We start from the raw sequence: 72,089 nt of genomic DNA, 5'->3' as shown, positions 1-72,089 counted from the left end.
GGAACCCTCACCAGTGGCCACAGGACTGGAAAAGGTCAGTTTTCATTCCAATCCCAAAGAAAGGCAATGCCAAAGAATGCTCAAACTACCACTCAATTGCACTCATCTGACATGCTAGTAAAGTAATGCTCAAAATTCTCCAAGCCAGGCTTCAGCAATACGTGAACTGTGAACTCCCTGATATTCCAGCTGGTTTTAGAAAAGGCAGAGGAACCAGAGATCAAATTGCCAACATCCTCTGGATCATCAAAAAAGCGAGAGAGTTCCAGAAAAAACATCTATTTCTGCTTTATTGACTATGCCAAATCCTTTGACTGTGTGGATCACAATAAACTGTGGAAAATTTTTCAAGAGATGGGAATACCAGACCACCTGACCTGCCTCTTGAGAAACCAATATGCAGGTCAGGAAGCAACAGTTAGAACTGGACATGGAACAACAGACCGGTTCCAAATAGGAAAAGGAGTACGTCAAGGCTGTATATTGTCACCTTGCTTATTTAACTTCTATGCAGAATACATCATGAGAAACCCTGGGCTGGAAGAAACACAAGCTGGAATCAAGATTGCCAGGAGAAATATCAATAACCTCAGATATGCAGATGACACCACCCTTATGGCAGAAAGTGAAGAGGAACTAAAAAGCCTCTTGATGAAAGTGAAAGTGGAGAGTGAAAAAGTTGGCTTAAAGCTCAACATTCAGAAAACGAAGATCATGGCATCCGGTCCCATCACTTCGTGGGAAATAGATGGGGAAACAGTGGAAACAGTGTCAGACCTTATTTTTTAGGGGGCTCCAAAATCACTGCAGATGGTGACTGTAGCCATGAAATTCAAAGACACTTACTCCTTGGAATAAAAGTTATGACCAACCTAGAAAGCATATTCAAAAGCAGAGACATTGCCGATTAAGTTTCGTCTAGCCAAGTCTATGGTTTTTCCAGTAGTCATGTATGGATGTGAGAGTTGGACTGTGAAGAAGGCTGAGCGCCAAAGAATTGATGCTTTTGAACTGTGGTGTTGGAGAAGACTCTTGAGAGTCCCTTGGACTGCAAGGAGATCCAACCAGTCCATTCTGAACGAGATCAGCCCTGGAATTTCTTTGGAAGGAATGATGCTAAAGCTGAAACTCCAGTACTTTGGCCACCTCATGTGAAGAGTTGACTCATTGGAAAAGACTCTGATGCTGGGAAGGATTGGGAGCAGGAGGAGAAGGGGACGACAGAGAATGAGATGGCTGGATGGCATCACTGACTTGATGGGCGTGAGTCTGAGTGAACTCTGGGCATTGATGATGGACAGGGAGGCCTGGCGTGCTGCGATTCGTGGGGTTGCAAAGAGCTGGACACGACTGAGCGACTGACCTGACTGGAAACCCTAATCAACGTGATGCTCCTTGAAGATGGATCCCTTGGAAAATAATTCGATTTAGATGGAGTCCTAAGAGTGGGGCCCTCATAATTATAATTAATTATAAAAACTGTATAGTTTTGTTGGCATTGTAAATGGAGTTTGATAAATGGCTTTATAATAGTTACTAAATTTATCTTTTAATTTCAACTAAGAAAATCTTCCTATAGAGTTTTCCAGGTATCTTTACTTATCATTTCTTTTAAAGTGCTATTCAGTTATATCAGTGAAATGCTTATATTTTTATTGGAATGTTTTAAAATTGCCTTCTTGAATATCAAAGTCTGATACCATTTAAGCTGTCTTCTTCATTATCAGGGATTCTAAAAGACAAGTCTTATCTTTCTCAAACTTTTTCAGGGTTTTAAATCTTCTCATCTCTGTTGAATATTTACTTTATAATTTCCAAGGATATCACAACATCATTGGATAACACTTGTTGCTGGTGAATGAAGAGAGAGTAAACAGAGAAAAAATGTTAAGAACATCATTAATATTCCTTATAAACAAATAGCTTGAAAACAAAATAAAATAACTACAATTTTTCTTATTTTTTGAATCAGGCAGATTTTGGGAGATTTTATGAATTCAAACACAGTCGTTTCACATAATGGAGATCAAATGGCTTTAGATTTAGTATTTTTCTCTGGTTTCAACTGTAGGTTTCTTATTCTATTTCTGATGTCTCACTTCTTTATCTTCTATTTTTATCAGCTCTACTCTGTGCTGTTAAAATATCCCACAAACTTCATTCTTTTGTGCTAAGCTTTAAATGATCTCTACAAGAAACAGAGAGTGAATGGAGTCAAAAGATAGAAAAAGATAATGTGAGAAATCTGAGGGGGTGGTACTATATTGCTTTCTGAAATAATAAATATAGGAAATGTTTGTCCCTTTCCAGTAAATACAGAGCAAGAAAACATAGGCCTACATGAGAACAACTATGGTTTGGTTTAATTCATTGAAGCAGAAGTGATTTATTTAGTTACTTCAACTGGAATTAATTCCAAATACTACTTTAGTCCCTACAATTTCAACAATGATTTAAACTTGTTTCACATTTGTGCATCCCATTTCACGGTGCTGGCTCTTCTTCCATATATATTGTAGATCATTTGGAAAATGTTTTTAGAAACACATAAGCTTTCCCTTTTTGTTTCTAGCATTTATCACCAACCAAAATATTATTCCTAATAATCTTGGTCATTAGGACTTAGTTATCCTTATCATATTAGTTTCCTTGCTAAGATGTGATTTAGTTAACCTGCAGCTGCGGTTAACTTGCTTCAGTCGTATCCGACTCTGTGTGACCCCATAGATGGCAGCCCACCAGGCTCCCCTGTCCCTGGGATTCTCCAGGCAAGAACACTGGAGTGGGTTGCCATTTCCTTCTGCAGCACATAAAAGTGAAAAGTGAAAGCAAAGTTGCTCAGTCGTGTTCGACTCCTAGCTACCCCATGGACTGCAGCCTACCAGGCTCCTCCATCCATGGGATTTTCCAGGCAAGAGTATGGAGTGGTTTGCCTACAAAACCATATTGCCCTGTCTTTCCAAATAAGCTGTTCTTTATTGATTGCATAGTCTTTGTAAGTTCATGAAAGACTAATTAATTTTTTTTTATCCTGGATTTTCTCATTTATAAAACTGTGATTTGTTCTTTTGGTTAAATATCTTAGAGGTCTTATGCTGCATTCTGCTAATCATTACTTGTCTACACTTCAGTTACAGCACATACTGCAGCTATTAGAAAATGATTTACATAATATCTTTTAGTAAGCAGATTGTGATACTTATGCCTAAAGTCACAGATTTCATGATCTTGAAAACAGGACCATGACATTTTAATAGCAGTACAATTTGTCTCTGTACAATTTGTTTTTCCACAGTTCTGACCTAAGCTGTGAGATTTCATTATAAGCCTACATGAGTTAGGTGCTGTATCTGTAAATACCCTCCATAATTTCTCAGAGACTATTTAGAGGAAACCAGTAAGAAATTATAGCTTATTTGGAACTTAATTTTATTATGCTTCAAATTGCTGTAATTTCATAAATACTGTTTACCTCATAATAGAAGCGAAGAAGATATCCAGTGCTATGTTTCACTAATTGTGGATTATTGTAGACATTAGCCATTACTCTAAATCTATTAAAGCCTGCCAATTAAGTTAATATAGAACCACATTGTTATATATCAAAAAAATCCAGGAAATTCTCAATATCTAAGAAAAAATATGGCGTGTGAAAGACTCTAAATACTTTGCTTGGAACCAAGGAGTTCCAGCCCCCGTGGATTAACTTTAGATTTGCCACTGAAGCATACACTTTGCCATCTCAACTCTTCCACATAATGATGGTTGATGAGCTTACTCAGGTTCAGTGGACACAGCTTTAGAAATACTGTAAATAACTTGTGATCATTCCAACTAAAATTACAGATTCTTTTACTTCATGTAAAATGAGTTTACCATGTATGAATTGAAATATTGAAATCTAAAATATTCTTTAAGTTGTATATGTATATTTTTTTTCTGGAAAATATGCCTGTACCAGATGCTAGGCATTATACGATGTATTTGTATCATATTACACCATTCAATCAGAACAATACTGCAAGGCCATTATTATAATCATTTCATAGAAGAGCGAAACAGGCTAAGAAGAGTTAAGTATTTGCCCAAGTGGCAGAACTGGAATTGAATAAGATTTGTATGAGAACATCACAGCTTTGCTTTCACAGTATTTGCATGAGAAAACTGAAGTGAACAAGCAAGTGTGTTTACAAAAAAAAAAAAAAGTGATAGCATTACAAGGGACTTGCTATTCACACTCTCCAGATTTGGGGTGTAGAGTCATGCCTGATTCTAAAAGGAATTGCCTCCCATTTCTCTTAACTCTTTTAAATGTTCGGTTTTTGCTGAACTTTTCATTTGACTCTGCATGTTTTAGAAAGAGGAGGTGAGGTTTGTAAAGGGCAAGGGAACGACTAGGTAAGCAGCAATGAAATACCCTGATAAGCAGAATAATCTTCAGGGCCTAGTATAAAATGTACTTGTGGGACTCGTTAAGTAGGGAGAAAAAATCTTTTCTTCTGTGGCTTCTCTTGAACTGTCATGGGGATTTTCATCTTTCACCTAATCCCATGCCCCTCGAGCATGGGCGTACTCTCAGGGTGAGCAAAGGGGCTCACTGGCGCGTGGAGTCAGTCCCGTGATGCAGCGCCTAGATTTACATGGCTCAGCCGATCCATGGGTCAGGAAGATCCCCTGGAGGAGGGAATGACAGCCCACTTCAGTATTCTTGCCTGAAAACTCCCATAACGGGAGGAGCCTGGAAGGCTATAGGCCAAAGGGTAACAGAGTTGTACACTACTGAGCATGCACACACGTGCATGTGCACACACACACACACACACATATGCATATATACATATGTATATATGTAGGGGGTGTAGCTGGGTAAGAGAAGGATAAAACTATTCTTAAAATTTTGACATCTTCTAGAGTCTATTGATTAGTATCCCAGGTGGCACAGTGATATAAAGGATCCTCCTGCCAATGCAGAAGCACAGGTTCAATCCCTGGGTCAGGAATATCCCCTGGAGAAGGAAATGGCAACCCACTCCAGTATTCTTGTCTGGAAAATTCCATGAACAGAGAAGCCTGGCAGGCTACAGTCCAAATGATCGAAAAGAGTCGGATGCAACTGGGTGACTGAGCATGCACGCACTAGTGGGGGTCTCTTCTAATCTGAGCAGTTTACTGAACAGCAATAAAATCACTGGGAAAAAAGATGAATGATACAAGCACTTCTTAATAATTTTGCCCCTAGGTTTTTATTGTTTCCGAGGAAGTTTCAGCACTGTAGCCACTGACTTAGAAAACTTTCTTTTGTCATTTACTAGCCTGTATCTAAAGATCCAGTTACTGGTTGTCAGGGAGCTAGCTGAGAATGTGTCACTGATCCAGGTTGTTGTTCAGTCCTGCACACATTAGCAGGGCCACGCCATAAACAAAGGTCAAAGTACTTATTTGCTTCAATTTTTGGATTCAGTTCAGTCAGTCGCTCAGTGGTGTGTGACTCAATATGACCACATGGACTACAGCATGCCAGGCTTCCCTGTCCATCACCAGTTTCCAGAGCTTACTCAAACTCATGTCCATCAAGTTGATAATGCCATACAACCATCTAATCCTCTGTCATCCCCTTCTCCTCCCACCCTCAATCTTTCCCAGCATCAGGGTCTTTTCAAGTAAGTTCTTCTCATCAGGTGGCCAAAGTATTAGAGTTTCAGCTTCAGGATCAGTCCTTCCAATGAACATTCAGGACCAATTTCCTTTAGGATAGACTGGTCGGATCTCCTTACAGTTCAAGGGACTCTCAAGAGTCTTCTCCAACATCACAGTTCAAAAGCATCAATTCTTCAGTGCTCAGCTTTCTTTGTAGTCCAACTCTCACATCCATACATGACCACTGGGAAAACCATAGCCTTGACTAGACGGACCGTTGTTGGCAAAGTAATGTCTCTCCTTATTAATATGCTCCCTAGGTTGGTCATAACTTTTCTTCCAAGGAGCAAGCGTCTTTTAATTTCATGGCTGCAGTCACCATCTGCAGTGATCTTGGAGCCCTCCAAAATAAAGTCTGCCACTGTTTTCCCATCTATTTGCTGTGAAGTGATGGGACTGGATGCCATGATCTTCGTTTTCTGAATGTTGAGCTTTAAGCCAACTTTTTCACTCTCCTCTTTCACTTTCATCAAGAGGCTCTTTAGTTCTTTTTTGCTTTCTGCAATAAGGGTGGTGTCATCTGCATATCTGAGGTTATTGATGTTTCTCCCAGCAATCTTGATTCCAGCTTGTGCTTCATCCAGTCCAGCATGTCTCATGATGTACTCTGCATGAAAGTTTAATAAAAAGCGTGACAATGTACAGCCTTGACATCCTCCTTTTCCTATTTGAAACCAGTCTGTTCTTCCATATCCAATTCTAACTGTTGCTTATCTACCTGCATACAGATTTCTCAGGAGGCAGGTCAGGTGGTCTGGTATTCCCTTCTCTTTAAGAATTTTCCAGTTTGTTGTGATCCACACAGTCAAAGGCTTTGGCATAGTTGATAAAGCAGAATTAGTTGTTTTTTGGGAATTCTCTTGCTTTTTCAATGATCCAACAGATGTTGGCAATTTGATCTCTGGTTCTTCTAACTTTTCTAAATCCAGCTTGAACATCTGGAAGTTCGTGCTTCATCTACTGTTGAAGCCTGTCTTGGGGAATTTTGAGCATTACTTTGCTAGTGTGTGAGATGAGTGCAATTGTGGGTGGTGTGAGCATTCTTTGGCATTGCCTTTCTTTGGGATTGGAATGAAAACTGACATTTTCCAGTCCTGTGGCCACTGCTGAGTTTTCCAAATTTGCTGGCATATCAAATGCATCACTTTAACAGCATCATCTTTTAGGATTTGAAATAGCTCAACTGGAATTGAGGATTTTGGATTAGGAGGCAATTTAAAGAGTTGGGATAATATGGTAGTTGTCCTAATACAATTCTAGCAGCTGACTGAGCACTTTTGGATTGAACTGGATCTAATAATACTACGGACGCACAATTAGCATTAATATGTCATTGATTTCACTTTTATTATTAAGTCAAATACTAATCCTAAACAGTCTCTTCAAAGAATATAATGTTCTAGTTACAGTCAGTTCAGAATTCCACTGTGACTTTAGATAAGTCTTTTCTCTTTGAAGTCCTCTTTGAAAAAAGTATAAGTAAGGATAAAAATCGAATATCACAAACTTATTTTGAATGTGAAATAAAAGAATGACTATAAAATACTTAGCACAGTGTATTAACAAAAATATGTTCATACTAAACATTAGTACAAAAGAATTAACCCTTGAAGACTTCTGTATTTGATTTAAGCAGAAGAAAATGCCTCTTTGTTTACTTCTCAGATTTTTTTATGTTTTGCCATCCTGCTTCTTTGTTAAATGGTTTATTTATTAAAATCACAACCATCATCATTAGGCTGTTACATGACCAAGCAAGAAATCAAGCTTTTCTTTTTGCCAGAAAAAAATTCTTTTTTATTCCTGTTCTCCAGATCTCTAAGTGAAAGTGAAGTTGCTATTAGTCTCATAAGCCTTTATAGATTTATATAGATTCAAAGTTTTCAGCAATTATATTTAGAGAGAAATTAGACATGAAAACTCTAAACACAATAAGGGTAAGTTTGCTATTTTCTTTTCATTTTCTCTCTAAATGTATCTGGCCCAAAATAGGAATTTAGACATTTTTTGAATAAGTAATGGACTTTTGGACTCTGAGGGAGAGGGAGAGGGTGAGATGATTTGGGAGAATGGCACTGAAACATGTATACTATCATGTAAGAAACAAATCACCTGTCTATGTTCGATACAGGATACAGGATGCTTGGGGCTGGTGCATGGGGATGATCCAGAGAGATGATATGGGGTGGGAGGTGGGAAAGGGGTTCAGGATTGGGAACTCATGTACACTGTGGTGGATTCATGTCAATGTATGGCAAAACCAATACAGTATTATAAAATAAAGTAAAAATAAAAATTAAAAAATAAATAAACAATAAAAATTTTATATGTTTTTAAAAGTAAGATTTTCAAACATGCTGAAAAAGAAGGAATGAACTTTATAGTACCCCTCCCAGGTGGCACTAGTGGTAAAAACCCACCTGCCAATGCAGGAGACATAAGAGATGTGGGTTCAATACCTGGGTGTGGAAGATCACCTAGAGGAGGAAATGGAAGCCCACTCCAGTATTGCCTGAAGAATCCCCATGGACAGAGGAGCTTGGTGGGCTACAGTCCATGGGGGTCACAGAGTTGGACACACTGAGGCAACTGAGCATACATACATGCCCATATGAACACACCCACTGTTAATATGTTACTATACTTGATTTATCAGTTATCCCTCCATCTACCTACAGTTCAATCCTTCCTTTTATTTACTTCAAAAAAGTATCTTGTATACATACTCCTAAAAACCTTAACATATATATAATCATTTAAAGGTCGATTGTTTGTTAATTAGTGGCACAATGGTGAAGAATCCACCTGCCAATGCAGGAGATTCAGGAGACTTGATTCAATCCCTTGGCCCTGGAGGAGGACATGGCACCCCGCTCCAGTACTCTTGCATGGAAAATCTAATGGACAAAGGATCCTGATGGGCTACAGTCCATGAGATTGCAAAGAATCGGACACGACTGAGCAAAGGTCATTTTTTGTGAATTTATTTTAAAATAAAATGTCTGTATGATAAACGGCACAAATCTTAAGTGTGTTACTTGATACATTATGACAGCTGTGCACAACCTTGCAATCCAATCGACTATCAAGGTACAGGACATTATCATTATGCAATAAAAGTCTTCATGCTTTTTTGTAGCCAGATTCCTTTCCCATCAAACCCCAGATGTAACCACAAACCTGATTAATTTCACCCAATTTAAAACTTTATATAAACAAATTCTTGTATAAACTTCATTCTCATCTCTTGAGATTTATATATGCTATTGTGTTTATTGATAATACCTTCATTTTTATTGCTGAGCAGTTTTCCATCATATGAATATGACTTACTTTTAAAAATCCAGTCTGTTGATGGCAACTTAGGAACTTACCAGTTTTTACCAGTTTTTCTTAAATCTATATGAGCTTTCTTGACAAGCTGGTGTGGGCATTATCTTTAACTGCTTGCTCTTCAGTAAATATGTGTGCATGTTAGTCACTCAGTCATGTCCAACTTTTTGCAACTCCATGGACTGTACCCATCAGGCTCTTCTGTCCTTGGGATTCTCTGGGCAAGAATATTGAAGTGGGTTGTCATTTCCTTCTGCAGGGGATCTTCCCAATTCAGGGATCAAACCTGGTCTCCTGCATTGCAGGCAGATTCTTTACTGTCTGAGCCACTGTGAGTGAGTAAATATTTAGGAGTATGGTTGTGGAGGTAAATAACGGAAGTAGCTTTAAGTTCAGTTCAGTCGCTCAGTCGTGTCCAACTCTTTGCGACCCCATGAATCATAGCTGCCAGGCCTCCCTGTCCATCACCAACTCCTGGAGTTCACTCAAACTCATGTCCATTGAGTCGGTGATGCCATCCAGCCATCTCATCCTCTGTCGTCCCCTTCTTCTCCTGCCTCCAATCCCTGCCAGCATCAGGGTCTTTTCCAATGAGTCAACTCTTCGCATGAGGTGGCCAAAGGATTGGAGTATCAGCTTCAGCATCAGTCCTTCCAATGAACACCCAAGACTGACCTTCAGGATGGACTGGTTGGATCTGTTTGCAGTCCAAGGGACTCTCAAGAGTCTTTTCCAACACCACAGTTCAAAAGCATCAATTCTTCGGCACTCAGCTTTCTACACAGTCCAACTCACATCCATACATGACCACTGGGAAAACCATAGCCTTGACTAGATGGACCTTTGTTGGCAAAGTAATACATCTACTTTTCAATATACTATCTAAGTTGATCATAACTTTCCTTCCAAGGAGTAAGCGTCTTTTAAATTCATGGCTGCAATCACCATCTGCCGTGATTTTGGAGCCCCCAAAATAAAGTCTGACACTGTTTCCACTGCTTCCCCGTCTATTTGCCATGAAGTGATGGGACCAGATGCCATGACCTTCATTTTTTGAATGTTGAGCTTTAAGCCAACTTTTTCACTCTCCTCTTTCACTTTCATCAAGAGGCTTTTGAGTTCCTCTTCACTTTCTGCCATAAGGGTGGTGTCATCTGCATATCTGAGGTTATTGATATGTCTCCTGGAAATCTTGATTCAAGCTTGTGTTTCTTCCAGCCCAGCGTTTCTTATGATGTACTCTGCATAGAAGTTAAATAAGCAGGGTGACAATATACAGCCTTGACGTATTCCTTTTCCTATTTAGAACCAGTCTGTTGTTCCAAGTATCTTTAGGCTTGTCTTTAAAAAGACATTGCCAGATCTTTTCTCAAAATGTTCATAACTTTAGTTTTACTTCCTTGTTAACATAATTTATAAATTAGACTAAGCTCCTCATTCCCTTGCTTCTATCACCAGTCATATCCAAAACTAGGTGTTATTTTTGCTTTACCTCCATCTCTTATTCATTCTGGAGTTATTTCTCCACTGATCTCCAGTAGCATATTGAACACCTACTGACCTGGGGAGTTCATCTTTCAATGTCCTATCTTTTTGCCTTTTCATAATGTTCATAGGGTCCTCAAAGCAAGAATACCACCCTGGTTTGCCATTCCTTTCTCCAGTGGACCACAGTTTGTCTGAACACTCCACCATGACCCATCCATCGTGGGTGGCCAACATGGCATGGCTCATAGCTTCATTGAGTTAGACAAGGCTGTGGTCTATGTGATAGATTGGTAGTTTTCTGTGATTGTGGTTTTCAGTCTGTCTGTCCTCTGATGGAGAAGGATAAGAGGCTTATGGAAGCTTCCTGATGGGAGAGACTGACAGAGGGGGAAACTGGGTTTTGTTCTGAGGGCAGGGCCAGCTCAGTTCAGTCACTCAGTCATGTCCAACTCTTTGTGATCCGATGATCGCAGCACACCAGGCCTCCCTGTCCATCACCAACTCCAGGAGTTCACTCAGACTCGCGTCCATCGAGTCAGTGATGCCATCCAGTCATCTCATTCTCTGTCGTCCCCTTCTCCTCTGGCCCCCAATCCCCCCCAGCATCAAAGTCTTTTCCAATGAGTCAACTCTTTACATGAGGTGGCCAAAGTACTGGAGTTTCAGCTTTAGCATCATTCCTTCCAAAGAAATTCCAGGGCTGATCTCCTTCAGAATGGACTGGTTGGATCTCTTTGCAGTCCAAGGGACTCTCAAGAGTCTTCTCCAACACCACAGTTCAAAAGCATCAATTCTTTGGCGCTCAGCCTTCTTCACAGTCCAACTCTCACATCCATACATGACCACTGGAAAAACCATAGCCTTGACTAGATGGACCTTAGTCAGCAAAGTAATGTCTCTGCTTTTGAATATGCTATCCAGGTTGGTCATAACTTTTCTTCCAAGGAGTAAGCGTCTTTTAATTTCATGGCTGCAATCACCATCTGCACTGATTCCGGAGCCAAAAAAAACAAAGTCTGACACTGTTTCCATTGTTTCTCCATCTATTTCCCATGGAGTGATGGGACCGGATGCCATGATCTTCGTTTTCTGAATGTTGAGCTTTAAGCCAACTTTTTCACTCTCCTCTTTCACTTTCATCAAGAGGCTTTTGAGTTCCTCTTCACTTTCTGCCATAAGGGTGGTGTCATCTGCATATCTGAGGTTATTGATATGTCTCCCTGCAATCTTGATTCCAGCTTGTGTTTCTTCCAGCCCAGAGTTTCTCATGATGTACTCTGCATAGAAGTTAAATAAGCAGGGTGACAATATACAGCCTTGATGCACTCCTTTTCCTATTTGGAACCAGTCTGTTGTTCCATGTCCAGTTCTAACTGTTGCTTCTTGGCCTGCATACAGATTTCTCAAGAGGCAGGTTAGGTGGTCAGGTATTCCCATCTCTTTCAGAATTTTCCACAGTTTATTGTGATCCACACACTATAAGGCTTTGCCATAGTCAATAAAGCAGAAATAGATATTTTTCTGGAACTCTCTTGCTTTTTCCATATCCAGCGGATATTGGCAATTTGATCTCTGGTTTCTCTGCCTTTTCTAAAACCAGCTGGAACATCAGGGAGTTCATGGTTCATGTATTGCTAAAGCCTGGCTTGGAGAATTTTGAGCATTGCTTTACTAACATGTGAGATGAGTGCAATTGAGTGGTAGCTTTAGTATTCTTTGGCATTGCCTTTCTTTGGAATTGGAAAGAAAACTGACCTTTTCCAGTCCTGTGGCCACTGCTGAGCGTTCCAAATTTGCTGGCATATTGAGTGCAGCACTTTCACAGCATCATCTTTCAGGATTTCAAATAGCTCTACTGGAATTCCATCACCTCCACTAGCTTTGTTCATAGTGATGCTTTCTAAGGCCCACTTGACTTCACATTCCAGGATGTCTGGCTCTAGATGAGTGATCACACCATCGTGATTATCCAGGTCATGACAATCTTTTTTGTACAGTTCTCCTGTGTATTCTTGCCACCTCTTCTTAATATCTTCTGCTTCTGTTAGGTCCAGACCATTTCTATCCTTTATCGAGCCCATCTTTGCATGAAATGTTCCTTTGGTATCTCTCATTTTCTTGAAGAGATCTCTAGTCTTTCCCATTCTGTTCTTTTCCTCTATTTCTTGCATTGATCACTGAAGAAGGCTTTCTTATCTCTTCTTGCTATTCTTTGGAACTCTGCATTCAGATGCTTATATCTTTCCTTTTCTCCTTTGCTTTTTGCTTCTCATCTTTTCACAGCTATTTGCAAGGCCTCCCCAGACAGCCATTTTGCTTTTTTGCATTTCTTTTCCATAGGGATGGTCTTGATCCCTGTCTCCTGTACAATGTTACAAATTTCATTCCATAGTTCATCAGGCACTCTATCTATCAGATCTAGGCCCTTAAATCTATTTCTCACTTTCACTGTATAATCATAAGGGATTTGATTTAGGTCATACCTGAATGGTCTAGTGGTTTTCCCTACTTTCTTCAATTTCAGTCTGAATTTAGTAACAAGAAGTTCATGATCTGAACCACAGTCAACTCCTGGTCTTGTTTTTGTTGACTGTATAGAACTTCTCCATCTTTGGCTGCAAAGAATATAATCAATCTGATTTCGTTGTTGACCATCTGGTGATGTCCTTTTGTAGAGTCTTCTCTTGTGTTGTTGGAAGAGGGTGTTTGCTATGACTAGTGCATTTTCTTGGCAAAACTCTATTAGTGTTTGTCCCTCTTCATTCCACATTCCAAGGCCCAATTTGCCTGTTACTCCAGGTGTTTCTTGATTTCCTACTTTTGCATTCCAGCCCCCTATAATGAAAAGGACATCTTTTTTGGGTGTTAGTTCTAAAAGGTCTTGTAGGTCTTCATAGAACAGTTCAACTTCAGCTTTTTCAGTGTTACTGATTGGGGCATAGACTTGGATTATCGTGATATTGAATGGTTTGCTTGGAAACGAACAGAGATTATTCTGTCATTTTTGAGATTACATCCAAGTACGGCATTTCGGACTCTTTAGTTGACCATGATGGCTACTCCATTTCTTCTGAGGGATTCTTTCCTGCAGTAGTAGATATAATGGTCATCTGAGTTAAATTCACACTTTCCAGTCCATTTTAGTTTGCTGATTCCTAGAATGTTGACATTCACTCTTCCCATCTCTTGTTTGACCACTTCCAATTTGCCTTGACTCATAGACCTGACATTCCAGGTTCCTATGCAATATTGCTCTTTATAGCATTGGACCTTGCTTCTATCACCAGTCACATCCACAGCTGGGTATTGTTTTTACTTTGGCTCCATCCCTTCATTCTTTCTGGAGTTATTTCTCCACTGATCTCCAGTAGCATATTGGGCACCTACTGACCTAGGGAGTTCCTCTTTCAGTGTCCTATCATTTTGCCTTTTCATACTGTTCATGGGGTTCTCAAGGCAAGAATACTGAAGTGGTTTGCCATTCCTTTGTCAGATCACATTCTGTCAGACCTCTCCACCATGACCCGCCCTTCTTGGGTTGCCCCACGGGCATGGCTTAGTTTCATTGAGTTAGACAAGGCTGTGGTCCTAGTGTGATTAGATTGACTAGTTTTCTGTGAGTATCATTACATACCCACAGTTTTCTTTGAGTAAGATAAAGGCAATTTCCTCAAAAGATCCCATGCTTGTACTACTACACTCAGAGCCCCCAACCTTGCAGCAGGCCACCAAAAACCCACACCTCTGCTGGAGACTCCTGGACACTCACAGGTAAATCTGGGTCAGTATCTTGCGGGGTCATTGCTCCTTTCTCCTGGAGGTGACTCCACAAAGAATGAAGAGACAGAGCCAAAGCAAATACAACACCCAGTTGTGGATGTGACTGGTTTTGAAATCAAGGTCAGATGCTATAAAGAGCAATATTGCACAGGAACCTGGAATGTTAGGTCCATGAATCAAGGCAAATTGCAAGTGGTCACAGAGGAGATGGCAAGAATGAACATCGGTGTTTTAGGAATCAGAAAATTACAATGGACTGGAAAGGGTGAATTTAACTCAGATGACAATTATACTTCTACTGTGGGCAAGAATCCCTTAGAAGAAATGGAGTAACCCTCATAGTCAACAAAAGAGTACAAAATGCAGTACTTGGATGCAATATCAAAAAAAAAAAAAACAGAATGATCTCTGTTCGTTTCCAAGGCAAACCATTCAATATCACGGTAATCCAAGTCTATGCCTTGACCAGTTATGCTGAAGAAGCTGAAGTTGTATGGTTCTATGAAGACCTACAAAACTTTTTAGAACCAACACCCAAAAAAGAAGTCCTTTTCATTATAGGGTCTTGAATGCAAAAGTAGGAAGTCAAGAAACACCTGAAGTAACAAGCAAATTTGGCCTTGGAGTACAGAATGAAGCAAGACAGAGGCTAATAGAGTTTTGCCAAGAGAACACACTGGTCACAGCAAACAACCACTTCTAACAACACAAGAGAAGACTCTACACATGGACATCACCAGATGGTCAACATTGAAACCAGATTGATTATATTCTTTGCAGCCAAAGATAGAGAAGCTCTATACAGTCAACAAAAACAAGACCAGGAGCTGACTGTGGCTCAGACCATGAACTCCTTATTGCGAAATTCAGACTGAAATTGAAGAAAGTAGTGGAAACCACTAAACCATTCAGGTATGACCTAAATCCTTATGATTATACAGTGGAAGTGAGAAATATATTTAAGTGTCTAGATCTGATAGACAGAGTGGCTGAAGAACTATGGTTGGAGGTTCGGGACATTGTACAGGAGACAGGGATCAAGACCATCCCCAATATAAAGAAATGCAAAAAAGCAAAACAGCTGTATGAGGAGCCCTTACAAATAGCTGTGAAAAGAAGAAAAATGAAAACAAAGGCGAAAAAGAAAGATATACCTATTTCAGTGCAGGGTTCCAAAGAATAACAGGGAGAGAAAAGAAAGACTTCCTCAGTGATCAATGCAAAGAAATAGAGGAAAACAATTGAATGGGTAAGACTAGAGATGTCTTCAAGAAAATTAGAGGTATCAAGGTAACATTTCATGCAAAGATGGGATCAATACAGGACAGAAATTATATGGACCTAATAGAAGCAGATGATATTAAAAAGAGGTGACAACATTACACAAAAGAACTACAAAAAAGTTCTTCATGACCCATTAATCACGATGATATGATCACTCACCTAGAGCCAGACATCCTGGAATGTGAATTCAAGTGGGCCTTAAGAAGCATCATTATGAACAAAGCTAGTGGTGGTGATGGAATTCCAGTTGAGCTATTTCAAATCCTAAAAGATGATTCTGTGAAAGTGCTGCACTCAATATGCCAGCAAATTTGGATAACTCAGCAGTGGCCACACGACTGAAAAAGGACAGTTTTCATTCCAATCCCAAACAAGGGCAATGCCAATGAATGTTCAAACTTTCACACAATTGCACTCATCTCACATGCTTGTAAAGTAATTCTCAAAATTCTCCAAGCCAGACTTCAACAGTATGTGAATCGTGAACTTCCAGAGGTTCAAGCTAGTTTTAGAATAGGCAGAGGAACCAGAAATCAAATTGCCAGCATCTGCTGGATCATTGAAAAAGCAAGAGAGTTCCAGAAAAACATCTACTTCTGCTTTATTGACTATGCCAAAGCCTTCGACTGTGTGGATCACAATAAATTGTGGAAAATTCTGAATGACATGGGGATACCAGACCACCTACCTGCCTCGTGGGAAATCTGTGTACAGGTCAGGAAGCAACAGTTAGAACTAGACATGGAGCACAGACTGGTTCCAAATAGAAAAAGGAGTACATCAAAGCAGTATATTGTCACCCTGCTTATTTAACTTATAGGCAGAGTACATCATGAGAAACGCTGAGTTGAATGAAGCACATGCTGGAATCAAGATTGCCAGGAGAAATATCAATAACCTCAGATATGCAGATGATACCACTCTTATGGCAGAAAGTGAAGAACTAAAGAGCTTCTTGATGAAAGTAAAACAGGAGAGTGAAGAAGTTGGCTTAAAGCTCAACATTCAGAAAACTAAGTTCATGGCATCCAGTTCCTAAGCTTAACGGCAAATAGATGGGTAAACCGTGGAAACAGTGACAGACTTTGTTTTTTGGGGTTCCAAAATCACTGCAGATGGTGAGTGCAGCCATGAAATGAAAAGATGGTTACTCCTCAGAAGGAAAGTTATGACTAACCTAGACAGCATATTAAAAAGCAGAGCTATTACTTTGCCAACAAAGTCCATCTAGTCAAAGCTATGGTTTTTCCAGTAGTCATATATGGATGTGAGAGTTGGACTATAAAGAAAGTTGAGCACCAAAGAATTGATGCTTTGAACTGTGGTGTTGGAGAAGACTCTTGAGAGTCCCTTGGACTGCTAAGAGATCCAACCAGTCCACCCTAAAGGAGATCTGTCCTGGATGTTCATTGGAAGGACTGATATTGAAGCTGAAACTCTAGTACTTTGGCCTCATGATGTGAAGAAACAACTCATTGGAAAATACCCTGATGCTGGGAAAGATTGAAAGCAGGAGGAGAAGTGGACGACAGAAGATGAGATGGCTGGATGGCATCACCAAGTCAATGGACATGAGTTTGAGTAAACTCCCAAAGTTGGTGATATACAGGCAAGCCTGGCATGCTGCAGTCCATGGGGTTGCAAAGAGGCAGACAGGACTGAGCAACTGAAGTGAACTGAACTCGTCCCCTGGTAAAAGAGAGGTGAATATTAAGTGTAAGGCATTGCACAGCAGGATGACCCTGTCAGTAAAGCCAGTCCTTTTAAAGATGCATAAAGATGGAAAAAATATAATTTTATGAAAAGAGAATATCTCTTACTTTTATTTAACTTAAAATCACTCTGTGGAATAGTCTAGATTCTTATTAAAAATAATAATGTTAGGCTTTATTCCTATAAAGAAAATAATCAAAATATTATTTTGATTAAATCATAACAGCATTTATTTTGATACATTCAATTAAGTGCTGGATATCCTCACATATTCTTTTGAGCCAAACCTAATTTAGACCATAATTGAAATTACAGTTCTTTTTAATATAGACCCAGTAGCATATATCAGTTTTCTAGAGTTGCTTCAGTTCAGCTCAGTTCAGTCACTCAGTCATGTCTGACTCTTTGTGATTCCATGAACCACAGCATGCCAGGCCTCCCTGTCCATCACCAACTCCTGGAGTCCACCGAAACCCATGTCCATTGATGCCATCCAACCATCTCATCCTCTGTCATCCCCTTTCCCTCCTGCCCTCAATCTTTCCCGACATAAGGGTCTTTTCAAATGAGTCAGCTCTTCTCATCAGGTGGCCAAAGTACTGGAATTTCAGCTTCAACATCAGTCCTTCCAATGAACACCCAGGACTAAACTTTAGGATAGGCTGGTTGGATCTCCTTGCAGTCCAAGGGACTCAGAAGAGTCTTCTCCAACACCACAGTTCAAAAGCATCAGTTCTTCGGCACTCAGCTTTCTTCACAGCTTTTCTTCTCACATCCATACATGACTCCTGGAAAAACCATAGCCTTGACTAGGTGGACCTTTGTTGGCAAAGTAATATCTTTGCTTTTCAATATGTTATCTAGGTTGGTCATAACTTTACTTGCAAAGAGTAAGCATCTTTTACTTTCACCATCTGCAGTGATTTTGAAACCCAAAAAAAGAAAGTCTGACACTGTCTCCACTGTTTCCTCATCTATTTGCCATGAAGTGATGGGACCAGATGCCATGATCTTAGTTTTCTGAATGTTGAGCTTTAAGCAAACTTTTTCACTCTCCTCTTTCACTTTCATCAAGAGGCTCTTTAGTTCTTCACTTTCTGCCATAAGGGTGGTGTCATCTGCATATCTGAGGTTATTGATATTTCTCTCAGCAATTTTGACTCCAGCTTGTGCTTCCTCCAGCCCAGACTGAACTGCTATAACCTATGTAACTTGAAACAACAGAAATGCATTGGCTCACAGTTCTGAACCCTCAGAAGTTTGAAATCAAACATGTCCTGACTTGCTCTTTCTGAACTGTAGGGGGAAAATCTTCCTATTCTATCTTTCTCTGGTGGTTTGATGGCAGTCCTCAGCACCCTTTGGATTGCAGCTTAAGCACCTCAGTCTCTACCTCCACTTCACATGGTACACTCTCCTTACATGCCTGTCTCTCTACTCGTTTGTAAGAACACCAGTCCTATTTTTTTATGGCTTAACCTAATGACCTCATCTTAACTTGATTACATTTTCAAAACCTGTATTCAAATAAGGTCACCCTCATGGGCACCAGTGGTTAAGAATTCACTGTATCTGTTTAGGGATCACAATTCAACTCATATCATAGACCATATATTTAATTTATTTCCCATTGTGAGTGTAGTGTGATATGGTGGCAACATTTAAACGTTAGTCATTTCCTTCTTGAATATATCAGGATGTTTGATCGTGCAGAAATTATTTGACTGTTGGAATAAGTATGTATTTTGGATTTTGCTAGCAGTTTTATTTTAAAATTTTATCTTCCTAGTCTAATAGTTTTAGAAACAATCATACAGAATGCAGATTATGGTAACAACTGTTTCCTTCAACTTATTATGTAAAAACACCAAACAATAACAGTCCATTTCACAAAATCAGCAAAACATTACTGACTGAAAAAAACAGCTTAAAGAGTGAGCTTGTACAACTCTGCATCAAGAAAGCCTATTTGCCACCAAAAAATATTTGGGGTAACTGAAAAATAATGTTTTGAAAAGATTGTGCTTATTAGTTATAGTTCTAGCAAAGCCATTGATTTTTTTCTCTTGCTTGCACTAATGGAAGTTTCAAATCAAGTGGATTCAAAATCTCCTAAAAGTACTTAAATTTCATAAAGAAATAGAACTTCCTTACCTCATGTCATTTTGAGAGATTAACCTATTATAAACTCAAGTTTTATTTGCAATGTTCACCATCTATTCTAATAGAAAAAAGAAAAAGACAGACATAGAGGTGAAGAGAGATAAAGAAAGAGGAGATTGATTTTAAACAATGTAATGAAGGAGAAACTACAAAGTGTCATAGGTAAACAAACCTTTGAAAATAAATATATTCTAGCAAAAGTAAAAAAAAAAAATGAAACATACTAATTAGCTATGAATTTTGGACAACATTTTAAGTCCAAGACAGAATACATTTGTATGTTCTGTGTACAGAAGCGAAAAGTATAATAGCCTGCCTTACAGTACACAGAAATGGAAGGTCAGCATTATCTAAGTTGGCACAACTAGATGAGGCTAGAGACCCTGATTTTGATTGATTTTTTTTTAACTCTAAAGGTTAGTAACTTTACTCGAAAAAAATCTTACTTTAACCATTCTCCAGGGTTTAACTGCAAAGTTTGGTTTTAAGTCCCAGCTGTAGCAGAAACTAAATCGAGGTAGACAGAAATGAGTTCTATCATAAGATTCTGATTTCATCTATGCCTAGGGGCACACTCAGCTAATGGTGTCCTTCAAAAAATTAATGGTTTATAAATGTGGGTAGGTAATTCCATCAGATTCCAAGTCTTGTATTTCAGTTAATAAATTCAGAGAAGCCAGCATGGTTTGGAGGATGAAAGATCAGCATACAGACATAATCAATAAGTAATAAAAACAACTTAAAACATTTACTTTAAAAAGAATAGGTCTGTATGCTCATTTATTTATTTTTTACTTTTTTAAAATATAAATTTATTTATTTTAATTGGAGGTTAATTACTTTACAATATTGTATTGGTTTTGCCGTACATCGACATGAATCCACCACAGGTATACACGTGTTCCCCATCCTGAACCCCCCTCCCTCCTCCCTCTCCGTACTGTTGTAAATTCTTCTGCCTTCATTTTTTATTAGAGTAATATAACTGAAATTAGTTCCACAAAACAAGAGGATTAAAATGTTAGGAGTTACAATGATAGTACTGGAAATAGATGTGAGAAAAAAAAAGTGGGGGGGCGTAAAATTATTATCAGAAAACTAAGGGCAAAAATTTGAAGCTCTGCTCTATGAGCTGATGGCAAAAACTTGCACCTTCACAGAGTTAAAGGAATTAAGCCCTCAAATCCTTTCCTCAGAGTAAAACTTGTCATTGCTTCTCAGAATCTTGACCTTTTAGCTTTCATTTGGCGCACCACGATCCTTCAGTCCAAACAGAGATAGTGAAAATGTGTCAACTTTTGAGATCGCTGGTTGACGTGGAGTCAGATTTCCTAATAATTTTAAGGCAAAGTATAGATCAGCTTAGAAAAGTAAATAGCTAAACAAACAAACAAACAGAAAAGATGGCAGCTATTGCCTCTGTTTCACTGACAGTTCCCTACAAAATATAGATCCTCATACAGCAGAGGCAATCAAATTATCCTCAAGTTTATTTACAATTTGACTTAAAAAAAATGTTCAGCTATTTAATCAGATGTGTCAAATTTTATATTTATTTGAAGTATTTTAGAAAACCTACGTTTATTGACATTTCTATTACAAGAAAGTTTAAATCCATGTTTAATTACACATTGGAGCAAAATATCAATTCAGGAAAGAATAATTACAATGAATATTAAAGCTACATTGAGACTGAGACAATAAACTTTTTATTCAGGTATGGATTAAACCTAAACTTTCATAAGTGAATAAAATAGATTAATGAAATATTATAATAATACAAAACATAGATCATTTTCTTTTTGGAAAGTGACAGGAGTTGCTGCTGCCTATTCAGCTAGTAGTAAATAGGTAAATATTCTTATAAATAGTGTATCTTAATCAATTCTAAGATTCTACCAGTCATAGGGTATATTATAAACCTTGACTAGTACCTTTTGTGTGGAAAGTTGCACCAGTGCACACAGCAATTTATAATGAAGCTTGATTAGAGAAATATTAAAATGAGAAAACACTATTTTCACAAGAAAAGAAATATCATGTGATATTTTAGAATCCATTTCTTTATTTTTTATTTATTAAAGTGGAAACACTTTGCACCAGGATGAGGGACAGTCATCTTGTGGTATAGCATTCCATCCATCAACACAGGAAAAACTGATGAAATTGGAGATTCTGTCTTTCAAAAAATGAAAGAAAAAGCCATGCAAATGCTGTGCCATACATTTGGTGGGAGAGTACATAAATGTACAAGCAAAAACAAAAACAAAAAAACTTCTGAGAAACACATCACTCATTAAATACAATGTATTCTAAGTTATGCTAATTTGTAATTCATAATAAACACCGTATATTGACTGAAACTTACTTTCTACGCTCTAAAAGATAAGAAAAGGTTTTCTAAGCAAGTTGATAATGTAAACAAGGAAATCATTTATCCTACTTGACAGTGAGAGTCAGGAAATTTTTTGAAGTTTGGCAATGGTATTGTTAAAAAATAAATGAGCTCATGATAAATCTTATGTGAAAAAGTATTGGCTAGACTGCCTGAGATACAAAGCCCAGCTAACCATGACCTGTTTCCTTCCTCAATGCTTTGAGATGATCAGAATTTTCAGTTTGTGAAGCCTCCAGTGTGGATGAGTTAATAAGGACCTAACATTGAGCTACTACTTCTTGATAAAACGTAAAGGGCTGAGAAGTGGAATGAAAGAGAGTTACTGTCTGTCAAGGCTCCCCCTTGCCCTTGCCAGATTAGATCTGCTGTCTCTCCATGAGTCCCCTGGGGCTTCCCTTGTGGCTCAGCTGGTAAAGAATCCGCCTGCAATGCAGGAGACCTGGGATCTGACCCATGGATCAGAAGATCCCCTGGAGACGGGAAAGGCTACCAGCTCCAGTATTCTGACCTAGAGAATTCCATGGACTACAGTCCATGGGGTCTCAAAGAGTTAGACATGACTGAGCAACTTTCATTCTTTCACTCCCTGAGTCCCAGTATCACAAGCAAATATTTCATTTAGATCACCTGGCCCACTGTTTTCAATTGATTTAATCGTTCTTAGAGCACTGTTTTTAGACTGTAAATTTCTCTATTTTAGGATAATATTTAGCATAACTTTTATATCCTAAAGGCTAATGATTGCCTAGAATATTGCAAGTGCTTAAGAAGTATTGAAATGACTTACATAAGTGTTATTTTGAATTATTTATGAAAGTATCCCTCCGGAGAAGTTTCAGGTGAATTTTGGCAAAAAAAAAAAAAAAAAGATGACTTTCATTTGAGGTTCATGTCAGTTTTGTAGTCGCTAAGTCATGTCCTACTCTTTGTGGCCCCATGGACTGCATGCAGTGTGCCAGCCTTCCCTGTCCTTCACCCGAGTTTGCTCAAACCCATGGCCATTGAGTTGGTGATGTCATCCAACCTTCTCATTCTGTCACCCCCTTCTCATCCTGTCCTCAATCTTTCCCAGCATCAGGGTCTTTACAAATGAGTCAGCTCTTTGCTTCAGGTAGCAAAAGTGTTGGAGATTCAGCTTCAGCATCAGTCCTTCCACTGAATATTCAGGGTTGATTTCCTTTAGAATTGAATGGTTTGATATCTTTGTTCTACAAGGGATTCTCAAGAGTCTTCTCCAACACCACAGTTCAAAAGCATCAATTCTTTGGTACTCAACTTTCTTTGTGGTCCAACTCTCACATCCATACATGATTACTAGAACCACCATAGCTTTGACAATACCGACTTTGTTTGCAAAGTGATGTCTCTGCTTTTTAACATTTTATCTAGGTTTGTTACAGCTTTTCTTCTAAGGAGAAAGTGTCTTTTAATTTCATGGCTTCAGTCACTATCTGCAGTGATTTTGGAACCCAAGAAAATAAAATCTGTTACTGTTTCCACATTTTCCCCATCCGTTTGCCATGAAGTTATGGAATTGAATATCATGATCTTTGTTTTTTGAATGGTGAGTTTTAAGCCAGCTTTTTTACTCTCCTCTTTCAACTTCAGGAAGAGGCTCTTTAATTCCTCTTCACTTTCTGCCATTAGAGTGGTATTATCTTTACTGGCTTTAAGGTAAATTAAAATTATGAAATAAAATTAACAGAAAATAGTAGCATTTTTAAAGATCAAGTCTTCTTCGTGATTTGGAAGAATGTATTCAATTTTATTATTATATATAATTATATATTATATATATTATATTGTATATATTATATATATTATAAATTTATACTATATAAATATATATATATTTATTATATATAAATTATATATTATATATATATATTATATATAAAATTGAATACATTCTTCCAAATCACAAAGAAGACTTGATCTTTAAAAATGCTACTATTTTCTGTTAATTTTATTTCATAATTTTATTTTATTTATTTTTTTTTATTTTATTTTTTTTTAATTTTAAAATCTTTAATTCTTACATGTGTTCCCAAACATGAACCCCCCTCCCACATCTTTACTGACTTTAAGGTAAATTAAAATTATGAACCCCCCTCCCACATCTTTACTGACTTTAAGGTAAATTAAAATTATGAAATAAATCAGTAAAGATGTGGGAGGGGGGTTCATAATTTTAATTTACCTTAAAGTCAGTAAAGATGTGGGAGGGGGGTTCATGTTTGGGAACGCATGTAAGAATTGAAGATTTTAAAATTTAAAAATAAATTAAAAAAAATAAAAAAAAATTTTTAAAAAGCAGAAATTAAAAAAAAAATTTATATTATTAAAACAAGATACCTGTTTTAAAATAACACAAAAGTTTGATCTACTTGTGTCTTTCTCATGCAGAAGCAGTTAATAGCTCTATTTAACATTCTAGAGTGTTATTCTAACATTCCCCAGTCCTAGACATGGGGAAGTGAGTTCTTCTGCATCCTGCCTCTGTATTCCTCTGCCTGAAATTTCCAATTTTGCCTAGAGGGACCTCAAATATCATTTGTTCCAGGACTTTCCTGAGATCTCAGTGTTCTGGATGGAGACAGTATAATCTCCCAGTCAACTTGATAGTGTTAGGCAGTGCACATTTATTTTATACTCAGTGCATGAAATGAAAGTACAGCTGAGTTTTCATAGGAATTCAGACAGGGAGAGAGAGGGGGCAATTGCTCCACGGCAGTTTATACTAAATAAAACCATAAATGCACACTGATGTTTTTCTAAAACAGCATGTTGACAAGCTGATTATATATGGAATTTGAGGATGTGCAGTAGCTCTGTCACTCCTTGGATAAAACAATCACTCCAAATCTGTGCTTATAATAAAAGAACAACTCTTCTCAGTCATTCCCAACTCATTTCTAAATTCACACTCTATAGATGTAGACAGGGTTTGATCAATTTCTGGTCAACTGATATAAATTGCCATCTTCAATTTCATTATTTTAAGAGACAGTGGAGTTTCTGAAATATATGTGTTTTTAAAATCTCAGGACCATGTCTCAATGGTCAGGAGCAGACAACTAGTTTCTGCTATAATTTACTTTCTAATAGAATACAGTATGTTTTCCTTCTGTGATAGGTATTTTTGATGACTTTCATCTCAGTGTGAGGCTCCTATCACTTCTTAACTAACAACAAAGAAAAAGAATAAGGAAAAAAAAAGTGCACAGGGAATAAAATGCCATTTCACCCTGGGTGCTTTGTAAATGTGAGCCAACTCTCACAAATCCTTTAGGCATCAGTAGAAATGGAGCTGAGCCAGAAGAGAAGAAAACATGTCCAAACAGAGAAAGTTTGTTGAGCAAATTGAAATTCACACCTAAAACTGAAAACTTTGAGCTAAACCTACTCTAAAGGGTAGGTTTACTTTACTTTATTATTATTTTTTTTTTACTAATTTTTACCTTGGTTTAATTTTAATTTTACTCATTTTTTCCTAAAATGCAAATTTATTAAATATTGATTTTTGTTACAAATTCTTTGCATAATTTCAGTTTCTCCTTCCACTTAATCTTTCAATGTAGTAATTATCACACAGGTAAATGGAAATAAAAACATAATGGTAAATATTGGAACAATTTCCTCTGAGTTTGCACACAGAAAAGTAAAATATACTCTTCTGTGTAATTATAGCTCAATATGACAAATATAATCTGGCCTTATTTTCCCAAACCAAAGTCCTTTTATATTATTGCATAATATGTTTAATGAAAAACAGTTTGGGGATAATTTACAAAACTTTTACATTGAATACTGTGTGATTTCATTACTTGAGCAATGAGTATCAAGATTGTGAAATGAAAGTATTTTGTAATCTGAAAGTAAGATTTTATATAGGAGGAAAGATTAAATTTTATCAAAAGGACAGGTAGAATTAATAATACATTAAATATTATTTGTTCCTTGGGACTCAATTTGAAGTATAAATATAGTTCTCTTCATTTCTAAATTTGATTGACATTGTCATTTACTAACATTGGGGAGATATTTTTTGAGGTAGAACTTTACTGGCAAAACTCAACACTATATATGTTTTTACATCTCTATTATATTTTGTTCTTCATGACCAATTAAGTGGAAGTATGATTAATAATGATTTGGATTTTCACTTCTTGTCTCACTGAAAGCCAGCTATAACATAGTGATTTTATTTTTTTTATTTTTTTTATTTTAAAATCTTTAATTCTTACATGCATTCCCAAACATGAACCCCCCTCTCTCCTCCCTCCCCATAACATCTCTGTGGGTCATCCCCATGCACCAGCCCCAAGCATGCATTTTAGACTTTTCATTTTGAAACCAAATCTTTCCAGGCTACATATTGACTAGCAATGTATGAAAATTACCATTTCTTCACATCCTCACAATATTTCATTCTGTTGAAATTTCTAATTTTTTTATACCAGTGAGTTTGCCGTCAAAGTTACTTCTTCAGATTTCTTTTTTAAACCCTTTATCCATTTTTTATTATTTTCTTCCTCTTTTCTGTTTCATTTACTATTGTTTTTGTTAAGTTGTTAAGTCAAATTTGACTTTTTGTGATGCCATGGACTGCAGCATGCCAGGCTCCTCTGTCCTCCAGTATCTCCTGAAGTTTGCTCAAATTCATGCCCATTGAGTCAGTGATGCAATCCTACCATCTCATCCTCATCTCCTCCTTTTACCCTCAATCTTCCCAGCATCAGGGTCTTTTCCAATGAGTTGGCTCTTTACATCAGGTGGCCAAAAGATTGGAGATTCAGCTTCAACCTCAGTCCTTCCAATGAACATTCAGGGTTGATTTCCTTTAGGATTGACTGCTTTGATATCCTTGCAATCTATGGGACTCTCAAGAGTCTTCTCCAGCACAACGATTCAAAAACTTTAAATTTTTTTGGTGCTCAACCTTTTTTATGATCCAGCTCTCACATCTGTACTTGACTACTGGAAAAATAATAGCTTTGACAATTCAGACATTTGTTGGCAAAGTAGTGTCTCTGCTTTTTAATATGCTATCTAAGTTTGTCATAGCTTTCCTTCCAAAGAGCAAAAGTCTTTTAATTTCATGTCTGCAGTCACCATCCACAGTGATTTTGGTGCCCAAGAAAATAAAATCTGTCACTGTTTTCTCTATTTCCCCTTCTATTTGTCATGAAGTGATATGACTCGATGCCATGATCTTTTGTCTTTTATGTTGAGTTTCAAGCCACCTTTTTCATGCTCTCCTTTCACCCTCATCAAGAGACTCTTTAGTTCCTCTTTTCTGTTTACCATTAGAGTAATATCATCTGTGTATCTAAGATTTTTTCTATTTCTCCCAGCCATCTTGATTCCTGCTTATGACTTACCTAGCCTGGCATTTCACATGATGTACTCTGCATATAAGTTAAATAAGCAGGGTGACAAGATATAGCCTCGTTGTACTCTTTTCCCAATTTGGAACCAGTTGTTCCATGTCTGGTTCTAACTGTTGCTTCTTGACCTGCCTATGGGTTTCTCAGGGGGGAGGTAATTGGTCTTGTATTTCTATCTCTTTAAAAATTTTCCAGAGTTTCTTGTGATCCACAGAATCAAAGGCTTTAGCATAGTCAGTGAAGTAAAAGTAGATGTCTTTCTGGAACATCCTTGCTTTCTCCATGATCCAATAATGTTAGCAATTTGAACTCCGGTTCGTCTGCCTCTTTGAAACCCAACTTTTACATCTGGAAGTTTTCAGTTCCATAGTGCTGAAGTCTTGCTTGAAGAATTTTGACCATAATCTTACTAGCATGTGAATTGAATGCAATCACATGGTAGTTTAAACATTCTTTGGCATTGCCCTTCTTCGGAATTGGGATGAAAATTGACCTTTTCCAGTCCTGTGGCTAATGCTGAGTTTTCCAATTTTGCTAACATATTGAGTGCAGGACTTTAACTTCATCATTTTTTACTAGGATTTTAAATAGCTCAGATGGAATCTATCCCTTTCAGTCACTTTGTTTCTGGTAATACTTCTTAAAGTCCACTTTACTTCACACCTGAGATGTCCAGTTCTAGGTGAATCACCACTTTGTGATTATCCAGGTCATTAAGACCTTTCTTGTATAACGCTTCTGTGTATTCATGCCACATCTTCTTAATCTCTTCATTTATTACAGATAGTCCATTGTTTTAGATAAAGGTTAGGGCAAAGGTTAACTGAATTCTGCCAAGAGAATGCACTAGTCATAGCAAATACCCTTTTGCAACAACACAAATGACAAATTTACATATAGACAAAACCAAATCACGTAATCCAAATCACTGCAGATGGTGATTGCAGCCATGAAATTAAAAGATGCTTACTCCTTGGAAGGAAAGTTATGACCAATCTAGGCAGCATATTAAAAAGCAGAGACATTCCTTTGGCAACAAAGGTCCATCTAGTCAAGGCTATGGTTTTCAAGTAGTCATGCATTGATGTGACAGTTGGACTATAAAGAAAGCTGAGTGCTGAAGAATTGATGCTTTTGAACTGTGGTGTTGGAGAAGACTCTTGAGAGTCCCTTGGACTGCAAGGAGATCCAACCAGTCCATTCTGAAGGATATCAACCCTGGGATTTCTTTGGAAGGACTGATTTTGAGGGTGAAACTCCAATACTTTGGCCATCTGATGCCAAGAGCTGACTCATTTGAAAAGACCCTGATGCTGGGAAACATTGAGGATAGAAGGAGAAAGGGATGACAGAGGATGAGATTGTTGGATGGCATCACTGACTCAATGGAGATGAGTTTGGGTAAACTCTGGGAGTTAGTGATGGACAGGGAGGCCTGGCATGCTGTGGTTCATGGGGTCACAAAGAGTCAGACATGACTGAGCGACTGAACTGAACTGATAACAAAACGGTCAATACCGAAATGAAATTGATCACATTCTTTGTATCTAAAGATGGAAAAGCTGTATACAGTCAGGAAAAACAATACCTGGAGCTGACTGTGGCTCAGATCATCAGCTTCTCATAGCAAATTTCAGGTTTAAACTAAAAAAAACTGGGAAAAAAAACTAAGCCAGCCAGGCGTGACTTAAATCAATGTCCATATGAATTTTCAAAAGAGGTAATGAACAGCTTCAAGGGACTAACTCTAGTTAACAGTGTACTTGAAGAACTATGGACAGAGGTCCATAATATTGTACAGGAGGCATGAATAAAGCCATCCCAAAGAAAAAGAAAACAAGAAGGCAAAGTAGTTATCTGAGGAGGCTTTGCAATAATGGAAGAATGAAGAGAAGTGAAAAGCAAGGGAGATAAGGAAAGGTACATCAATTAAATGCAAAATTCCAAAGAACAGCTAGAAGAGGCAGGAAGGCCTTCTTCAATGAACAGTGCTTAATAATAGAAGAAAACAACAAAAGGGGAAAGACTAGAAATCTCTTCAGGAAAACTGGAAATATCAAGGGAGCATTCCCCCCAAAGATGGGCACAATAAAGGATAAAAATGGTAGAGACCTAGCAGACACTGAAGAGATCAAGAAGAGATGGAAAGAATACACAGAAGAATTGGATAAAAAAGATCTTAATAAACCAGATTACTATGATAGTGTGGTTAGTCACCCAGAGTTAGACATTCTGGAGTGCAAAATCAGGTAGGCCTTAAGAAACACTGCTGTTGATAAAGCTAGTGGGTGCAATGAAAGTCTAGCAGAACTATTCAAATCCCTAAAGGATGATGCCATCAAGGTTTTGCAATCATTATGTCAGCAAATCTGGAAGACCCAGCAGTGGCCACAGGACTGGAAAAAGGCAGTCCTCATCCCAATTCCCAAGAAGGGTAATACCAAAGAATGTGCTAACCCTCAGACAATTGCACTAATCTTTTTTGTAAGAAAGGCCAAGCTTAAAATCTTGCATGCTAGGCTTCAGCATTATACAAACCAAGAACTTCCAGATGTTCAAGCTGGGTTTATTTATTTATTTATTTATTTATTTTTAGTTTTTTATTTTTTTAATTTTAAAATCTTTAATTCTTACATGAGTTCCCAAACATGAACCCCCCTCCCACCTCCCTCCCCATAACATCTCTGTGGGTCATCCCCATGCACCAGCCCCAAGCATGCTGTATCCTGCGTCAGACATAGACTGGCGATTCAATTCTTACATGATAGTATACATGGTTTAGAAAAGGAAGGAACTAGACTTCAAATTGCCAACATTTGCTGGATTATAGAGAAAGCAAGGGAATTTCAGAAAAACATCTACCTCTGTTTCATTGACTATACAAGAGCCTTTGACTGTATGGATCATAACAAACTATGGAAAGATTTAGAGAGACGGGAATATCACACCATCTTATCTGTCTCCTGAGAAACATGTAGAAGCAACAGTTAGAACCTGGAATGGAGCAACTGATTGATTCAAGATTGAGAAAGGAGTATGACAGAGCTGTTTGCTCTCACCCTGTTTGTTTAACCTAAACACTGAGGACATCATGAGAAATAATGGCATGGATGAGTTGCAAGCCAGAATCAAAATAGGCAGGAGAAATACTCCATTGTGTATATGTACCACAGCTTGCTTAGTGTACTATCATGTAAGAATTGAATCGCCAGTCTATGTCTGACGCAGGGTGCAGCATGCTTGGGGCTGGTGCATGGGGATGACCCAGAGAGATGTTGTGGGGAGGGAGGCGGGAGGGGGGTTCATGTTTGGGAACGCATATATGAATTAAAGATTTTAAAATTTAAAAAATAAAAAAATAAAAAATAAATAAAAAAATAAAATATGTTGAAAATTATAATAAATCATTATTTTATAAGAATAAAATAGATAAGAATGGAGAAAAAATAGGCAGGAGAAACATCAACAACCTCAGATATGCTGATGATACTACTCTAATGGCAAAACGTGAAGAGGAACTAAGCAGCCTCTTGATGAGGGTAAAGGAGGAGAGTGAAAGAGCCGGCTTAAGATTAAATTTTTTTCTTCTTAATTTTTTTAATTTTTATTTTTTAATATAAATTTATTTATTTTTATTGGAGGTTAATTACTTTACAATATTGTATGGGTTTTGCCACACATCAACATGAATCCACCACGGGTGTATATGTGTTCCCCATTCTGAACACCCCTCCCACCTCCCTCCCCATACCATCTCTCTGGGTCATCCCAGTGCCCCAGCCTCAGGCATCCTGTATCCTGCATCGACCCTGGACTGGCTATTCACTTCATTTATGATATTGTACATGTTTCAATGCCATTCTCCCAAATCATCCCACCCTCTCCTTCTCCCACAGAGTCCAACAGACTGTTCTATACATCTGTGTCTCTTTTGCTGTCTTGCATACAGGATTATCATTACCATCTTTCTAAATTCCATACATGTGCGTTGCTGCTGCTGCTAAGTTGCTTCAGTCGTGTCCGACTCTGTGTGACCCCCATAGACGGCAGCCCATCAGGCTCCCCTGTCCCTGGTATTCTCAACAAATGGGACCTAATTAAAATTAAAAGCTTCTGCACAACAAAGGAAGCTATAAGCAAGGTGAAAAGACAGCCTTCAGAATGGGAGAAAATAATAGCAAATGAAGCAACTGACAAAGAACTAATCTCAGAAATATACAAGCAACTCCGGCAGCTCAATTTCAGAAAAATAAATGACCCAATCATAAAATGGGCCAAAGAACTAAACAGACATTTCTCCAAAGAAGACATACAGATGGCTAACAAACACATGAAAAAATGCTCAACATCACTCATTATCAGAGAAATGCAAATCAAAACCACAATGAGGTGCCACTTCACACCAGTCAGAATGGCTGCGATCTAAAAGTCTACAAGCAATGAATGCTGCAGAGGGTGTGGAGAAAAGGGAACCCTCCTACACTGTTGGTGGGAATGCAAACTAGTACAGCCACTATGGAAAACAGTGTGGAGATTCCTTAAAAAACTGGAAATCAAACTGCCTTGCTGCTGCTGCTGCTGCGTCGCTTCAGTCGTGTCCAACTCTGTGCCACCCGAGAGACAGCAGCCTACCAGGCTCCGCTGTCCCCGGGATTCTCCAGGCAAGAACACTGGAGTGGGTTGCCATTTCCTTCTCCAATGCATGAAAGTGAAAAGTGAAAGTGAAGTGGCTCAGTCATGTCCAACTCTTCGCGACCCCATGGACTGCACCTTACCAGGCTCCTCCATCCATGGGATTCTCCAGGCAAGAGCACTGTAATGGGTTTCCATTGTCTTCTCCTTATGACCCAGCAATCCCACTGCTGGGCATACATACCAAGGAAACCAGTATTGAGAGAGACACGTGCACCCCAATGTACATCACAGCACTGTTTACAATAGCTAGGACATGGAAGCAACCTAGATGCCCATCAGCAGATGAATGGATAAGAAAGCTGTGATACATATACACAGTGGAGTATTACTCAGCCATTAAAAAGAATACATTTGAATCAGTTCTAATGAGGTGGATGAAACTGGAGCCTATTATACAGAGTGAAGTAAGCCAGAAAGAAAAACACCAATACAGTATACTAATGCATATATATGGAATTTAGAAAGACTAAATATTAAAAACACTAAGCTCATGGTATCTGGCCACATTACTACATGGCAAACAGAAGGGGAAAGGTGGAAGCAATGACAGATTTCCTCTTCTTGGTCTCCAAAATCACTGAGGATTGTGACTTCAGGAAAGCGATGACAAACCTAGACAGTGTGTTGAAAAGCAGAGACCATTACTCTGCTAAAAAAAGGTCCGTATAGTCAAGGCTATGATCTTTCCAGTGATTACTTATGGTTTTGAGAGCTGGACCTTAAAGAAGGCAGAATGTCAAAGAATTGATGCCTTCCAATTGTGGTGCTGGAGAAGACTCCTGAAAGTCCTTTGGACAGCAAGGAGATCAAACCAGTCAATTTTAAGGGAGATCAACCCTGAATATTCACTGGAAGGACTGATGCTGAGGCTGAAGCTCCAGTATTTTGACCATCTGATGTGAACAGACAACTCACTGGAAAAGTCTCTGATGCTGGGAAAGACTGGGGGCAGTAGAAAAGGGCATCAGAGGATGAGATGTCTGGGTGGCATCACTGATGCGATGAACATGAACTTGGGCAAACTCCGGAAGACGGTGAGGGACAGGGAAGCCTGGTGTGCTTTAGTCCATGGGGTCACAAAGAGTGAACATGACTTAACAACTGAACAGTAATAATACTGTTTTAGGTGTTAAACTGGTAAGACCAGTTTTGTGTTGCAAATGTGTCTTCACGTAATTTTGTCCCTCAGTGAATAGAAATCAGTGTTTTGATATACTTATCCGATCTCTCTTTGTCTTTAATGTTTTTCATTCATTTGGACTCTATAGATTCTCCAAACCATGACCATAAATATGCCGCCCTACATTCTCCTCTATTACTTGTATTATATGTTTATGTATGTATGCAAGTATGTATCTATTTATCTATTACTTACATGATTTATCTATCCTTCTTTTATATTTTTCTCCAGAAAGTGAAGCATTGTTTTCTAATATCCTTTACTTTAAAATTAATTATTCTCCACTGAACTTTGGTGCTACAGTTATCATGGATCAAGTTATCATATTTACATGGCCTCCCTGTCTGTTATTTCATTTATCTGCATTAGTAACACAATATTTGTATTCATATGACTTTATAATATGTCTAGATAGGATGAGGAATTCCAAATTTTTGCCCTTCTTTTCTCAAAGCTGAATTAGATTTTCCTAAATCTCCTAAAGCTCTTAAATTGAAAAAACATGATCAAGGGAACCACATACTCACAAATCTCATCAGGATCAATTCTGTCTTTTAAAAACAGACCCTTCTTCTAGTTTCTGATTGGTATTCTATAGAAATCTCATCAGTCCTCCACACATGGATAGTATTATCAGACAAGGATTTAGAAAATGTTTACACTCAGGCTTTGGGTCCTAACCCTTCTGCAACTAAATTGATTCCACAATTTTCCCCTTAAGTAATATTCATAGATTCAAATGTAGTTTAAATAAAACATCAACATTAGATAGAGTAAATAGATAGAGTAGGTAGATAGAATAAAATTCTAGATAAAATTCATTTATATAGTTAAGGTTGGTATGTATTCAATATATGTATGTATGTACATTTATATATATGTATACACATATTTCCTATCAACTTTGAAATTACAATATTATTGTGCATCAGAAATGTAACTATATACACCCCTGCTTACCCTTTTTTACAGGAATAAACTCCAGGACACAATCATTACAGTTGTTAAATATTCACAAAGTAATGTCATAACTCTTACATATTGATAACTCAGAGCTTTTGTGAGGTATTCAAAAGCCCAGGTCACCTTGTCAATGGTGAAAATATAGAGTATTGCTTTGCCTCCCTATGGATATCTTTTCTATTCATTTCATTGAGGTTATATCTTCTGTCAAGTTTTTCACTGTAGATTTAACCTTTCTTTTTTTCACTTGGGAAATATTTTCTGGAGAAAAGGGAAATCTATAATTTCATTTTGTCTTCATCTGGCTTCTTTACAAGAAATATTTTAATCCTTGACTGTTATACTTTCGTAAAATGGTACAGAATAAAAGTCATCAGAATTATCTGTCTAATTTGAGTTTCTGTCCAATTTGGAAGTTGAGTTTTAAAAGAATATTCAAATTAGGAAAAAGGTGAAATATATCAGCCTACCAGGCTCCTCCGTCCATGGGATTTTCCAGGCAAGAGTACTGGAGTGGGTTGCCATTTCCTTCTCCGTCTATTATTTTAATATATTTTAAATAATTTTTAATATTTTAATAAATTATTTATAATCATTTTTCACAGAAATGTAGTACACTTAGGATGAAATTAAGGAATAGATAAGCAGGATGAAACCATGGATAGCAAAAGGTTAAGGAATTTTGTACAAAGTTGCTATTATAGAATCATATTTTGTTTTTAAAGGGTCATTCTAACAATGTGGTGAGTTGGTTCAAAGTGAGCAAGACCAATTGAGCAATTTTGAAATGACTGAAGTAAGAGATTTTGTCTCAGGTGTTGTTGCAGTAGAAATGAGACTGATAAGTGGACTGGGATATCTAGGAAGTGTCTTTGATAGTACTTATGGTTGATTTAGTGTTGGGGAAGATGGGAGGGAAAGGAGTACAAACAAATGATGGAAGACTTGCAAGTCTGTGGCTTAAGCAGCAAAATGCTTTGGGATTTCATGTACTAAGATAAGGAAGATGGAAAGCAGTATATTTAGGAGTTAAGATGAGGTACTCAGTTTCTGACTCTTTGGCTTTATCTGAACACTACTCACATGAGGTAGCCACTAAGGAACTGGCAATATGAGCCAGAAAGTAAGTCAAGCATAAAGCTAGAAATATTCAGGAAGTAAAGCCACCATTTTTCCTTACCTGGAGTGCTGAAAAAACCTTCTCTGTGGTCTAACATCTGTCTAGATCTCTGATGTCATCTCATACCTTCTTTCTTTCTTCAGGGTCAAAGACTACTCCAGGGGTTTTTTGTTTGTTTGTTTGCCTAAGAACATACCAAATGTTTATACATCTCAGGGTTTTTGCCCTAGCTGCTCCTTCAGTATAGATCTTCCTCACAGAAGACAATTTCTGCCCCTCTTCCTATGTATTTCACCACCTATACTTACTATAGTTTGTTTACTCATATCACTAGTGATTAGAGAAGTATCTGGACTTAATATACATTTGTTGAATGAAAGAATCTACATCTGGATGTAGGAACAAACAAGATTAACCAGGGAATGTTGTCAGAGGAAAGAAGTGGGCTCCTTGTAAAACCATCAATAATATTGTCCGGCGCACTAACCGCAGGCGGCTGCGGCCGGCGCACTAAGCGCAGCAGAGAGGAGCTACCCCATGTCCGAGATCAGGGGCAGTGGCCTAGAGTGCCAGGTTGCAAAGGCCCAGGAACGGCCAAGAGGAGCTACCCCATGTCCGAGGTCAGGGGCAATGGCTGGGAGGAGCTCCACCGCGTCTGAGGTCAGAGCAATGGCTGAGAGGAGCTAGGCCGAGAGAAGCTACCCTGCATCCGAGGTCAGGGTCGATGGCCGAGAGGAGATACCCCGTGTCCGAGTCCAGGGGCGGCGTGGGAAAAAGCAACCCCATGTCCAAGGAGTTGTGGCTGCGTGGGTGCAGGAGAGCCTAGAGGAGCCATCCCACATTGAAGGTCAGAAAGGGCAGCAGTAAGGAGATACCCCTCATCCAAGGTAAGTAGCAGCGGCTGCGCTTTGCTGGAGCAGCTGTGAAGAGATAACCCACACCCAGGTAAGAGAAACCCAAATAAGATGGCAGGTGTTGCAGGAGGGCATCAGAGGGCAGACACACTGAAACCATACTCACAGAAAACTAGTCAATCTAATCACTCTAGGACCACAGCCTCTTCTAACTCAATGAAGCTAAGACATGCCCGCAGGGCAACCCAAGACAGGCGGGTCATGGTGGAGAGGTCTGACAGAATGTGGTCCACTGGAGAAGGGAATGGCAAGCAACTTCAGTATTCTTGCCTTGAGAACCCTATGAACAGTATGAAAAAGCAAAATGATAAGATAATGAAAGAGGAACTCCCCAGGTGAGTAGGTGCCCAACACGCTACTGGTAATCAGTGGAGAAATAACTCCAGAAAGAATGAAGGGATCGAGCCAAAGCAAAAACAATACCCAGTTGTAGATGTGCCTGGTGATAGAAGCAAGGTCTGATGCTATAAAGAGCAATATTGCATAGGAATCTGGAATGTCAGGGCCATGAATCAAGGCAAATTGGAAGTGGTCAAACAGGAGATGGCAAGAGTGAACGTTGACATTCTAGGAATCAGCGAACTAAAATGGACTGTAATGGGTGAATTTAACTCAGATGACCATTATATCTACTATTGAGGGCAGGAATCCCTCAGAAGAAATGGAGTAGCCATCATGGTCGACAAAAGAGTCCGAAATGCAGTATTTGGATGCAATCTCATAAAACGACAGAATGATCTCAGTTCGTCTCCAAGGCAAACCATTCAATATCACAGCTATCCAAGTCTATGCCCCAACCAGTAACGCTGAATAAACTGAAGTTGAACGGTTTTATGAAGACGTACAAGACCTTTTAGAACTAACACCCAAAAAAGATGTCCTTTTCATTATAGGGGGCTGGAATGCAAAAGTAGGAAGTCAAGAAACACCTGGAGGCCCAAAAAAAAAAAAAAAAAAAAAAAAGAAACACCTGGAGGAACAGGCAAATTTGGCCTTGGAATGCAGAATGAAGCAGGGCAAAGACTAAGAGAGTTTTGCCAAGAAAATGCACTGGTCATAGCAAGCACCCTCTTCCAACAACACAAGAGAAGACTCTACACATGGACATCACCAGATGGTCAACACCAAAATCAGATTGATTATATTCTTTGCAGCCAAAGATGGAGAAGCTGTGTACAGTCAACAAAAAAAAGACCAGGAGCTGACTGTGGCTCAGATCATGAACTCCTTGTTACCAAATTCAGACTGAAATTGAAGAAAGTAGGGAAAACTACTAGACCATTCAGGTATGACCTAAATCAAATCCCTTATGATAATAAAGTGGAAGTGAGAAATAGACTCAAGTGCCTAGATCTGATAGATAGAGGGCCTGATGAACTACGGAATGAGGTTCGTGACATTGTACAGGAAACAGGGATCAAGACCATCCCCATGGAAAAGAAATGCAAAAAAGCAAAATGGCTGTCTGGGGAGGCCTTACAAGTAGCTGTGAACAGAAGTGAAAAGCAAAGGAGAAAAGGAGATATAAGCGTCTGAATGCAGAGTTCCAAAGAATAGCAAGAAGTAATAAGAAAGCCTTCTTCAACGATCAATGAAAAGAAATAGAGGAAAAGAACAGAATGGTAAAGACTAGAGATGTCTTCAAGAAAATTAGAGATACCAAGGGAACATTTCATGCAAAGATGGGCTCGATAAAGGACAGAAATGGTATGGACCTAACAGAAGCAGAAGATATTAAGAAGAGGTGAGAAGAATACACAGAAGAACTGTACAAAAAAGATCTTCATGACCTGGATATCACGACGGTGTGATCACTCAGCTAGAGCCAGACATCCTAGAATGTGAAGTCAAGTGGGCCTTAGAAAGCATGACTACAAACAAAGCTAGTGGAGGTGATGGCATTCCAGTTGAGCTATTTCAAATCCTGAAAGGTGATGCTGTGAAAGTGCTGCACTCAATATGCCAGTACATTTGGAAACCTCAGCAGTGGCCACAGGACTGGAAAAGGTCAGTTTTCATTCCAATCCCAAAGAATGGCAATGCCAAGTAATGCTCAAACTACCGCACAATTGCACTCATCTTACATGCTAGTAAAGTAATGCTCAAAATTCTCCAAGCCAGGCTTCAGCAATACATGAACCGTGAACTCCCTGATGTTCAAGCTGGTTTTCGAAAAGGCAGAGGAACCAGAGATCAAATTGCCAACATCCACTGGATCATGGAAAAAGCAAGAGAGTTCCAGAAAAAAAAAAATATCTATTTCTGCTTTATTGATTATGGCAAAGCCTTTTACTGTGTGGATCACAATAAACTGTGTAAAGTTCTGAGAGAGATGGGAATACCGGACCACCTGACCTGCCTCTTGAGAAATCTGTATGCAGGTCAGGAAGCAACAGGTATAACTGGAGATGGAACAACAGACTGGTTCCAAATAGGAAAATGAGTACGTCAAGGCTATATATTGTCACTGTGCATATTTAACTTCTATGCAGAGTACATCATGAGAAATGCTGGACTGGAAGAAACGCAAGCTGGAATCAAGATTGCTGGGAGAAATATCAATAACCTCAGAGATGCAGATGACACCACCCTTATGGCAGAAAATGAAGAGGAACTAAAAAGCCTCTTGATGAAAGTATAAGAGGAGAGAGGAAAAGCTGGCCTAAAGCTCAACATTCAGAAAAAGAAGATCATGGCATCTGGTCCCATCACTTCATGGGAAATAGATGGGGAAACAATGGAAACAGTGTCAGACTTTATTTTTGGGGGCTCCAAAATCACTGCATATTGTGACTGCAGCCATGGAATTAAAAGACACTTACTCCTTGGAAGGGAAGCTATGATCAACCTAGATAGCATATTCAAAAGCAGAGACATTACTTTGCCAACTAAGGTCCGTCTAGTCTAGGCTATGGTTTTTCCAGTGGTCATGTATGGATGTGAGAGTTGGACTGTGAAGAAGGCTGAGCGCTGAAGAATTGATGTGTGTGAACTGTGGTGTTGGAGAAAACTCTTGAGAGTCCCTTGGACTGCAAGGACATCCAACCAGTCCATTCTGAAGGAGATCAGACCTGGGATTTCTTTGGAAGGAATGATGCTAAAGCTGAAACTCCAGTACTTTGGCCACCTCATGCGAAGAGTTGACTTAATGGAAATTACTTTGATTTTGGGAGGGATTGGGGGCAGGAGGAGAAGGGGATGACAGAGGATGAGATGGCTGGATGGCGTCACTGACTCGATGGACGTGAATCTGAGTGAACTCCGGGAGATGGTGATGGACAGGGAGGCCTGGCGTGCTGCGATTCATGGTGTCGCAAAGAGTCGGACACGACTGAGCGACTGAACTGAACTGAACTGATTGGTAGATAGGAAGAAGAAACGTCTCTGAAAGATTGGAAAGAGGAAACCTAAACTGGAGCAGAAAACCCATAAATAGGAAACAATCTAAGTTGGAATGTGAGTATATATTAACCTCATAAAAGTATATGAATCGGAAAGATAGATAAAAATGTGGTATCTGGGAAGAGGTGTCTCTGTGTTTGCTTCTTTGTTTATTTTATTTATTTTTGTTTGTAGTAAATACTGTGCAATCTAGAGTTTATTAAAATCCCCTGAGGATAAACTGGTTGAGTAGGGGGAGATAACGATTCTAAGTCCAGGATTGACCTTAGTCTTGAGAAAATGCAATTACATTCCGCTGTAATAAAGAAGGAAATGAAAAGAATGTGAGCAGATGCAGGTAAATTGGCGATCTTGAAGCAGTAAGTTAAGGGAGTTCTTACAAATAAGCATTGGTTATCTGTAAAGTAATGGGCTTCCTCTGGTAGCTCAGTTGGTAAAGAATCTGCCGGAGGTGCAGGAGACCCAGGTTCAGTCCCTGGGTCAGAAAGATTCCCTGGAGAAGGAATTGACAAATCATTCCAGTGTTCTTGCCTAGGCCATCCCATGGACAGAGGAACCTGGTGGGCTACAGTCCATGGGATCACAAGAGCCAGCCACTATTTAGCAGCTGAACCACCTATCTATAAAATGATAATCAATGTGTTCAGACTGATACTAAAGGTGAAAGGATCCTAACCTTTAGAAAAGTGAGTAATAGACAGTATTAACTCTTGTTCCCAACATGTAGTTAACTATAAACCAAAAATTATGAAACTTTACTAAAGTATTTCCCACTGTTTTATAAAGACCATCACAGAGTCCCCTGAAGCCACTTTTTGCAGTCAAGATATCATATCTAGCTTTTGGAGTTGGAGAGGGCCTTCTGGCTCTGTTTTCAGTCCCATACTGGACCTGTTCCCTTAGCTTCCCTAACCCAACAGAAATATTATAAGTAAAAATTTGAGAATTTGTCATCTTGCCCAATATGGTAGATAAAAGAAAGAGTTAAAACACTTTTGATTCTGGGAACTGATTAACATGATGGTATGAGGTGTGTCCATTGTACAAAGGGGAAAAAAAAAAAAAACAGATTGGAAAGCAGTATAGTAAGATAAAATTAAAAATACCTTTTGCTTCTTTGGTTTTATTTTTCAGAATATTTAAGCCCTGTGAATATTTGCAGGCAGAGGAAAAGAAGTATAGTTGAAGAGGAAGGGTGTGCTAGACAGGAAGAGAATAAATTTGGAAGCAAAGTTCTGGAATGAGAAATGATAAAAATAAGAATTTAGAAAGAAAAAGCAGTTTTAATGAGTGTGAAGAACACTTTTTCCCCTTGTGATAAAGGGGGGAAGATAGGAAAATAGAAATAAGCTTCATGAGATTTGAATTAGAGAAAGCCAGGGGAGGACTAGGATAGGAGATCCAAGGAAAATATTAGTTAGAGGAGGGATTTGACTTGATATTAGTTAGGGCTTCCCAGGTGGCTCAGATGGTAAAGTGTCTGCCCACAATGTGGGAGACCCAGGTTCGATCCCTCGGTTGGGAAGATTCCCTGGAGAAGGAAATGGCAACCCACTCCAGTACTCTTTCCTGGAAAATTCTATGGACGGAGGAGCCTGGAGGACTGCAATCCATGGGGCTGCAAAGAGTTGGACAAGACTGAGCTACTTCACTTTCACTTTGGTTAACTAAATAAAAGAGCTTCCAGAAGAGTCTCAGATACAGTTGGGCTGTATAGTTATTATTTTTTTTATTCTTATTTTGTAGTTTCTTTAATACCACATGCCAAGTACACATCTAGGTCCTGGAGTAATTATCTTCTTGGTCCCAGTCTACCCAGGTAGAGTTAACACTCCCTGGTAGGAAAGGCTGTTACCAAGCATTAGAGCCGAAGAATTAAAGAAGAAAAGTGATATGGTACTGTGGTGTGGATTGCTTACCCTTTTTTTCACTGAACTACAAATAATGGACAGTGACTCAGTTGTTAAAAACCTGGTTTAGTGAGTAAGACTGTTTCTCAAATTAAAACAAACAAGCAAGAAATAGGTAATGCCACAGGATCCAGAATTCAAAATTCTTCAGTGGAAAGAGAGAGTAAACATTCTTCAACTCCCAAAGAAAGTTCAGGTTCTGAGTTCTAGAGTTTCTATAATTGCAATGAACAGGCCAAAGAATGGTGATAAAGGTGAAAGGCACAATGCTTTTTAGAATAACCAGCTCATTATCCCCTAGTAATCAATGATATTAAATATTAAGTTAGTGATATCTATTTTCTTTTCAGCATCCAACTGCCCCCTTCACTCCCCACACGCATGAACAATCCATTCAATTCCATGAGCAGTGAAGTAATCACATTCCTAAATAAAATCATTTTCAGTCTTTACATCAAACTAAACATTCAAATAATAAGACCTTAAAAGTTTAGCATAAAAATCTTGTTTATTCAGGGTTGCACTAATGTTTAAAACATTTTCAAACATGCTTTTCTCTTTGGATCATTTGTGTGTATCTCTAACCTGTCCAACTAATTTTCTCATCTTTTCCTTTGTGTTAAATTACACACCAATTAGTTTTCATTAATTGTTTGGAGATTAGCCCAAACTCTTTATAATCATTAATAAACTGCTAGTTATGATCTAAAAGTCCCAAAGTCTCAGGTTAAAATAGCAAACAGTCATTTATTTTACCTGTCTGTCTCCCTAGTAATAATAGATAACTCACAGCAGCCATTTTTTTTTTTTTTTCTTCTGTCAGGAAAGCTGTACCTACATGATTAAAATCGCACTCCAAGTTCTGTTATCAATTATACCAATTAAGGTCAAGTAGAATAGAACAGTAGTCTTTGGGGAAAACAATATGAGCAATATAAACTGTTATTAATTTAAAGACATCATAGGATGTGAGAGTTGGACTGTGAAGAAGGCTGAGCACTGAAGAATTGATGCTTTTGAACTGTGGTGTTGGAGAAGACTCTTGAGAGTCCCTTGGACTGCAGGGAGATCCAACCAGTCCATTCTGAAGGAGACCAGCCCTGGAATTTCTTTGGAAGGAATGATGCTAAAGCTGAAACTCCAGTACTCCGGCCACCTCATGCGAAGTGTTGACTCATTGGAAAAGACTCTGACGCTGGGAGGGATTGGGGGCAGGAGGAGAAGGGGACGACAGAGGATGAGATGGCTGGATGGCATCACGGACTCGATGGACGTGAGTCTGAGTGAACTCCGGGAGTTGGTGATGGACAGGGAGGCCTGGCATGCTGTGATTCATGGGGTTGCAAACAGTTGGACATGACTGAGCAACTGAAATGAACTGAACTGAACGTAGGTACTGATGACAGCTTCTTTTGAAATTGTCATTAATAATCTCTAGACAGTCACCTACAACCACATGTCCAAAATCCAAATTATTATGTGTTCCTTGAATTGTGGGGAAAATTGGGCCCCAGAGAAATTCAGTGTTTGCCAAAAGGATTAGCTCACTCTCCTGACGTCTTTGCTAAAGCAGTAGTAGTAGGGTTATTTTTGTGTTTTTTGTTTATATTTTTTAATAATAGACATGTAATAATTATGAATGTTGCTGTCTTTCCAAAAAAGAAGAAAAATTACCAATATTTAGCCTCTTTGAAGTCAATTAAAATAATTTTTGCATGTGTATATCATATAAAATATTTTATATTTATATTGTTATATTTTCTTACCTAAAATATACTATATATTTTTATTTAAAATAATATTTTAATTTCATTATAAGATGAAATTGTTTTTGTTAAAATGTGTGTCTATACTCAGGGTCATTAATGCTAACTTACACAACAGCAGCAAACGACAACAGTAGTCCAGAAGTCCTAAAGGTTGAATGCAATTAAAGTGTATCTGTTGTTCATCCCTTTCTGAGTGGTTTGCCTGTAAACAGATTCCTACCATTTTTTAATGCCTCCATCTTTGTCTTAAAGAAGTGAAGAAGTATGGTGGATCAGATGGGAGATTTAATGGACCAGACTTAGTCATAAAATTCCAAACTGATTGAAATGCAGACTGAACAAAGTAACTCTGCATTCGAGATACATCAGACACAGTTTGATAATTCTCTAGCAGTATCTTGCTTGACAGACTACACTTCTGATCACCAACATTCCTTTCATACTATCTTCCACATTCTCAACTTTCTCAAATGAATAATCCCAAATCTCACCTGGTCACAGCATCTGGTTTATATTCTGGGATGTTTGAATGATGACAGTTATCTTCATCAGATTCATGTATGAACCAAAAATGTGGTTCTGAACTCTGAAAGGTAAAAAATCATGCTTTCTGCCCCTGATCCTCCATGTACACCTACCGCAGACAAAGACAAAATTTTCTCAACAACTCTTATTTGGAAAATGAGAGAAAAGAAGATACACAAAAGTAATTGATCTATGGCATCTATGGAATATAACTAGGCAGATATTGTAAAGTCCCACTTTCTGGGAAAAAAAATAAAGATTCTCAATTAGGCACCATTATATTCCCTCAGAAGAATGCCTGTGTTAAGAAGATCAAAATCCTTGAAGGTTGTTTTATCTTATCCTTGGTGGTCATATCTGAAGTAGCTATTGAAGAATATATCTTTCTTGGCTGCATATAACATACAAAACCCACCTCGTGCTCACGGAAATGTAGATGTCTAAAAGTCATTGTAAGGATTGTAGAGTCAAAGACTTTTTAACGTGGACTTGTGGTTGTTTAGCCATATGATTATTTTGAAAACTTGCAAACTATTCGGTTCCAGTCAATTTCGAACACACGGAGCAAGAACTGCCAGATTTTGTTACCAAATACCTTTCCTTTCTTTGGTATCTTGCTTATCACTGCTCTCTCCATCTTAACTTAAATTCAGATAATCTTGAACCTGTCAAGCTTGAATTGTCAGAACATGTCCTTCATTTGATCTTTGGCACAAATCTGAGTCACTCTGTGCAGCTGAGAAATCTCACTGGGTCTTAGTTCTTCAAAGTCTTTTACATACCATCTCTTCTTTCTCTAAACTTTTCTTTTCCCTTTCAATTCTACTTTAAACTTGCCAATTATTTTCTCAGCTTACATATTTCTTACAATACTTTGATAAAACCATCCATAATAATACATACATACCGTTAATATCTATTTTCCAAACATCTCTAGAACTATAAGCTCAGTGAGCTTTGGACTGTCTTCTAAACTATCATAGGTGACAGCTTTTAAATGCCTTTTCACTGTAATCACCGATTAACCAACCTGTTTTACTCTCCTATTAAATAAAGATGCCCACTCCTAAGCCAGTGTCACATATTCTATTTTTGGTTTATCAGCATCTCACTTGAAGGTACTGGGTTTTTTGTATTAGTCATTGTAATTAGTACTATCTGCTGCAATAAGCAATCTCAGTCCCTTTGTGCTACTCTCTCATGCAAAGCCCAGTGTGAATGTTCCTGATTGCACAGCTTTCCTAAGAAGTACTTATAGAAAAAGTGATTTAGAGATTCAGCATCCTTGAATCTAGAAATCTCATTATATTTAAGCATATCCTGAAATGACTCCTCTAAGGGGAAAAAAAGAAATTGGGCCTGAAAGTTCACTTGTTATTTTCCAGTCATATGTTTTCAATATAAGTGCAGAGAAGGCTATGAAATATAGGTTAGGTATGAACCCAGGGGAAAATATCAACAACCTTATATATGCAGATAATGCCATGCTAATCACAGAGGAGAGTGAAAAAGCTGCCTTAAAACTCAACATTCAGAAGACTAAGATGATGATATCCAGTCCCATCAGCTCATGGCAAACGGATGGGGAAAAAATGGAAAAGGTGACAGATTTTATTTTGGGGGCTCCATAATCACTGCAGATGGTGATGGCAGCCATGAAATTAAAAGACACTTGCTCCTTGGAAGAAAAACTATGGCAAACTTAGACAGATATTAAAAAGCAAAGACATCACTTTGCCAAGTAAGGTCCATCTAGTTATGCTATGGTTTTCCAGTAGTCAAGTATTACTATAAAGAAAGTTGCGCACTGAAAAATTGATGCTTTTGAATTATGGTGCTGGAGAAGACTCTTGAGAGTCCCTTGGACAGCAAGATCAAATCAGTCCATCCTAAAGGAAATGAACCTGAATATTCATTGGAAGGACTGATGATGAGGCTGAAGCTCCAATACTTTGGGCACCTGATGTGAAGAGCTGACTCACAGGAAAGGACCCTGATGCTGGGAACAATTGAGGGCAGAAGAAGGGGAATGACAGAGAATGAGATGATTGGATGGTATCACTGACTCAATGGACATGAGTTTGAGCAAACTCTGGGAGACAGTATGAAGGACAGGGAAGCAAGGTGTGCTGCAGTTCTATGGGATCAGAAAGAGACGGGCACAGTTTAACTGAATAGCAACAATGAACCCAGGAAAAAAAGTGACATCAGTGAATAACTCAAATACAAAAGATAATAAAGCAAACTTTAGTAATCCAATGGAAAATGTTCTTATTTCATTTTCTGTCATTTTACTTCCTTTGGAAAAAGTAACTTTCTACTTGGAAACTATTGTCAAACTTCATGACTAATCAATTTATAAAGTATTCATGCTTAATAAATATTCAGTTTACTGCCACGTTTTGAAATGCAAATACTTGTTAGCATAAAGAATTTTGGCCCATTAGCTGTATTATTTCCTACATCCCAGTTCTTGTTTCCCAAACAAGTACAAATATATGCCAATTTTGAAAAACACTTTCATTGAAAGCTTAATGTGGAAATAGTGCATGGCCACTTACTGCTAAAGATGGAGGTTTAATTAGGGCATCTCTAATGTGCTTTTTCCTGCTAACATTTTATCAAATGTGACACCCTTGAATTTAAGCAAAAGTCATGCTAGGCTAGCATTTTAATATGTATGGAACTTTACAGACTCTCTCCAGCTCACTAAATAATCTAAATAATCAAGATCCGTTTTCTGATGACATTTTGAAAGAATAAAAAAAAATTGATACAGGAATTACAATGAAAAGGCTTTTAAGGTAATTTTTGTCCTGATTTGTAAACAATATGCTCATTACAAACAAACAAACAAACAAATAAAGAATAAAAAATTAAACAAAATTTTTCAAAGAACTTATCACCCTTTAAACAGATAAGTTCTTTCTATTTTATTGTTGCTTCTCTGTTTGTGTTTTATAATAAACATGATCTGCTACATATATAGTTTTCCATTTCCATTAAGTCATTAAAAATATATGATTTAAATGCACTAATAATATTTCACCCTATATAGTCACGTTATCTATTTAATCTTCTGTTAGATATTTAGGCAATTTGTAATATGTTTGCTTCCCTGGTTGCTCAGACGGTAAAGCGTCCGCCTGCAATGTGGGAGACCCAGGTTCGATTCCTGGGTAGGGAAGATCCCCTGGAGAAGGAAATGGCAATCCACTCCAGCACTCTTGCCTGGAAAATCCCATAGATGGAGAAGCCTGGTAGGCTACAGTCCATGGGGTCGCAAAGAGTTGGACACGACTGAGCGAATTCACTTTCACTTATGGACATGACTGTATCCGTAAAACATATCTTGATACATAAATTTTCATATATGTCTCTGAAGCATTTAGGGTATATTAATGTTTCTGAGGCTTTTAAGCAGAACTATAAAATCATGTCCTCTGAATCAATGTGTCAATCTGTACTTCTCCCAGCAATGTACAAGAGTGCTTATTGCCATCATTCTTGTTTCAGTTATTATTATCGTTTTCTATACTGTCAGTTTAATAGCTGGATAGTTTTCAAAATGGTTACTTGATTTCCTATGATGTTGTATACTTTGTATGTTGTCTGCAGTCTATGTTTAGATGTGTCATGTAAATGGCTTGGAGGATCATGGCTTTTCTTCATTCAATCTATGCTGACTCTTTGCTAGTTACAAGGTGTAGCACTATACACTGAAGATGCAGTGGTAAACAAGTCAGACAAGATCCCTATCCTTATAGAGCTTGTAGTTAGCAGGATAAAGGACATTGAATATGTATCAGAAAACTCTCTTAACACATCTCAACATAAATCACTCTCCAACTTAATCAACACCTTCATTCCTTCAGCAAAACATAACAACTTAGAAGAGGCTGAACGCTTGTGGTTAGGAAGCTACTGTCTGGCAAGAACGTACATTTCTGCTCCCTTCACTTGAGTTATATGCCTATCAAGACTTAAATGAGTGTGATCACAAATTTCTTCTTCCAAGATGTTCTGGTTATGGTAATTTTGTACTTTCATGAATATATTTAGACAAAGAAAATATGAGTACAAAAGAAATACAGTTTTGTTTTTATAAGATTTTGGTCCAATATTTAGAAAAATTTAATTGTTAATACTATTAATTTACATTAAAATAGTGCATGTTGAGAAGGCATATGCACTTAGGGTTTTCTGATTAAATTTTTCTTCCACCTAAAATGAAAAGAAAGTGGAAGTTATCATATGTTCACAAAGCATATTTTTAGTTGCTAGAGACTGTATGGACCTCTACTCAACAGAGTGTTGCCAAAAGAAAAAGCCTTTAGCTATAAACTGAAGCAAAATAAATGAACAAACATAAAAATTATAATGTATATTTATTTGGTTTATGTCACAATAAATGCCTAATACATACATATATAATTGTTCATGGTTTTGTCTTATTCTACTGTCTACTTGTAATTAATCAAACTGTTTGATAGTAAGATTTCTAATGTAATTAAGCAATAATAATCATGAGAGACAAGAGAAAACTATAAAATATTTTCATCTAGGAAGTATGATTTGCTTTCTGGCTTGATTTTTGGCAGATTTCCTCACACTAGTTTAAATTCCAACCTCTAATAAATAGGAAGATCCTGGTCTAGATGTTAGAAATTTGTGAAATCCTGACTACTTAAACAAGTGCCTCTAGAGGAGGTTTGCAAGCCACAGTAATTACTTTTTATCTTCTCTAGCAATGTGTGTTACACATTACTTCCCAGGTGGCACTAATAGTAAAGAACCTGCCTGCCAATGCAGGAGCAGTAAGAGGCTGATTTGATCCCAGAGACAAGAAGATCCCCTGGAGGAGGGCATGGCAACCCACTCCAGTATTCTTGCCTGGAGAATCTCATGGACAATGGAGCCTGGCTGGCTACAGTCCATAGGGTCGCAAAGAGTTGGACACGACTGAAGCAACTCAGCGCACATGCACATATACACACATGTGTATCTCCAAATCAGGAAACCAATAGGAATTTTTATTTTTAATTATTATTATTTAAGTATCTCTCTCTTCTTTATTTTAGAAAGAGTTTTATAAAGAACAATCCATTGTATAATTATTGGTTTGTTTCCCAACTCTGGATAATGTATTGTTATGCATCTATGTTGTATTTCACTTAATTATATAAACGTTTTTTGGCTGCTTCATCACAGCATTTTGCTTAGATAATACAAACACATTTATATTTGAGCTCACTTAAAAAAAAAAAACTTTGTGTTTACCTTTAATTCATCCATAAACCAGTGCATCCAGCAATGATTGTTATAGTGGATTCAGTGGGTACAGAGAGGATCAAATTTGTAAACATTTTGAAGCAGCAATGCCTTAGCACAAAGTGTTGGGCATGCTTTGAATTCTGTACAATGATATACTGTATCTCTACAGAACTGTCAGGGTGAAGAAAAGGAGTATTGCAACAGTTATAAACATATCACATACAGGCATTTATTCAGACAAATAGAGATGTAGCTAGGTGTCATTTTAAACCTCAACTATTTATGACTTTGGCAGATAGTGAAAACAGAATGCATTTATAGCTCAGAAATGTAAAAACAACCAACAGTACATTGCCAATGGTTAGTGTATCAGGATTAGCATAAGCACGTGAAACACTGATCGTTCTCATTATTTTTATTTCACATTTAATCATTTTATTCATAAAAGCTAGAACAGCTAAAAAGAAACTAAATTTGTTTCATTGTGAAGGTTTTTAAACAATTTTTTTATTCTCTCATTTTCGATCTTATTCTTATAGGAAATATAATCAATTTTTTTTAACTGCCAAATTTACCTAGTGTGTTTCAGAGAAGGAAGACTAATAATTTCCAAAGAAGATAATAGAAATTGACTATATATATATATTTGTGTATATTATGAATATATCATATTATATGTATACATATGTGAAACCTGTGAGAAACAGAGATGAACCTCACAAAGTGTCAGTTCTATGCCTGGTATAGCTTTCTGAATTGTGGGACAGGATAGGGAGGTGAAGTCTAAGTGAGTTTGGTGACCTCTCCTTCCTGAGAAACTAAAGACCAGAGTTTGACAATGATGAGGTGATTGGAACTGGTATTGAAGTCTACAGAAACAAAAAGCTTCAGCACTTTCCCTAGGGGTTCTAATTATGTCTTTTGCCAAAGACTGAGCTTTTCTGTACTTGCCCCAGGTAATGTTCTGCAAAGTTCTGCTCAGAAAAAAAAAAAAAAAAAAAAAAGAACAGCTGGAGAAAATACCAGGTATAACAAATCAGATTTCATCTGAATACTCTAATAATTTCTTTGAGAATCCAGAAAAAAAGACACGATCTAGAATATCTTTTGCAAAAGGGTTTCTATTAACCCAAAATAAAGGCTACTCATTCTATAACCACATTTTTAAAAGCTGAAAAACAAGAGTGGAGATAATTACACTGATGTATCAGTAAATTAGCTGCCTGCCAGAGCAACATGCAATACATCAAAGGAATACAAATAAATCAGATTTTCAACAATATAAAGTTCACAATGTTCAACATATATATTAGAAAGCTGAAGAAACAGAAAAATGTAATTCAAAACTAAGCAATAAAAAATAATTCAAAACAAACACAGAAATGACAGGTCAGAATTAGCTGCTTCAGCATCTTAGACTGCTATTATAATAATTGAAAAGAAGGAAAATCTTACTAGAGAAATGGTAACTATGATAAAAGAGCTAAAAAAATTCTAAAACTGAAAACTATAATATGTCCAAAATGAAAAAAAAAAGCACGCACTGGATGGACAGAAGACAAGATATTGTAAAATACGTTATAAGTTATCTGGAAGATAGGAGAATAAAAATCATTGAAACCAATACACACAAAAAATAAATTTTTAAAAATTTAAGAGGCAGTCAATGACCTGTGGGACAATATCAAGCAGTTTAATATAGGTGTCATTGGAATCCCAGAAAGGGAAGGAAAATATATGAGGTAAATAAATACTAGCTGAGCATTTTTTTGAATTTGAGAAAAATAATACCAACCTGTAAATTAAAGAATTACAACAAACCACAAACATGATAAAGTTTTTTAAAAAAAGACACACGTAAGCATAATAGAGTCAAACTGCTGAAAGCCAAATATAAGAATATTTTTTTAAACTAGATGAAAGGGAAAAACATACTGCCTACTTAGGGAATAATGATAACTAGGACTCAATACCTCTCATTAAAACAAACAAACAAACAAACAAACAGTGAAATAACATCATCAACGCTAACGAATAAAAATATTAAAGTATAATTCAAAGTCCAGAAATGTGTCCTTCAAATATCATCCAAAAACCAAGGCAATATAAAGATATTTTCTCATGAACAAAATATCAAGAATTTACCACTAGCAGATATGTAGTATATGAATGGTGGAGTAGGTTAGTTAGGCTAAATGATGATACCTGATGAAAATTAGAATCTATATCCCACCCCCCCCCAAAATAAAAGGACTTTCCTGGTGGCTCAGATGGTAAAGCTTCTGTTCACAATGCGGGAGACCCAGGTTCGAGCCCTGGGTTAGGAAGATTCCCTGGAGAAGGAAATGGCAATCCACTCCACTACTATTGTCTAGAAAATCTCATGGACAGAGGAGCCTGGCAGGCTGCAGTCTATGGGGTCGCAAAGAGTCGGACACGACTGAGTGACTTCACTTCACTTCATCCCCCCCAAAAAAGGAAGGGTAATATGGTAATTATGTGTCTAGTGTAAAAGTCTTTTAAAATCAGTTTTTTTTTAATTTCCCCAAAAGATAATTGATTGTGAAAATAGTGAAACCTATAAGGCATTGTTTATAGATGATAGATGAATGTGTAGATAGAGGGATTGGCAGGAGGAGGAATGAAATGTATAACAACTGCGTAAAGGACTGGAAAGAAAATTGAAGCTCCTTAAATTGTTCATAAAATAACCTTCAAGACAGACTACTGTTTTAAATAGAGGGTGCATACTGTAATTCACATAAGAACCACAAAAAGCATGGAAGGACAGAATAAAAAAAAAAAAAGATAAGATAAAATGGAATAATAAAACATAACCCAAATGAAGACAGAAAAGGAGTGGGTAAGAAAAGGAAATGATGGAACAAACACAAGATAAATAGTAAGATGGTGGGGATGGTTTAGTTGCTAAGTCGTGCCTGACTTTTGCAACCCCATGGACTATAGTCTGCCAAGCTCCTCTATCCATGGGATTCTCCAGTCAAGCATATTGAAGTGGGTTGCCATTTCCTTCTCCAGAGGATCTTCCTGACCCAGGAATCAAACCCTGGTCTCCTGCATTGCAGGCAGATTCGTTACCAACTGAGCTACAAGGGAAACCCAAATAGTAAGGTAGTAGACATAAAACTATGTCAATGATTATGTTAAGTGTAAATGAACAAAATAATCTAATTAAAAAGCAAAGATTGCCATAGTGCTTGAACAAAGAATGACCCAACCATATGCTGTTTATAAGAGATGCATTAAGTATAAAGGCACAGAAAAAATTGAAAATAATAATATGCAAAAACACAAACCATAACAAAGCTTGAGTGGTTTTAATAATCTCAGACAAGGTTAACACCACAATTACTTTATTGCAACTCTACAATAAAGAGTATTAACAAAGATTTGTTAAAAGTCATTTCACAGTAGTGAAGGGTCAACATATCAAAAAAGAATGGAAATCCCAATGTGTAAGTAGTATCTGAGGCTCAAAATGTAACAGTAATTGACAAAATAGCAAGAGAGAAGTAGGCAAATTTATATAAAAAAATCTAAAAGTCATATGATACCACTTATATGTAGAATCTAAAATATGGTCAAAATGAACCTATCAACAAAACAGAAACAGATTCACAGACATGGAGATCAGATTTGTGGTTGCCAAGGAGAAGTGTCAGGAGAGAGATGGACTGGGAATTTAGGATTGGTAGATGCAAACTATTACATTTGGAAGGAATAAACAACAAGGTCCTACTATCACAGGGAACTGTATCCATTCTCCTGGGATAAACCCTAATGGAAAAGAATATTTTTAAAAAAGATGTATATATATGTAAACCTAGGTCACTTTGCTGTACAGCAGAATGAAATGACATTGTAAATCAACTGTAATTCTATGAAAAAGATTTAAAGTTTTTAATTAAAAAATAAATAAAAGCTATAAATTTGTAAAAAAAGACCCTAAATATTTTATATAAAAACATTTTTGAAGGACCATGCAGGAATTATCTGTTAATAAAAGTTTCTTTCTAGAATAGAGGCCATAGATCCTGAATGGAAAGAGCAGTTTTGATTTTTATTACATGTAATTTTTTTTATTTTCAAATACTTTATAACGACAGGTTTTTTCATAATACTAATATAGCTAAAAATAAAAATAATTCCTTCCTTTAAAGAAACATATCCCTTATGTAGCACTGACCATGTTTTTTTTTTTCATTTTTCAGTAATAGTATCAGTTGATATTTATTATAGAATAATTAAGTGCTGATGTATTTGGTCCCTATTGTTGTCTAAGTTAAAAGGTCTCCTCTTTAACCTTTCAAGTTTTTAAGTTTCCACGTAAACTTTAATGGCTTAAAACTGTACAAATTTTTTTTTTTTTATAGCTTTGCATGTCAAAAGTTTAAACTAGGTCAGTACAGCTGTTTTTCTTCTGCAGATTCTAGGGGAGAACCCATGTCTTTCCTAGCTTCCAGTGGTGGCCTCATTGGGTGGCTAATAGCCCTAGGTTACTTCAACCTCCTCTTTCATCCTGACCTTTCCTTCTTTGACCATGACCCTTGCTTATCCCTCTTCTCAGCAACTTTGTCTTTACGTTGGACTGACCAAGATAATCCAGAATAATGTCTCCTCTTCAAGAACCTTGATTTAATGACACTTGGAAATTTCCTTTTGCTAAGTAAGGTAGTATTCACAGGTTCCAGGAATTAGGACATAGATCTCTTGGGTAGTCATTATCTGACTACGACAGCTAAGCATTGTGCTAATTACCTTCATTCTTTATTTTATTTAATCCTTACACAATATTATCAGCAGGCTTTATTCAATCAAGGACACAATTTTAGAGGGATGAAGTTCTCATGGAGGTGCACAGAAGTTGAGCTGCTGCTGCTGCTGCTGCTAAGTCGCTTCAGTCATGTCCAACTCTGTGCAATCCCAGAGACGGCAGCCCACCAGGCTCCCCCATCCCTGGGATTCTCCAGGCAAGAGCACTGGAGTAGGTTGGCATTTCCTTCTCCAAGAAGTTGAGCTAATAAACTGGAAATGAAAAGTTTAATGGCTTTAGAACCTTTACTCTTAACTATTTTAATATATACTGTCATTAATATTTGGCTTCCCTGGTGGCTCAGATGGTAAAGAATCTCCCTACAATGCAGTAGACTCAGGTTCGACCCCTGGATCAGGAAATTCCCTGGAGAATGGAATGGCTACCCACTCCAGCTGGAGTAGTTTGTATTCTTTCCTGGAGAACTCCATGGACAGAGGAATCTTCCCCAATGGATCAGTCAGTAAAGAATCCACCTGCAATATAGGAGACCTGGGTTCAATCCATGGCCCCTGGAGAAAGAAATGGCAACCCACTCTGATATTCTTGCCTGGAAAATCCCATGGACAGTGGAGCCTGGTGGGCTATAGTCTATGGAGTCACAAAGAGTCAAACACAGCTTAGCAACTAAACCACCACCACTCATTAATATTATCATACTGCTTTTAGGCATATATAATTTGCGATACTAGCTATTGATTATCATTTAAACTTTCAAGTGACACTTTTTGCTTGTTCTGACTCTTTGTGACCCCATGGACTGTAGCCTGCAAGGTCCTTCTGTCCATGCAATTCTCCATTCAAGAATACTGTAGTGGGAAGCCATTCCCTTCTCAAGGGGATCTTCCTGACCCAGGGATAGAACCCTGGTCTCTTGCATTGCAAGGCAGATTCTTTACCTGAACCACCAGGGAAGCCCAAATAATACATGTGGTATTAAATTAAGCTAAGCTAAGATAGATGACATTACTTTGCTGACTAAGGTCCGTCTAGTCAAGGCTATGGTTCTTCCTGTGGTCATGTATGGATGTGAGAAGGCTGAGCACCAAAGAATTGATGCTTTTGAACTGTGGTGTTGGAGAAGACTCTTGAGAGTCCCTTGGACTGCAGGGAGATCCAACCAGTCCATTCTGAAGGAGATCAGCCCTGGAATTTCTTTGGAAGGAATGATGCTAAAGCTGACACTCCAGTACTTTGGCCACCTCATGCGAAGAGTTGACTCATTGGAAAAGACTTTGATGCTGGGAGGGATTGGGGGCAGGAGGAGAAGGGGATGACAGAGGATGAGATGGCTGGATAGCATCACTGACTCGATGGACGTGAGTCTGAGTGAACTCCAGGAGTTGGTGATGGACAGAGAGGCCTGGTGTGCTGCAACTCATGGGGTCGCCTAGAGTTGGACACGACTGAGCAACTGAACTGAAGATAGATAAACTGTTGAGTTCAGATTAGTTTTGATTTTCTTGAATAGAACAACCTTATCAGCTTCTTCAAACAACTTTAGTATTGTCGAATCCAAGTGACCATACATCTAAATGTCTGTGAGCCCCTTGACATGTTAAACTACACTTCAGCCAATCTTCAATCTCATGATCCAAGACTTTTCTCTTAAGAGGAATTTTTTGTAATTTTGTAGCAGTTCAATTTTCTCACATTCTTCTTTACAGAGAATGGTGTTAACTCTTAGGCAGAAATTGATTTTCAAGTCCACTTATATATTCTGCCCTGACATGTTTGGAGGCAAACAACTGATCCCAATGTTATTTTTCACCTTAATATAATAAAATGACTCCAGCAAGTCTGGGTATATAATATGGATGGAGGACAGCTAAGCATTCTTATATAAATACAGGTTTTGCTTCTCATTTAGTCCCTGAAAAGTCATATTTGGAATATACCATTTGAAACTCTGCCAAGGAATTCTTACATAATTAAATAAACTTTTTATGTCATTATTTGGTACAAAACCTCAGTAGTCCAAAAGTTTTCAAGGATTAATCTATGACATTCATGTGGGCTCAGGGAAGAAAGATATAGAGAGCTATTGTTTAATGGGTACAAAGTTTCAGTTGGGGAAGATGAACAAAATTCTGGAGAGGGATGATAGTGATTGTTTTACAACAGTGGGAGTGTGCTTAACCTCACTGAGCTGTTTAACAAAAACATAGTTAAAATAATAAATTTTTATGTTATGTATATTTTACCACAATATAATTCTTACTAAAAGAAAGCTGAATAACACTTTCAATAAAGATGGAAACAAGGGAGCTTCAAAGGCATGCATAGCAGAACTTTATTGACTTCCAGAGTAGTCCTTTTCCAATCGGTATACTCTAGATTTCATCACCTCTTAGTTCAAATATTCAAGTATTCACCTGTGGTCAGTGAATCTTCAGGAAGGTGAGGTCATTTAGCCTGAAGGAGATAGAGCCCTTTTCAGAGCAGTTCCTCTGAGAAATTAGTAGACAAACAAAAATTAATGGAGATATCTAATACAACTGACAACCAGGCCAAAAAAAAGAAAAACTGAATTGGAGAGTTTATAAATGAGTTAATACTGAAAAACTGCCTTTGTCCTAAGCAACACTGACTAAAATGCACTAACAATTATCTTTCATGATTTAAGTTAACTGGGATTTGTTTTTTTTTTTTTTTTTTTTTTTTACCTACTGGCAAGAAATGTCAATAGATCTTAGGGACCAGATCTAAATTCAAGTGACAACCAGAAAAAAAAAAATTAAGAGTGAATCTTATTTAAATATTTGTTGGAAATAAATAGAAATGACGAGGGAGTTTGTAATTTACCCAGTTCTGTCTTGCGGCAGCAAAAATTTGAAGTAGTGGACGGACCAGTGTTACAGCTCAGTTTTATTTGGCAAGCAAAGAGAAGAGAGGCCCCTTGCCTCAATTTTGCCTCCTCTTTTTATGTGTTTTTTCTCTCCCCCTGAGCCTGCCCTGTGTAAATTGGGCTAGCCAGGAGTGCTGTTTGTTTTACCTGAGGGTCTGTCTCTGGTCCTCTGACCTTCCTTTCTTCTATTTCCGTGGGCTTTTCCCTTCTTTCTCTTTTAGCCACCACCATTCTGGATTCCTTTATCCTATTCTAACTACCTACCTAATAGAAATAAATCCTATGTTTCAAAATTAAAATAAAGACAAATTTACAGATCAGAAATGACCTATACAAAGATATTTTAAGTCAATGTTATAAAAATTGTATGCATGTTCTTTCGAAACACTATGCTGTAGCTGCTGCTGCTAAGTTGCTTCAGTCGTGTCTGACTCTGTGCGACTGCATAGACGGCAGCCCACCAGGCTCCCCCGTCTCTGAGATTCTCCAGGCAAGAACTCTGGAATGGGTTTCCACTTCCTTCTCTAATGCATGAAAGTGAAAGTGAAGTCGCTCAGTCATGTCCAACTCTTAGCGACCCCATGGACTGCAGCCTACCAGGCTCCTCCATCCATGGGATTTTCCAGGCAAGAGTACTGGAGTGGATTGCCATTGCCTTCTTCCTCCTAACAGTATACAGCATAAAATACAGTATAAGAACTCTGTGCTCTTCTTTATAGTATTTTAATTAATCTTTTTAAGAACTTGTGATTGTCAGCTAAGTCTCACAACAATTAAGTAAAATGGCATTGAGTGAATAAAAACAGCATGGTGTGAGATTAAGTATACAGTATAAGATACAGTATAAGAACTCATTGCTCTTCTTTACAGTATTTTAACTAATCTTTTTAAGAGCTTGTAATTATCAGCTAAAGTCTCACAACAAATAAGTAAAATAGCATTGAGTGAATAAAAACTTAGCATGGTGTGAAATTGAAAACACATGCATATATCTATACACATATAAAATGTTGTGTTCCAGGTGTAGGTTGGAAAAGAATTTCCAGACATGATACAGAATGAGAGGGAAATAAAGTTTATTAGAATTGGAGACAGGGTTAGAACAGTGGGCCAGCTCAGGGAGAATCAATATTGAACAGGGATATTAGATTTAGTTTTATACCCTAGGTGTAAGGAGCAGCATAGGGATCTTGCAGGTCATTTGCTGAAAACTAAGCCATGCCCGCATGGCAACCCAAGAAGGGCAGGTCACGGTGGAGGGTCTGACAGAATGTGGGCCACTGGAGAAGGGAATGGCAAACCACTTCAGTATTCTTGCCTTGAGAACCCCATGAACAGTATGAAAAGGCAAAGTGATAGGATACCGAAAAATGAACTCCCCAGGTGAGTAGGTGCCCAATGCGCTACTGGTAATCAGTGGAGAAATAACTCCAGAAAGAATGAAGGGATGGAGCCAAAGCAAAAATAATACCCAACTGTGGATGTGACTGGTGATAGAAGCAAGGTCCGATGCTGTAAAGAGCAATATTGCATAGGAACCTGGAATGTCAGGTCCATGAATCAAGGCAAATTGGAAGTGGTCAAACAAGAGATGGCAAGAGTGAACGTCAACATTCTAGGAATCAGCTAACTAAAAAGGACTGGAATGGGTGAATTTAACTCAGATGACAATAATATCTACTAGGGTGGACAGGAATCCCTCAGAAGAAATGGAGTAGCCATCATGGTCAACAAAAGAGTCCAAAATGCAGTACTTGGATGCAATCTCAAAAATGACAGAATGATCTCTTTTCGTCTCCAAGGCAAACCACTCAATATCACAGTTATCTAAGTCTATGCCCCAACCAGTAACACTGAATAAGCTGAAGTTGAACGGTTCTATGAAGACCTACAAGACCTTTTAGAACTAACACCCAAAAATGATGTCCTTTTCATTATAGGGGACTGGAATACAAAAGTAGGAAGTCAAGAAACACCTGGAGTAACAGGCAAATTTGGCCTTGGAATGCGGAATGAAGCAGGGCAAAGACTAAGAGAGTTTTGCCAAGAAAATGCACTGGTCATAGCAAACACCCTCTCCCAACAACACAAGAGAAGACTCTACACATGGACATCACCAGATGGTCAACACCAAAATCAGATTGATTATATTCTTTGCAGCCAAAGATGGAGAAGCTGTATACAGTCAACAAAAACAAGACCAGGAGCTGACTGTAGCTCAGATCATGAACTCCTTATTACCAAATTCAGACTTATATTGAAGAAAGTAGGGAAAACTGCTAGACTATTCAGGTATGACCTAAATAAAATCCCTTATGATTATACAGTGGAAGTGAGAAATAGATTGAAGGGCCTAGATCTGATAGAGTGCCTGATGAACTATAGAATGAGGTTCGTGACATTGTACAGGAGACAGGGATCAAGACCATCCCAATGGAAAGGAAATGCAAAAAAGAAAAATGGCTATCTGGGGACACCTTACAAATAGCTGTGAAAAGAAGAGAGGCAAAAAGCAAAGGAGAAAAGGAAAGATATAAGCATTTATATGCAGAGTTCCAAAGAATAGCAAGAAGACATAAGAAAGCCTTCTTCAGCGATCAATGCAAAGAAATAGAGGAAAAAAAGAGAATAGGAAAGACTAGAGATCTCTTCAAGAAAATTAGAGATACCAAGGGAATATTTCATGCAAAGATGGGCTCGATAAAGGACAGAAATGGAATGGACCTAACAAAAGCAGAAGATATTAAGAAGAGGTGGCAAGAATACACAGAGGAACTGTACAAAAAAGATCTTCACGACTCCCATAATCACGATGATGTGATCACTCATCTAGAGCCAGACATCCTGGAATGTGAAGTCAAGTGGGCCTTAGAAAGCATCACTATGAGCAAAGCTAGTGGAGGTGATGGAATTCCAGTGGAGCTATTTCAAATCCTGAAAGGTGATGCTGTGAAAGTGCTGCACTCAATATGCCAGCAAATTTGGAAAACTCAGCAGTGGCTACAGGACGGGGAAAGGTCAGTTTTCATTGCAATCCGAAAGAAAGTCAATGCCAAGTAATGCTCAAACTACCGCACAATTGCACTCATCTTACATGCTAGTAAAGTAATGCTTAAAATTCTCCAAGCCAGGCTTCAGCAATACGTGAACCATAAACTCCCTGATGTTCAAGCTGGTTTTCGAAAAGGCAGAGGAACCAGAGATCAAATTGCCAACATCCGCTGGATCATGGAAAAAGCAAGAGACTTCTAGAAAAAACATCTATTTCTGCTTTATTGACTATGCCAAAGCCTTTGACTGTGTGGATCAAAATAAACTGTGGAAAATTCTGAAAGAGATGGGAATACCAGACCACTTGACCTGCCTCTTGAGAAATCTTTATGCAGGTCGGGAAGCAACAGTTAGAACTGGACATGGAAAAACAGACTGGTTTCAAATAGGAAAAGGACCACATCAAGGTTGTATATTGTCACCCTTCTTATTTAACATATATTCAGAGTACATCATGAGAAACGCTGGACTGGAAGAAACACAAGCTGGATTCAAGATTGCAGGGAAAAATATCAATAACCTCAGATGTGTAGATGACCCCACCCTTATGGCAGAAAGTGAAGAGGAACTAAAAAGCCTCTTGATGAAAGTGAAAGTGGAGAGTGAAAGAGTTGACTTAAAGTTCAACATTCAGAAAACGAAGATCATGGCATCTGGTCCCATCACTTCATGGCAAATAGATGGGGAAATAGTGGAAACAGTGTCAGACTTTAGTTTTGGTGGCTCCAAAATCACTGCAGATGGTGATTGCAGCCATGAAATTAAAAGACACTTACTCCTTGGAAGAAAAGTAATGACCAGCCTAGATATCATATTTAAAAGCAGAGACGTTAATTTGCCAGCTAAGGTCCGTCTAGTCAAGGCTATGGTTTTTCCTGTGGTCATGTATGGATGTGAGAGTTGGACTGTGAAGAAGGCTGAGCACCGAAGAATTGATGCTTTTGAACTGTGGTGTTGGAGAAGACTCTTGAGAGTCCCTGGGACTGCAAGGAGATCCAACCAGTCCATTCTGGATGAGATCAGCCCTGGGATTTCTTTGGAAGGAATGATGCTAAAGCTGAAACTCCAGTACTCTGGCCACCTCATGCAAAGAGTTGACTCATTGGAAAAGACTCTGATGCTGGGAGGGATTGGGGGCAGGAGGAGAAGGGGATGACAGAGGATGAGATGGCTGGATGTCATCACTGACTCGATGGATGTGAGTCTGAGTGATCTCAAGGAGTTGGTGATGGACAGGGAGGCCTACTGTGCTGCGACTCATGGGGTCACAAAGAGTCGGACACGACTGAGCGACTGAAATGAACTGAACTGAACTGAACTGAGTTAATCTTATTGGATGGAGGAAGTGGGGGGTGTTAAGGCAAATACCTGCTCCTATATGGGAAGGAGGAGAGACATATTATACTGGTCAGGAGGACATGGAATTCATTAATAGACATGGAAATCATTAACAGTTGCAACATTGGGGATGGAAAGGCAGGTCGATAAGTGTCTGATTTTTCCATTCCTGCATTCCAAGACCCTCCTTGGTTTCATCTGCTCTTGCATTCCAAGACTTTCCTTGGTTTCACCTGCTCTTGTGTGTCCTTGGGTCACCACATTCCTAGTCTAATTCTTTAGCAGAAATGGTAACAGACAACCGAAGGGCCTTAGATTATCTCCCAACCAAACAAAGGTGAGTTTGCGCAGTCATCAACAAAGCTTTTTGCACATATATTAATAGTAGTGGCCTAGTAGAAGAGGATATTAAGAAAATATATGAACAAGCTAAATGGTTACTTTCCTTTGGGAAAGGGGCCCCAGATGCAAATACCATTTGGGAAACTATCAAAGGGGCCCTACCTAATGTAACATGGTTTTATCCTCTCCTTTGACCTTCCATCACCTTCCTCCTGATATTACTGTTTAGCCCATGTATTAACACATTATCTAAGTTCATCTCCCAAAAGGTTCAGAAGATCCAGTTCCAAATGATCTTACAAAAAGGATACCAGCCAGTGGATACTCGGACAGTGTTATATCTTTCATGGATATACCATGCCATATCATTCTGTGGAGTCCAACTTTCCTCCCTAAGTATACCCTGACAGAGAGCAGGCAAAGGGAACCCAGAGCCCCATGACTGCCCCTGTACAGCCTGAAGAAGCCAGAGTGGTCATCGCCACTTTTCCCTTGAGACCAGGTTCCCAAATGCCTGAGAAAGGAAATAGGTAAATAGACGTGAGCAGGGTATCAAAAGGGGCCAAATAATTGGCCCTAAAAATAAAGAGGGAAGGAATGTGGTGACCCAAAGACAAAAGAGCAGATGAAACCAAGGAGGGTCTTGGAATGCAAGAATGGAAAAACCAGACCCTTACTGACCTTCCCTCCCATTCCCAATGTTGTAACTATTAATGAATTCCAGGTCTTCCTGACCAGTATAAACATATAGGGAGAAGATATCTGCCTTTCTCCCTCCCCCACAATAAGTCTATCTCATCCAATCAGCAAATGACCTGCCAGACTCCTATACCACTCCTTATACCCAGGGTATAAAAATGAATCAAGAACCCCGGTTCAACATCGACTCTCCCTGACTATCAGAAGCTGGCCCACTGTGCTGTCAGTGACTCGTCCCACCCCACTCTAATAAACTTTATTCTTATTTCATCCTGCCTTGTGTCTGGAAATTCTTTTCCAACCCATGCTCAGACCATGACATATATATACACATACATATGACAGAATATATTTAAAAGTCAAGTGTAGTGTGTATATATGTGGGGAGTTGTGTTTAAGTGGAGGACCAAATATTTTCTCTACTTGTTGTGTAGTCAAAACAAACAAACAAATTACACACACAAACTAAACTTGCCTTTTGGCAATGCACTCCAGTAGTCTTGCCTGAAAGTGAAGTCGCTCAGTCGTGTCCGACTCCTTGCAACCCCATGGGCTGTAGCCTACCAGACTCCTCTGTCCATGGTATTTTCCAGGCAATAGTCCTGGAGTGGATTGCCATTTCCTTCTCCAGGGGATCTTCCCAACCCAGGAATCGAACCCGGGTCTCCCACATTGTAGACAGATGCTTTACCATCTGAGCCACCAGGGAAGTCCTTAGTCTTGCCTAGGAAACCCCATGAACAGAGGAACCTGGTGGGCTACAGTTCATGGGATCACAAAGAACTGGACGTGACTGAGCCTATATATATACACACATATACATATACATACACATTGAAAACATAAGATGGAAATTACTTCCCCAAAAGATTATAAAATGGAAATTACATAGGAAATTAAATATAACTACATCCTGCCAAAGACTTTAATTTTACATACATTTCTGTGTAGTATATTGAAATGGCTAGATGTTTGTTTAACCTACAAATCATATTGAATATCTAACCTAGCAAGCAAAATCAGACAGATGGTCTTTTTGCAAGGGCCTTATATTGTAGTGGGAGATACAACATTTAAAAAAGAGAAATAAATCTATTTATTGTAATAATAAGTACAATGAAAGAAAGGTACCTGGAATCAGAGCATATAATTGAGATTTGGCTTAATTAAGGAGATCAGGAAAGACTTCTTTGATCAGGGAATGTCTGATTGGGATGAGTACAGACATCTGAATAAAGAAGGAAATGGGGTGGATATAAAGCATTTAGACAGAATACAAAAGATGTGTAAAATATGAGACTAAAGCTAAAATATGTAACATGACTATGAATGAATAATGGAACATTCAAATGACTTTTATTTTGATAACAAGGAGTAATATGAAAACAAGAATGTGTAAAGGGCATTTCAGTCAGTAGAAGCTGATTTTACAAGCAGGTCCTCTGGGAAAGGTGTTATGGCAAGAAATGGGACTAAAATCTGTTATATGAGATGCAGAAGAAAGAGAGTTAAGAGTGAGATTAAGAAGGCTGGTAGCAGATGAAACTAGAGAAATTAGAGCTAGATCAGACAGGACATTCTAAATTATCCTAGGGAGGGTCCCTTTATTTTTATTTTAAGAATAACAAGAATGCCTGAAGGGTTTAAAACAAGGAATGGAGGTGGTAGAAGTGGGAAATTAAGGATTTGATACACTGGAGTTACAGGGTTTTTCTGGTGGCTCAGTGGGTAAAGAATCCTCCACAGATCCCTGGGTTGGGAAGATCTCCTGGAGGAGGGCATGGCAACCCACTCCAATATTCTTGCCTGGAGAATCCTCATGGACGAAGGAGCCTGGTGGGCTACAGTCCATGGGGTCACAAAGAGTCAGACATGACTGAATGACTAAGCACAGCACAGCATGCTTGCCTTACAGGTCTCGTTCACTATGATTTTTACTCTCCTCCAGCACAGATCCAACACTAAAGTACAACACACTTTTGATATGCCTCTCAATTAATCATGAATTCTATTACATCTGATCAATCCAAAATAATTCAGAATGTGCTTGAGTATCTTGATATCTTCTTGGTCCTAGTTGTGTGTATTGAAAATCAATACAGTACTATGTGGATACAGGTTGCAAAATATTGCTCTTAATCAATCACATTATTACATATCTAAAAAGTTGCTTTTCCCAAGAAATTGCTTCTAGTAGTTTGCTAATTTGCTTTATTTTTTTTCTATTAATAAATGTACAAAACAAACATTTAATATTTCAGCCTTCTAGGTAAACATTCTTATCTTCACTGACCAAGAAGAAAACCGGTCTGCTATATTTTTTTTAATGTTTCAAGCTCTCACCTGACAGAGTTCCTGGAGACCAAAGTATGGATTCTATTCACATCTGTATCATAGCAGTTCACACAATGTCAGGCCATCCATATTTGTTGATTGAATGAATGGAAAAGAAATTCATGCAATTCCTTTTGTATATAATCTCCTACAATATTTAACTAATTCTTAAAATGTCACTTCCATTCAATAAATATTTAATGAGTATATACTCTCCCACTCCAGCACTCTTGCCTGGAAAATCTCATGGATGGAGGAGCCTGGTAGGCTGCAGTCCATGGGGTCGCTGAGAGTCAGACACGACTGAACGACTTCACTTTCACTTTTCACTTTCATACATTGGAGAAGGAAATGACAACCCACTCTAGTGTTCTTGCCTGGAGAATCCCAGGGACGGGGGACCCTCATGGGCTGCCATCTATGGGGTCACACAGAGTCAGACATGACTGAAGCGACTTAGCAGCTTATACTCTCCACAAGAAAGTGATAGGCAAATTTTTATAGGTCCCACACACAAGTGTTTTCAGATATTTCTTCAATAAATAGCTTTGTTGAGAACCATCATTGTTTTAATATATACCCCATTGACCCTCCAGATTGTGTTATTTTCAAGTATTTATAAACGTTTTTACAAGCATTTACAAGTATTTATAAAAGTGAGTAAACTTTCCTCTTTAAAACACAAAAGTACAGTTTTCTCTTGACAAACATGATGTTGAACTTCATGGGTCCACTTCCACATGGAATTTTTTCAGTAGTGAATACTACAAATCACAAGAGCTGAGGTTGATTGAATCTAAAGATACAGATGAATTGCATGTATAGAGTGCTGATTATAAATTATACACAAATTTTCAACTGTGCCAGGGGTTGGATCCTAACACGTGAGTTGTTTGAGGGTCAATTGTGTATCTATATTTGGTCTATAATTTTTTTTTCTGTTTCCAAGATAATTATGTAAGAATAGAATGCAATTTAGAGTAAATGGCCATCTCTTCTTTGAGTAATTAGTAAGTGCTAAGTAATGGCCTAAATAATTTACAAAACCTTTTTCTCCATTTAATAACTTTAAAAATCTTTCGAGATAAATTACAATTATGACTTCAACTTAGAGTAAGTTAGAAAATCCCATTCAGAGAAGGTAAATAACTTAGTGCTTTCCAAAATGATATAATTATTAAGTATAAAACCAGTAATTAAACTGAGAATCACTGATTTACACTCTGTGCTCTAATTTGGTTTCACTATTGGATGAGAACCAGGGAAATTAAGTAGGTCATACCTAAATCTACGTTATCATTTCCTATGGAAACACACACTGCTTTAAAAATCATTTTTGAGTCAGGTACTTCCATTGGGAACTTGCCAGTTTGTGGATTTTTAATGTTAACTGTTTGCAATAGTAGGTGTCATGCTATTAAGATACAGTTATTCCTGTTTTAAATTTCAGTTAAAAGAGCCCTAATTAGTCACATAGCAATCAGGAAGGAATAAGTTGAAAGATTAGCTAGAATTAAGATAGGATTTTAAGACATGGGTACAGGGTCTATTCTTAGTCTCATTGGAAAACTTAAACCTGGTGGAATGGCAGCAAGAGGGTGAACCAATAAAAGATGAAACGAGCCAGTGATCAAGAGTGGACCTCTTCTCACAAGCATACTCTGTATCTCTTTTCATGTGTTTTTAGTTATCTTATTATCCCCTTCCCCACACACAAATTTATGAGATTTTCAACATAAATTTCAATTTTATGTTGAACTCATCCATCCACTATTTCAATAAAGACTTTTTAGAGCAGTTTTAAGCTTACAACAAAACTAGAAGATACAGATTTCCCATATACAACATCACTGGGAAATATTGATTTTCCATTATCAACATCACTCACCAAAATGTTACATTTTTACAGCTATCATGAAAAAAAATCCTACAACAATAAATTCTGGAGAGGGTGTGGTGAGAAGGGAATCTTCCTACACTGTCGGTAAGAATGTAAATTGGTATAGCTACTATGGAGTAAAGTATGGGGATTCCTTAAAAAACGAAAAATAGAGCTACCATATGACTTTGCAATCCCACTCCTGGGCATATATCTGGAGAAAAGCATGGTCTGAAAGGACACATGCACCCCAGTGTTCAATATTATATCAACTTATATGCAGAATCTAAAAAGAAATGACACAGGCGAACTTAGTTTTGAAACAGAAACAAACTCACAGACCTAAGAAACTGAACTTCTCCCTTGGGGAAAGGGTGGGGTGAAGGGATCATTAGAGAGATGGGACTGACAGGTACTCACTGCTAAGACCTACTGTATATAGCACAGGAAACCCTGCTCAATACTATGTAACAACCTAATGGGAAAAGAATTTGAAAAACAATAGATGTATGCATTAATACACGCATAAATGAATCATTTTGCTATACACCTAAAACTGTCACAACATTGTTCATTAACTATGCTAAGTCACTTCAGTCATGTCCAACTCTTTGCGATCCCGTGGACTGTAGCCCACCAGGCTCATCTGTCCACAAGATTTTCCAGGCAAGAATATTGAAGAGGGTTGCAGTTTCCTTCTCCAGGAGATCTAGCGAACCCAGGGCTCAAACTCACGTCTCATACATCTGCTTGGCAGGAGGGTTCTTTACCACTAATGCCACCTGGGAAGACCCTTAATCAACTATACTCCAATATCAAAAAATGTTTTTAAAAAGAGCACTTTTTTTTTCAAGTCAAGAATAAACCTCCATTGACACAACATAATCACTCAAAGTGTATAACTTACAGTTCATTCTTGGTGATATGTATTCTATGTGTGTGTTAGTCACTCAGTCGTGTTCAACTCTTTGCGGGACAATGGACTATAGCCAGCCAGGTTCCTCTGTCCATGGAGTTCTCCAGGTAAGAAAACTGGAGTGGGTTGCCATTTCCTTCTCCAGTGTAATCTATGGGTTTGGACAAATGTATTATCACATGAATCCATCATTATTGTATCACACTGGGTATTTTCACTGCCTTAAAAAATCCTCTGTGTTCTATTCATCTCTCCTTCCCTGCACTCAGTACCACATATCAAAACCTGGAAAAGGCTATCAGTTTCTCTCTAAACTGTTTTCACTGCATCCCACAAATCTTGATATGTAATATTTTCATTTTTATTTTGTTCAAAATATAATTTTATTTTTCTGAGATTTCTTCTTTAGCCCATGCGTTTTTCATCCATGTGCTGTTTATTCTCCATGTATTTGGGGATTTTTCAGCTATCTTTCTGCTGTTGGTTTCTAGTTTAATTGTACCATGTTCTAAGAGCAAACATTGTATGATTTCTATTGTTTTGAATTTTTAAGGTGTGCTTTATGGCCCAGAATGTGATCTATCTTGATGAGTGTTCCATGTTAGCCTGAGAAGAAATGTATTGTGCTGTTGTTGGATGAAGTAGTCTGTATATACCAATTATATCCTGTAGATTGATGTGTTGAATTCAGCTATGTTCCTACTGATTTTCTGCTTGTTGGATTCATTTCTGAGAGGTATTGATGTCCCCAGCTATGATAGTGGATTCAACTTTTTCTCTATGAAGATCTATTGATTATTGCCTCACACATTTGGATGATCTGATATTAAGCCCATATCAAGGACTTTTATATCTTCTTGAAGAATTCTCCCTTTATTATTGCATAATGCATTGGCTTATCCCTGATCATTTTTCTTGCATTAAAATATGGTCTGTCTGAAGCAATATAACTAATCTTACTTCTTTCAGTTCTTGTTAGTATGGAATATCTTTCTCTATCCCTTTAAATTTAAATGTGTCTTTATTTTTAAAGTGCATTTTCTGTAGAGAATGTATAGTTCAGTCTTGTGTTTTAAGCCACTCTGATAATCTCTTTTAATTGGTATATTTTGACCATTAACATTCGAAGTGATTATTCATGTATCAGTAACTGATTCAGTTCAGTTCTGTCCCTCAGTCATGTACGACTCTTTGCCATCCCATGGACTACAGAACGCCAGGGCTCCCTGTCTATCACAAACTCCCGGACTTTACTCAGACTCATGTCCATTGAGTTGCTGATTCAATACAACCATCTCTTCCTCTGCTGTCCCCTTCTCCTCCCACCTTTGATCTTTCCCAGCATCAGGGTCTTTTAAAATGAGTCAGTTCTTCACATCAAGTGGCCACAGTATTGGAGTTTTAGCTTCAGCATCAGTCCTTCAAATGAATATTCAAGACTGATTTCCCTTAGGATGGACTGGTTGGATCTCCTCGTAGTCCAAGGTGCTCTCAAGAGTCTTCTCCAACATCACAGTTCAAAAGTATCGATTCTTTGGTGCTCAGCTTTCTTATAGTCCAACTCTCACATCCATACATGACTACTGGAAAAACCATAGCTTTGACTAGATGGACCTTTGTTGGCAAAGTAGTGTCTCTGCTTTTTAATATGCTGTATATGTTGGTCACAACTTTTCTTCCAAGGAGCAAGCATCTTTTAATTTCATGGCTGCAATCAACATCTGCAGTTCTTTTGGAGCCCCCCCCAAAATAAAGTCTGTCACTGTTTCCAGTGGTTCCCATGAAGTGATGGGACCAGATGCCATGATCTCAGTTTTCTGAATGTTGAGTTTTAAGCCAACTTTTTCACTCTCCTCTTTCACTTTCATCAAGAGGCTGTTTAGTTCCTCTTCACTTTCTGCCATAAGGGTGGTGTCATCTGCATATCTGAGGTTATTGATATTTCTGCTGGCAATCTTGATTCTAGCTTGTGCTTCTTCCAGCCCAGTGTTTCTCATGATGTACTCTGCATAGAAGTTAAAAAAGTTAAATAATGACATTCTAACATGTATACTATCATGTAAGAATTGAATCGCCAGTCTATATCTGATGCAGGATACAGCATGCTTGGAGCTGGTGCATGGGGATGACCCAGAGAGATGTTATGGGGAGGGAGGTGGGAGGGGGGTTCATGTTTGGGAACGCATGTAAGAATTAAAGATTTTAAAATTTAAAAAATAAAAAAATAAATAAAATTTTAAAAAAAAAGTTAAATAAGAAGTTAAATAAGGGTAACAATATACAGCCTTGATGTACTCCTTTCCCAACTTGGAACCAGTCTGTTGTTCCATGTCCAGTTCTAACTGTTGCCTCTCGACCTGCATACAGATTTCTCAAAAGGCAGGTCAGGTGGTCTGATATTCCCAGCTCTGTAAGAATTTTCCACAGTTTGTTGTGGTCCACACAGTCAAAGGCTTTGGCATAGTCAAAGAAGCAAAAGTAGATGTTTCTCTGAAACTCTCTCGCTTTTTTAATTCAACGGATGTTGGCAATTTGATCTCTGGTTCCTCTGCCTTTTCTAAATCTAGATTGAATATCTGGAAGTTCACAGTTCATGTACTGCTGAAGCCTGGCTTGGAGAATTTTGAGCATTACTTTGCTAGCATGTGAGATGAGTGCAATTGTGCAGTAGTTTGAGCATTCTTTGGCATTGCCCTTATTTGAGATTGGAATGAAGACTGGCCTTTTCCAGTCTAATGGTCACTGCTGAGTTGTCCAAATTTACTGGCATATTGAGTGAAGCACTTTCACTGCATCATCTTTTATGATTTGAAATAGCTCAAGTGGAATTCCATCACCTCCACTAGCTTTGTTTGTAGTGATGCTTCATAAGGACCACTTAACTTTGCATTCCAGGATGTCTGGCTCTAGGTAAGTGCTCACACCATCATGATTATCTGAATGAAGCACAGCAAAGGCTAATAGAGTTTTACCAACTTTTACACATTTGTCGCAGCAAAAACATTCTTCCAACAACAAAAGAGAAGACTCTCCACATGGACTTCACCAGGTGGTCAATACCGAAATCAGATTGATTATATTTTTTGCAGCCAAAGATGGAGACACTCTACAGTTAGCAAAAACAAGACTGGGAGTTAATTGTGGCTGAGACCATGAACTCCTTATTGCCAAATTCAGACTTAAATTGAAAGAGGTAGGGAAAACCATGGAAAACCATGGAGAAGGAAATGGCAGCCCACTCCAGTGTTCTTGCCTGGAGAACCCCAGGGACGGGGGAGCCTTGTGGGCTGCTGTCTCTGGGGTCGCACAGAGTCAGACACGACTGAAGCGACTGAGCAGCAGCAGGGAAAACCACTAGAACCTCTAGTTATGACCTAAATCAAATCCCTTATGATTATACTTTGGAAGTGAGAAATAGGTTCAAGGGATTAGATCTGATAGACAGAGTGCCTGATGAACTATGGGCAGAGGTTCGTGACACTGATCAGGAGGCAGGGATCAAGACCATCCCCAAGGAAAAGAAATGCAAAAAGGCCAAACGTTGTCTGAGGAGGCCTTACAAATACCTGCAAATAGAAGAGAAGTGAAGGGCAAGGAGAAAAGGAAAGATATACCCATTTGAATGCAGAGTTCCAAAGAATGGCAAGGAGAGATAAGAAAGCCTTCTTCAGTGAAATGCAAAGAAATAGAGGAAAAGAATAGAATGGGAAAGACTAGGGAAAATTCTTGAAAAATTTTTCTTCAAGAAAATTAGAGATATCAAGGGACCATTTCATGCAAAGATGGGAACAATAAAGGACAGAAACATTATGGACCTAACAGAAGCAGAAGATATTAAGAAGAGGTGGCAAGAATACACAGAAGAACTGTACAATAACTAGATTAATCTACCATATTTGTTGCTGTTTTGCCTGTGTTCTTTGTTTCTGTTTGTGTCTCCTTTTTTCCTATCTTTGTGATTAACTGAGCATTTTATAGTTCAATTTTCTCTCCTCCTTAGCATACCAGTTACTTTTACAAATTCTTTTTAGTCATTACCCTTGAGTTTACAATATGTGTACAATTAATCCAAGCCCACTTTCAAAGAGCATTATACCACTTCATAGATAGTGTAAGTGCTTTACAATAGGAAAAAAATCCTAAAGTCTTCCTCTCATCTTTTGCATTCTTGCTGTGATTCATTTCACTTATACATAAGCATGCATATTTTAGGGACTTCCCACCCAAAGAAAGTGGTAAAGCACCCTCCTGCCAATGTAGGAGACACAAGAGACATGGGTTTGGTCCCGGGGTCCAGAAGATCCCCTGGACTAGGAAATGGCAACCCATTAACAGTATTCTTGCCTGGAGAAACCCATGGAGAGAGGAGCCTGGAGGGCTACAATCCATGGCGTCTCAGAGTCAAACACGACTGGGCGACTGAGTACATGCTGAGTACATATTCTAACAGCGCACCTGTCACATATATTATGCATGAGCATACATATTCAGATGCATTGTTATTTTGAACAAACTGTTATGTTAGATCAATTAATAAGTAAATGTTTTATTTCATTTATTCCTTCTCCAATGCTTTCCTTTCTTTATGTATATCTAAGTTTCTGATCTATATGTGTTTTCCTTCTCACCAAAGAATTATTTTTAATATTTCTTTCAAGGAAAGTCTACTGGCAACAAATTCCCTTAATTTTTGTTTTTCTGAGCATGTCTTTATTTCTCCTTCACTTTGAATGATAATTGCACAGAACATAAAATTCTATGTTCTTGTTGGGTTTTTTGCTTTCCTCTGAGCATTTTAAATATTTCACTCTTCTCTCTTGTTGCTCACATGAATTCTGAGGAGAGATGAG

This window comes from Capra hircus, chromosome 5 (assembly GCF_001704415.2).
Source record: "Capra hircus breed San Clemente chromosome 5, ASM170441v1, whole genome shotgun sequence".
Lineage (NCBI taxonomy): Eukaryota > Metazoa > Chordata > Mammalia > Artiodactyla > Bovidae > Capra > Capra hircus.
The sequence above is the reverse complement of the archived record's forward strand: the minus strand, read 5'-3'. Positions refer to the sequence as shown.